At 43.6% G+C, this 61,370-nt stretch overlaps 3 protein-coding genes across 3 annotated transcripts; all 3 read left to right on the forward strand.

Moving 5' to 3' along the window:
• Positions 1-17,159: 17,159 nt before the first annotated feature.
• Positions 17,160-17,610, forward strand: LOC137356311 (histone H2B 5-like). Its single transcript, XM_068022189.1, has one exon. It carries the CDS (start codon positions 17,168-17,170, stop codon positions 17,546-17,548), a length of 381 nt encoding a protein of 126 aa, XP_067878290.1. The 5' UTR covers positions 17,160-17,167; the 3' UTR covers positions 17,549-17,610.
• An 860-nt stretch (positions 17,611-18,470) lies between these two features.
• LOC137356363 (histone H2A-like) lies at positions 18,471-18,827 on the forward strand (the record flags this gene model as incomplete). Its single annotated transcript, XM_068022250.1, has 1 exon — positions 18,471-18,827. A coding segment is annotated over exon 1 (357 nt), but the record flags the coding sequence as incomplete, so codon positions are not given.
• Positions 18,828-47,710: 28,883 nt separating this feature from the next.
• On the forward strand, positions 47,711-48,428 carry LOC137356128 (histone H2B 5-like). Its single transcript, XM_068021930.1, has one exon. The coding sequence runs from the start codon at positions 47,719-47,721 to the stop codon at positions 48,097-48,099; it is 381 nt and encodes a 126-aa protein (XP_067878031.1). The 5' UTR covers positions 47,711-47,718; the 3' UTR covers positions 48,100-48,428.
• The last annotated feature ends 12,942 nt before the right edge of the window (positions 48,429-61,370 follow it).

A 61,370-nucleotide genomic window follows, 5' to 3' on the forward strand; every position in this document is an offset into this window, starting at 1 on the left:
TTGTTTAAATCAGCTGCAAATGGAGACATTACAAGCCTGGGGTAAGTGAACAAACAGTATCTGCTCACAGCAGTACAACAGATTTGGGCCCGTGTCTGCCGATGTGCTGATAGATTAGCATTGATTACTGGGTACATTCAGCGGGAGTGGGGGACAGTTTGTAATGTACATTGTGGAGCAGGAACTGGTCCTGGAACATGGAGTGAGCCGGGGGGGGGAAGGGAGAGGTCTTTCTCAGGCAGTGTCTGGACAGGGAGAGAGAGACAGAATATGATGAACTCACTATTGAAAATCATTGCTGATTTCTCTCTCCAAACAGTAATGAATGTTATAATAAAAAGCAAAATACTGCGGATGCTGGAAATCTGAAATAAAAACAAGAAATGTTGGAAATACTCAGCAGGTCTGGCTGTATCTGTGGAGAGAGAAGCAGAGTTAACGTTTCAGGTCAGTGACCCTTCTTCAGTAATGAATGTTCCTGGTTCAGATCCAGTATCTCACTATTTATTGTTATTGGATATTGAATAGCAGGAAAAAAAATGTCTGAACAATAAAGATACGGCAGATTTGAAGGGACCAGGTGAGAAGATTAAAGACACTTTTTTAAACAGTGCTTACTTGTTGTCCGTTGAACAATGGGACACGGAAATAGAAATCTGGCTTACGCAAATGTCACTACTCGATCGGGTATTCCAATTCATGGAGCATTGCGGGGCTTGAGGTGTTTCTGAATGTCACAGAATTGTTACAAAACCGCTCCAAATACCTGGTAAGCAGAAGCAGAGTTCTGCAGTACTGCAGTGGACTCAGACACTGACACTACTTGTGTCGTTGACTTTCCTTTTGTGATTGTTCAGAATGTTTATTGTTGAAAAGATTACTTTGATCAATTTTCTGTCTTCTCACTCAGCTGTTATTCAAGTATAAGAGTTGCCTTTCTTTTCCTGCAGGCAAAGACTTGAAGGAATCAGAATGAAAGTCGTGATTCCTCGACAGAAGAAAACGTGCATCCAGCTCGTTCCAATACACATTAGGTACAGTATCATTCACAAAGCACACTGAGATGGTCAGGTCGTCATTTCCACTGTAACAAACAAAATAAGTAGTCAGACCCACACTGATTCCAAGGTCGAGAGACACACTATCAATCCAATAGTCAAATAGAGCAGTAGAGATAGGAGTTGTTTCTATTTCACTCCAGCTGACTGGTAGATACATCAATCACAGTCCAAAAACACACACATTATCAGATTTGAATACACTGTGTCACCTTGGCTACAATTCAAATATCAAATCTTAAACAGAACAGACAAAATGTATCTGAATGAAAGCTACAGAATGAATCCCAATAACACACCCCACAATATAAACTGAGATACAAATTACACAGCAGTCCAAACATGTCACTAAGGGTCAGACAACAACATACACGATTAATTCATTCTCTACAAACCAATGGAATTTGACATTACATAGTTAGTTAGTTAGAGATGCAGCACTGAAACAGGCCCTTCGGACCACCGAGTCTGTGCTGACCATCAACCACCCATTTTATACTAATCCTACATTACTACCACTTCCCCACCTGTCCCTATATTTCCCTACCACCTACCTATACTAGGGACAATTTATAAAGGCCAATTAACCTGGCAACCAGCAAGTCTTTGGCATGTGGGAGGAAACCGGAGCACCCGGAGGAAACCCACACAGACACAGGGAGAACTTGCAAACTCCAAACAGGCAGTACCCAGAATTGAACCCGGGTCGCTGGAGCTGTGAGGCTGCGGTGCTAACCACTGCGCCACTGTGCCGCCCCAAATCAGGTCATGCTCTAAATTTGAAAGATCGTCATTCATAATTGCTTTTGCAGAGCTACAAATTGGATACCAAGCTGCAACTCACAAACAAGAATTGAATAAAACCTACAGCAATAAAATATTGTTAATCCTTATTTTAAATTAAACACAACTAAACACATATTGATACATTAATGAGTTAAACAAAGCGTTGCCAACACAGTGCCTGAGATACACCTTAAGTCCTGAATACAGCAGAATCTCAACTCACATACAGCACAAAGGCACATAGATGCAGAGTGAATCCTCCAGTCAAACAGGGTGCCAGAGCCTCTCAGATCAAGAATGAATCACGTATACAGACACAGTATCAGTAACTTACATATATTGAATGTGTCTATCCTGTGTGCACAGTAGAGATACTGGCAGATACAGAATGTCTCCCACACTTACATACTCCCCCATAGACAGACACATAAGGAATGCATTCCAAACACACATTCAGTACCAGAGACATCAAATTCAGAATAAACCCGACATTCACACACAGGATCAGAGACTGAAAGTCCTGAATGTGGCCCACATTCGTATACATATCCTTAACCCTTATCCAATAGGTATGAGCTTCTTGCTCCCTGTGTGGACGAGGGCACAGGCTGCAGGGAGGATGAGCCAACTGTCCACAGCACCGTGGTTCAGAGCGCTATTCAAGTGGGGGGATGAGTAATCGGGGATTGCAGATTTAGGGGAATAGATTCCATTCTCTGGCATCAATAACAGGGAGTCCCAAAGGCTGTGTTGCCGACCTGGTGCCAAGATTAATGACATCTCTTCTTGACTGGAGAGTAACTTGTGTGGGAGGGGAAGGATCCAGCTGTCTTGGTCCACATAGGTAGAACAAGGAATCCGGTTCTGCTCAGGGCCTATGAGCAGCTCGGGGCTAAATTAAAAAGCAGAACCAGAAAGGTAATACTCTCCAGAATGCTACCAGAGCAACGTGCAAATTGGTGTAGGGTAAATCAGATTATAGAGGTAAACGTATGGCTCAAAGATTGGTGTGGGAGAAATGGGTTCCAATTCCTGGGGCACTGGCACCAGTACTGGGAAAGGAGAGAGCTGTTCCACTGGGACAGGCTTCATTTGGACCATGCTGGGACCCATGTCCTGGCGAATCATATAACTAGGTTGTAGGTAGGGCGTTAAATTTATTAATGTGGGGTGGGGGGTGGCGTTCAATTGAAGGGAAGTTTAAAAAATCAAAAAGGAACGAGAGAACAAAGGTACAGAGTAGTGAAGAGGCAAATGGTAATCAAAGTATGACAGGAAGGTGCAGCTAATATAAGCAGCAGAGTTGAGCAGAAATTAGAACCAGAATGAATAATAATGATAAAAAGTCAAAGCCTCTTTATCTGAATGCACACAGCATTTGTAACAAGATAGATCAGTTGGCGGCACAAATAGAACTAAATGAATGTGACTTGATAGCTATTACAGAGACGTAGTTGCAGGGTGACCAAGACTGGAAACTCAATATTCAAGGGTATACAATGTTCTGGAAAAATAGGCAAAAAGGAAAAGGAGGTGGGGTAACTTTGTTAATAAAGGAAGGTATCAGTGCGGTGTTGAGTAGTGAATTAGGTGCAATAGATCATGATGTGGAATCGGTTTGGGTGGAAATAAGGAATAGCAAATGGAAGAAGTCACGGGTGGGAGTCATCCCGAAGAGCTGTCTCACAGAAGGACAAAGTATAAATCAGGAAATAATGGAGCCATGTAAGAAGGGTGCTACAATAGTCACGAATGATTTTAATCTGCATATTGACCAGACAAATCAGATTGGCAGAGGTAACATGGAAGGTGAATTTGTAGAGTGCAGCAGGGACTGTTACTTCGATCAATATATTGCAGAACATACCCAGGAACAGGTTATTTTGGATCTAGTAATGTGTAATGTGATAGGATTAACAAGAGATATTGTAGTTAAGGATCCTCTATGGGGTAGTGATCACAACATGGTAGAATTTCAAATTCAGTTTGAGGGCGAGCAACTCGGGTCTCAAACCAGTGTCCTCAAATTAAACAAGGGCAATTGCTGTGGTATGAAGAAAGAGTTGTCTAAAGTGGGCTGGGAAAATGGACTAAGGGGAAGGTCAGTGGATGAGCAGTGGCAGACATTTAAACAGATATTTCATAATGCTGAGCAAAAATTTATCCCAGTCAAAAAGAGAAGGATGAACCATCTGTGGTTAATAAATGCTGCCAAGGAGAATATCCAATCAAAAACGAAGGCATACCAAGAGGCAAAAACTAGTGGTGGGCCAGGGGATTGGGAATATTTTAGGAATCAGCAACGGATTACTAAAAAGTGAATAAAGAGGGGGAACATTGATTCTGACAGTAAATTGGCAAGAAATATATAAACAAACAGCGAGAGCTTCTCCGGGTATATAAAAAGAACGAGAGTAGCTAAAGTGAGTGAGGGGACCTCAGAGGATGCAACTGGAGAACTGATAATGGGGAACAGGGAAATGGCAAATAATTTATACCAATATTTTGCCTTGGTCTTCACACATTACACATACTCACATAGCAGACGTTGATTGCTGCAGAAAAAGGAAATGAGCACACAGACACCTATAAGGAACTGTAAGATGCAGATAAGAACACAAACCTACAGACCAGAAATCGAAAGATTCAGAGAAAAAAAAACCCATATCACACACTAGAGTTTGAAAGATACAGAATAAACCCACACTGTCATACCTTAACTTTACAGTTACAAATTAAAACTGAGACTCCCATACCAGAAACCAACAGGTGCAAAGTGAAACTCTGTCAAGTAACAGCAACTGACAGGTACAGATCAAAAACCAGATTCATATCACAGAAAATAACAGGTGCAGAATAAAACAACAGTCACACATCAGAATCTGGCAGGTCGAGAAATAAACCACCTTACTTTACCATAAACTGCCAGGTATAGACTAAAACAGATATTCATTTACTATCAATGGACAGGGACAGATCTAATCCTTCATTCACTTAACAGAAGCAAAAAGGTATAGGATAAAGAATGTACTCAAATTCCAAAGATTGAAAGATCCAGAATAAACCCACATTCACATACCAGAAACTGACAGGAAAAGATTGAAATCTTCACACATTTCAGAAAGTAACTGGTACAGAATAAATGCCTCCCTCACATATGAGAAACTGGTAGATACAGGTTGAAACACAGACTCACACACTAGAAGCCAAAAGGTACAGATTAAAATCTCCATTCACATATCAGAAATTAGGAGATGAAGTATAAAAACCACACTTAACTACCAGAGACTGACAGACACAGAGTGAAATCCATAGGGAATTGTAAGAAATTTACAGTTAGAGAGGGAAAGTCTGTGATGCATAACAGAGAGTGACAGGTACAAAGAAAACCTGACAATTGGCACTTCAGACACTGACAAATACAGAGCAAAACATACGCATAAGGAAGAAGATTCATATACCAGATACTGACAGATACCGACTAAAACTCGCACACAGGTAAAAGAAACTGAGAGGTTCAGAATAAAATTGGCAGTCACATACCAGAGAATGACATGTACAAATTAAACCTCAGAGCCATATGTCAGAAACTGGCATGTAGAGATTAAAAATCACATTCACATCCGAGACAATGTAGAGATGTGGTGAAAAATCCACAATCAAAAACCAGAATGTACCCCTTACTCTTGCAACAGATATTGACAGCGACAGGATAAAAACCACAGCAACACATTAGAAATTTAAGGGCACAGGTTAAACCTTAAATTGGCCTAACTGGACACTCAAAGATGAAGTGTGAACCCCCACTCATATTCCCAAGAATGGAATATTAACGGTCAAATCCACACTCACATATTCTGAACTCATGGGGACAAAGTACAAGCCAGACACACAGACTCAGCAAAATCTGAAAGATACAGAATAAGACGGTTCTCACATAAAACAGGTACAGATATACTCACACTCAAAATCAGAAACTGACAGAGATAAATTGTAGACGAGGGAATTGAGAGGTAAACATGCTGGGACCAGTGTTCTGGCAAACTGCATAACTAGGGAAGCAGAGAGGGCTTTGAACGAAACAAAGGGGTAGAGGGATCAATCTTGGGTAGGTGCAACAAATCAAGGTGTAGAGTCAAGGTAAGAGAGCAGAATAGTAATATGGGAAATGAAGACCAGTGAATGGCGGAAGGGACAGAGAGAAAAAAACCGAAGAACACAGCAACAGTCAACACGAGGTGTTAGAAAGATAACAAAAATATAAGGCTCTGTATGTGAATGCACATAGCATTCATAACAAGGTAGAGGAACAGATAGTGCACATTGAAGTAAATCAATATGATATAATAGCCATTACAGAGACATGGTTACAAGACAACAATGGTTGGGTCCTGAATATTGAGGGGTATACAGCATTCAAGAAGAATAGGAAGTTAGATAAAGGTGAAGGGGTTGCACTGTTAATCAAGGATGGCGTTGGTACAATAGTTAGAGATGACCTTGGTTCCGGAGATCAGGATGTAGAATCGGTTTGGGTGACAATGAGGAATAGTTGGGGAAAGAAGTCACTAGTGGGAGTTGTGTACAGGCCACCGAGCAATAATGACAATGTAGGATGAAGTATACAAGAACAAATTTTGGGTGCTTGTGATAAAGGGATGGAAATAATAATGGGGATTTTATTCAACATATAAACTGGAAAAATGAGATTGGTTATAGCAGCCTGGACGAAGAGTTCATAGAATGCTTTTGAGATAGTTTCTTTGAGCAGTACATTCTAGAACCAGGTTATATTAGATTTGGTATTGTGTAATTTGACAGGATTAATTAATGACCTCAGTGTCAAGGGACCTCGAGGTAGCAGCAACCACAATATGACAGAATTTTGCGTCCAGTTTGAAATTGAGAGGAGTGGGTCTAAGACTAGTATTTTAAACTTAAATAAGGACAACTATGAGGGCATGAAAGCTGAGCTAGCTGAATTGAACTGGGTTACTGGGCTAGGAGATAAATCAATAGAGAAGCAGTAGCAGACATTTAAGGCGGTCTTTCTGAATGCTCAAAGGAAGTATATTCCTCCAGTAAAGTAAAATTCCAAGGGGAGGACCCACCATCCATTGTTCACTAAAGAAGTTAAGGATAGCCTCAACCTTAAGAAAAAAGACGAGTGGCAGGTCAGATGATTGGTCAGAATATAATGAATGGCCGAGAATGACTGAAAGGTTAATCAGGGGAAAATAAATTAGATTATGACAGCAAACTAGCTAGAAATGTAAAAACGGATAGCAAGAGTTTCCATAGGTATTTAAAAAGGAAAAGTATAAGTAAAGTGAGTGTTGGTCCTTTGGAGAATGAGGATGGGGAGTTAATAGTAGATAATATGGAAATGGTGGTTGAAATGAACAAATATTTGGCTTCTGTCTTCACTAGAGGATACACAAAATATTTCAGTAATAGCAGTTAATCAGGAGGTGGAAGGAAGAGAGGAACTTGGTGAAGTTACAATCACCAGAGAAGTGGTACTGAATAAACTGATGGAGCTGCTGGCTGACAAGTCTCTGGGTCCTGATGGGCTTCATCCTCGGGTCCTTAAAGTTATGGCTGCTGAAATAGTTGACTCGTTATTTTTTCAAGATTCGCTAGATTCTAGAAAGGTTCCATCAGACTGGAAAGTAGCAAATATATCCCTTCTATTCAAGAAGGTGGGGAGGCAGAAATTGGGTAACTATAGGCCAGTTAGCTTGACCCCTGATTCAGGGAAGGCATTAGAATTGATCATTAAGGAGGCTATAGCTGGGCCTTTAGAAAAACACAAGGTCATTGGAAATGTTCAGCATGGCTATGTGAAAGGGAAATCATGGTTAACCAAAGTGTTCGAGTTCTTTCAAGGAGGAAAATGCACTGGGGATAAAGGAGAGCCCATTGACATACAGTATTTGGTTTTCAAGAAGGCCTTTGTCAAGGTGCCACATGAAAGGTTATTGTGCAAAGGTTATTGACCACATCTTGAATACTGCATGCAGTTTTAGTCTCCATATTTCAGGAAGGAAGTAAATGTGTTGGAGGCGTTTCACAGGAGGTTTATTAGATTGATACCTGGAATGAGTGGGTTGTCTTATGAGGAAAGGTTGGACAGACTGGGCTTTTCTTCACTGGAGTTTAGAAGAGTGAGGGGAGACTTGATTGAAGTGTATAACATCCTGAATGGTCTTGACAAGTGGATGGGGAAAGGATGTTTCCTCTTGTGGATGAGTTCATAACTCGGGGTTGCTGTTTTCCAATTAGGGGTCGCCATTTTAGGACTGAGATGAGATTTGTTTTCTCTCCGAGGGTTGTGCAACTTTGGAATTCTCTGCCTCAGAAGGTGGTGGAGGTGGGGTAATTGAATATTTTTGAGGCAGGGGTAGATAGATTCTTGTTAGGCAAGGGAATCAAAGATTATCAGGCATAGATGGGAGTGTGGAATTCAACTCAGAAATTGATCAGCCAAGAACAAATTGAATAGCGGAGCAAGCTCGAGCGGCTGAATGGTCTACTTCTGCTAATTCAGCAGGACTGGGGGACTGTTTGTAATATGCACTGTGAAGCAGGAACTGGACCCGGAACATGGAGTGAGCCAGGGGAAAGGGAGAGGTCTTTCTCGGGCACTGTTTGGACAGGGAGAGAGAGACAGAATATGATGAACTCCCTTTTCAAAATCATTTCTGATTTCTCTCTCCAAACTGTAATGAATGTTCCTGGTTTGGATTCAATATCTCACTGTTTGTTGTTGTGGATAGTGAATTGGGTGGCAGAGTGGCACAGTGACTAGTACTGCAGCTTCACAGCTCCAGTGACATTGGTCCGGTTCTTCGTACTGCTTGTGTGGATTTTGCAAGGTTTCCCTGTGACTGCATGGGTTTCCGCTGGGTGCTCTGGTTTCCTTCCACATGCCAAAGACTTGTATATTGATAGGTAAACTAGCCATTGCAAAAAAAAAAATGCCCCTGGTGTAGGTATGTTGCAGGAGAATAGTGGGGACTTTAGAGGTAGAAATGGGATTAATATAGATTGGTATAAATGGGTGGTTGGTGGTCAACATGGACTCGATGGGCTGAAGGGCCTGTTCAGGTATTGTATATCTCTATGAATGGCGAAAAAAAAATGGCTGAATAATGAAGACACGGCAGATTTTCAAAGACTGTCTATTGCAGGATCAGGTGAGGAGATTAAGGACACTTTTTTAAACAGTTATTACTTCTTGTCCATTGAACAATTGGACATGGAAATAGAACTCTGGCTTGTGCAAATGTCACTTCTCTATTGAGTCGTCCGAGTCATTGAGCAGTGCTGGGCATGGGTTGTTTCGGAATGTCACAAAATTGCTGTAAAACTGCTCCAAATACCTGGGAAACAGAAGCAGAGTGCTGCAGTACTGCAGTGGACTCAGACACTGACACTGCTTATGTGTGAACTTTCCTTTTGTGATTGCTCAGAATGATTATTATTGAAAATATTACATTGATCACTTTTGTGTCTTCTCACTCACCTGTACTTCAAGTGTAAGAGTTACCTTTTTTTTCTGCCAGGCAAACACTTGAAGGAACCAGAACGAAAGTCATGACTCATCAATAGATGGAAAAGTACCTCCAGCTCGTTCCAACACATATTAGGTACAGTATCAGTCACAAAGCACAGTGACACGGTCAGGTCGTCATTTCCACTGGAACAAACAAAAGAAGTAGTCAGAACCAGACTGATCCCAAAGAGACACATTATCAATCCAATAGTCAAACAGAGCATAGAGATAGTATTTGTTTCTATTTCTCTCCAACTGACTGGTAGATACATGAATCACAGTCCAAAAACACACACATTATCTGATTTAAATACACTGTGTCACCTTGGCTACAATTCAAATACCAAATCTTAAACAGAACAGACAAAATGTATCTGATTGAAAGCTACAGAATGAATCCCAATAACATACCCCACAATATAAACTGAGCTACAAATTACACACCAGTGTAAACATGTCACTAAGGGTCAGACAAAAACATACAGGATTAGTTCATTTACTACAAACCGATGGAATTTGACATTACATGTCAGGTCATACTCTAAAATTGAAAGATTGTCATTCACAATTGCTTTTGCAGAGATACAAATTTAATAAAAAGCTACAACTCACAAACAAGAATTGAATAAAATCTACAGCAATAAAACATTGTTAATCCATATTTTATATTAAACACAAGTAAACACATATTGATACATTAATGTGTGAAACAAAGAGTTGTCACCACAATGCCTGAGGTACATATGAAGTACCGGATATTCCAAAATTCTGTAGACTCTGGAGCAGTTCGTACAGATTGGAGGGTGGAAAATGTAACCTCACTATTTAAAACAAGGAGGGAGAGAGAAAAAAAGGAATTACAGACCAATGAACCTTACATCAGTAGTGGGGAAAATGCTGGAGTCTATTATAAAGGATGTGCTAGTTTTCCGAAAGAGAAGTCATGCTTAACAAATCCACTGGAATTTTTTGAGGATGTAACTAGCAGACTCGATAATGGAGAACTAGTGGATGTGGTGCCTTTGGATTTTCAGAAGGCTTTTGACAAGGTCCCACATAAGAGGTTAGTGTGCAAAATTAAAGCACATGGGATTGGGGGTAATATACTGGCAGGGATTGGGAATTAGTTGACAGACAGGAAACAGAGTAGGAATAAATGGGTATATTTCTGGGTGGCAGGCAGGGTCCAGTGAGGTACTGCTGGATACTGTGCTTGAGCCCCAGCTATTCACAATATATCTTACAGACTTGGGTGAGGGAAGTAAATGTAACATTTCCAGGTTTGCAGATGACACAGAGCTGGGGGTGGGGTTTGTGGGGGGGATTGTGAGCTCTGAGGAGGATGCAAAAGGCTCCAATGTGATTTGGACAAGTTGGGTGAGTAGGCAACTGTGTGGCAGATGAAATATAAATTGGATAAAAGTGAATTTATCCACTTTGGTTTTAAAACAGTAAAACAGATTATCTGAATAGTGATAGATAGGGAAAGGGGGAGGTGCAACGAGACCTGGGTGTCCTTGTACATCAGTCGCTGAAAGCAAGCAGTCAGGTGCAGCAAGCAATTAGGAAGGAAAATGGTATGTTGGCCTTCGTTGCAAGAGGATTTGAGTACAGGAGCACAGATGTCTTACTGCAGTTATACAAGGCCTTGGTGCGACTCATCTGGAGTATTTAGAGTCATAGAGTGATACAGCACTGAACCAGGCCCTTTGGGCAACCGAGTCTGTGCTGACCAACAACCACCCATTTTTATACTAATCCTACATTAACCCCATTTGACCAACAATCACCTATTTATACAAATCCTACATTAATCCCATATTCCCTACCTCTCACCACCTTCCCTACCACCAACCGAAACTAGGGGCAATTTACAATGGCCAATTTACCTATCAACCTGCAAGTCTTTGGCTGTGGGAGTAAATCAGATCGCCCGGCGGAAACCCACATGGTCACAGGAAGAACTTGCAAACTCCGCACAAGCAGTCCCCAGAACCAAACCCATGTCGCTGGAGCTGTGAGGCTGTGGTGCTAACCACTGTGCCACCGTATTGTGTGCAGTTTTGGTCTCTTTATCTTAGGAATTTTGTTCTCGCCTTGGTTCCTGGGATGGCAGGATTGATGTACGAGGAGAGATTGGGTCAAGTAGGCCTACATTTACTTTGGTTTAGAAGAATGAGAGGGGATCTCATAGAAACCAATAAAATTCTAACAGGATTCATGCTGAATGCAGGGAGGATGTTCCCGATGGCTGGGGAGTCCAGAACCAGGGGTCACAGTCTCAGGATACGGGGTATAGAACAGTACAGCACAGTGGCGCAGTGGTTAGCACCGCAGCCTCACAGCTCCAGCGACCCGGGTTCAATTCTCGGTACTGCCTGTGTGGAGTTTGCAAGTTCTCCCTGTGTCTACGTGGGTTTCCTCCGGGTGCTCTGGTTTCCTCCCACATGCCAAAGACTTGCAGGTTGCTCGGTTAATTGGCCATTATAAATTGCCCCTAGTATAGGGAGGTGGTAGGGAAATATAGGGACAGGTGGGGATGTGGTAGGAATATGGGATTCGTGTAGGATTAGTATAAATGGGTGGTTGATGGTCGGCACAGACTCGGTGGGCCGAAGGGCCTGTTTCAGTGCTGTGTCTCTAAACTAAACTAAACAGTACAGGCCCTTCGGCCCACGATGTTGTGCCGAACCTTTCACCTACTCTAAGATCAAACTACCTGCAAACCCTTCTTTCTACTATCATCCATGTACCTATCCAAGAGTCGCTTAAATGTTCCTAATGTATCTGCTTCTACTACCAGCACTGACAGTGCATTCCACGCACCCACCACTCTCTGTGTAAAGACCCGACCTCTGACATCGCCCCGTAACCTTCCTCCAATCACCTTAAAATTATGCCCCCTGGTGATAGCCCTTTCCACCCTGGGAAAAAGTCTCTGGCTCTCCACTCTATCTATACCTCTCATCATCTTGTACCCCTCTATCAAGTCACCTCTCATCCTTCTTTGCTCCAATGAGAAAAGCCCTAGCTCCCTCAACCTTTCTTCGTAAGACATGCCCTCCAGTCCAGGCAGCATCCTGGTAAATCTCTTCTGCACCCTCTCTAAAGCTTCCACATCCTTCCTATAATGAGGCGACCAGAACTGAACACAATATTCCAAGTGTGGTCTAACCAGGGCTTTATAGAGCTGCAGCATAACGTCGCGGCTCTGAAACTCAATCCCCCTGTTAATGAAAGCCAACACACCATATGCCTTTTAACAACCCTTATCAACTTGGGTGGCAACTTTGAGCGATCTATGGACATGGACCCCAAGATCCCTCTGTTCCTCCACACTACCAAGAATCCTGTCTTTAAGCCTGTATTCTGCATTCAAATTCGACCTTCCAAAATGAATCACTTCACACTTTTCCAGGTTGAACTCCATCTACCACTTCTCAGCCCAGCTCTGCATCCTGTCAATGTCCCATTGCAACCTACAACAGCCTTCCACACTATCCACAACTCCAGCAACCTTCGTGTCATCGGCAAACCTGCTACCCCAACCTTCCACATCCTCATCCAAGTCATTTATAAAAATCACAAAGAGCAGAGGTCCCAGAACAGATCCCTGTGGAACACCACTGGTCACCGAGCTCCAGGCTGAATACTTTCCATCTACTATCACCCTCTGTCTTCTCTGGGCCAGCCAAAAACCAGAAGAGATCAATAAATCAAATGGCAGATACAGCATGAATCCCAACTTCCCATTGCAGTGACTGACATGCACAGAGTAAAACTATCATCTATTTAGCAGAAGTTAACAAGCACCCTTCAAATGTACACTCACAGAGTAGAAACTGTCAGTTCAAGGCAGAAGCAGATTCACACAGAACAAGATGAAAGATACAATGTGAACCTCATACTTAAATACCAGAAGCTGATGGGTATACAGTAAAACTTGCAATAGGATACCAGACACAGACAGATAGATAAAAGACAATATCACATAGCAGAATCTGACAAGTGCAGAGTAAACTGTATAGTAGCATATCAGAGAGTGACTGTAAAAGTGTAAATCAAGGACTACCATAAACCAACAAGTACAGAATAATGACCATCCTCACAAGAGTGATTCTGATAGATACAGGGGAAATGTTACACTCACCATAGATGCACAGAAACAGAATACAACATATACACATAAAGTAACTGAGGTACATAGCAAAATCCACATTCAGAAACATACAGGGAAAGTAAAACACATACTCACAAATCATGCACAGACAAAAGCCACATTCACATTACAGAGACTGGCAGATGCAGAGTAAAACCCACAATCAATTACCACAAACAAAATGTTCCAGAATAAAACAGATATTTGCATTGCAGTAACTGACAACATGCTCGGTAAAACCCACATTTACAGATCAGAAACCAAAGGTTAAAGATTGATCCCACATTCATTTGCCAGAATATACGATGTACAGTGGAAATGAAAACAGAAAATGCTGGAAATAATCTGCAAATCTGGCAGCACCTGTAGAGAGAGAAAGTGAGTTAACATTTCAGGTCAATGACCTTCGATCAGAACAGACCTTTCTGATGAAAGACCATTGACCTGAATGGTTATCTCTGTTTCTGTCTCCACAGATGCTGGCAGGCCTGCTGAGTATCTGTGGAGAATGACTGCAGAATTCTGAGGTGCAGAGGGATCCAGGTGTTCTTGTGCTTGAGTCACAAAAAGTTAGTATGCAGGTATGGCAAATCACAAAGGGAATTGGAAAGTTATCCTTTATTACAACAGGAATTGAAAATTAATCTAAGGATGTTATGCTTCAGTTATACGGGGCTTTGGTGAGACCACAGCTCGAATACTGTGTGCAGTTTTGGTCTCCATATTTAAGGAAGGAAGTAAATGTGTTGGAGGTGTTTCACAGGAGGTTTATTAGATTGATACCTGGAATGTGTGGATGTCTTATGAGGAAAGGTTGGACAGACTGGGCTAGTTTTCACTGGAGTTTAGAAGAGTGAGGGGAGACTTGATTGAAGTGTATAAGATCCTGAATGGTCTTGACAAGGTGGATGGGGAAAGGATGTTTCCTCTTGTGGATGAGTTCAGAAATCGGGGGCGCTGCTTTAAAAGTATGGGTCACACTTTTAGGACCGAGATGAGGAGATTTTTTTTTCCCTCTGAGCTTTGTGAGACTTTGGAATTCAGTGCTTTAGAAGGTGGTGGAGGCGGTGTCACTGAATATATTATTTTTCAGTCAGGTATTGATAGATTCTTGTCAGGCAAGGGAATCAAAGATTACTGGGAGGAGATAGGAGTGTGGAATTCAAGTCAGAAACAGATCAGCCATGATTTAATGGAAGAAGCAGGAAGTTTAGAGTGGATTTGAGGATTGTTTTGTTTTTTCATTTTCACCCAGATGGTGGTTGGAATCTGGAACACATTACCTGAAAGGGGTGGTAGAGGCAGGACCCCACACAACATTTAAGAAGTATTTAGATATACATTTGAAACGCCATAGCATACAAGGCGATGGGCCAAGTGCTGGAAAATGGGATTAGAATAGATCACTGATTGTGCCTGTGCCGGCCATCAATGTGTCTAAGGGCCTGTTTCTGTGCTGTATAACTCTATGACTCTAGATGACAAATACAAAGTAAAACCAACATTCACATCGCAGAACTTGGCAGATTGAAAGCAAATCCACCATACAGTTCAGCAGAAACTAACAGAACAGAAAGAACACATTATCACATACCATAAATTGGCATAGAGAATAAAATTCACATGCCCGTACCAGAAATTAACTTGTCCAGATGAAAATCCATAATCATACAGCAGAGAGTGAGCTGTACTATTAAACCCAGCTTCTGCACTTGAGGCTAACATGCACAGAGTAAAAACAATGCTCATGTCTCATACCAGAAACGGCCAGCCGTAGATCACAACCCACACTCACATATCAGAACGGGCAGGTACAGTGTAAAATATCTCTTAATGAACCACTGACAGGGACGTGATACAGACCACATTCATTCATCAGAAACTTACAGATACAGATAATAAACAGTACTTACATACAACAGATTGAAAGGAACAGGTTAAAACCCATCCTTATATGAAGATGTCTGATGGGTACAGAACACAGGTGAGGCTCCAAACCAGACACTGACATGTTGAGTGAAAACAACGCTGACGTGTCATCAATTAACATGTGCTGTGTAAAGCTACACAAAAATGTCACTTACTAACAGGTACAGAGACAAAATCAAACAACATTTCATACCAGAAACTGACAGGTGCAGATTAAAATCCAAATTCACAATTCAGAAATTGACAGATAAAGAGAAACACCCAGACTCCAAAAGCAGATATTAACAGATACATAGCAAAACCCACACTCACTCAGCAGAAGCTCATAGGGACAGAACAAAACCCATAATCATCCACTTAGATACTGAATGTTACAGAGAAAGAAAGAAAAAACAGAATCACCTATTGAAGATTGAAATTACTGAATTAAATCACAAAATCATTGACCATAGATTGCCCAATACGGAGTAAAAGCCACAGTTAAATATCACATACTGATAGGCACAGAATGAAACCCACAATCACATGTCCGGCAGGGAAGGACAAACATGACACGACCCAGAATGTCCATGCATTTCCTCCTGCCATATTCCGTAAATATGACCAAATAGATTCTTTTGTTAACAGCTCAAAAACATCATCGCTGCCAGTGTTATCATATTATATTTGATCAACTCTTTCCACTCCACAACCCTCCATATTTTTTCAGACCTGTCTTGCTGAATATTTGTAGCCAGTAATAATAAGTTCCCATGCCTCGCCTAGTTTCAGCCAGAATTATGTAATTGCCACTATATAAATCTTTCATGTGGTTACTTGTGGCTGCAGCTGACCAACCTTATTTGGCACGCAACATAGATTTAAGGACTTGCACTTCAATGCTTGCACTTGCCCATGTCTGACCCCAACTATACTGGACGGTTCCGTCCTGGTGATGGACGGAAGTGCAGCAGGGACGGTACATCCTGATAAGGAATGGAAGTGTCGAGAAATTATATGTACAGGGTGAAAAAATAGACGTGTTCGTACCAGCAAAATGGAAATGGTTGAAGAGGCAGAGGGACACAGAAAGTCATGGTTAAGGGCGGGCAAAGGGGGTTGGACGATCTGACTGCTGCGTCGGTTTGTGGCTGTGATAGGCATGAAGTGTGATTGGTTACTTTAGATATCCAATCAGACAGATATAGCTTATATTTTTGAGATACTGCTCTGAAACAGGCCCTTCGGCCCACTGAGTCTGTGCCGACCATCAACCACCCATTTATACTAATCCTGCACTGATTCCATATTCCTACCACATCCCCACCTGTCCCTATATTTCCCGACCACCTACCGAGACTAGGGGCCATTTTATAATGGCCAATTAACCAATAAACCAGCAAGTCTTTGGCATATGGGAGAAAACCGGAGCACACGGAGGAAACCCACGCAGACTCAGGGAGATCTTGCAAATTCCACACAGGCAGTACCCAGAATTGAACCCGGGTCGCTGGAGCTGTGAGGCTGTAGTGCGAACCACTGCGCCACTCAACATCAGGCAGTGACATCATTGTAAACCAGCCAATCATGAACATGGTCATCTCCCATCCTTCATTAGCATAGGGTTCTGGGGATGCCTATAAAATTCAAGCTCCGAGCGAAATTTCGGTTATTCTGCGTCTGAAGTTGGTCGTGATCATGGTTGACGAGAAGAAAACAGCAGCACCTTCCAAGAAGGGCGCCAAGAAAACTCAGAAGAAGGCGCCAACAAAGGGCAGCAAGAAACGGAGAAAATCCAGGAAAGAAAGTTACTCCATTTACGTGTACAAAGTGATGAAGCAGGTTCACCCTGACACCGGCATCTCCTCCAAGGCCATGAGCATCATGAATTCGTTTGTGAATGATATTTTCGAGCGAATCGCGGGTGAGGCTTCCCGCCTGGCCCATTACAACAAACGCAGCACCATCAGCTCCCGGGAGATCCAGACCGCCGTGCGCCTGCTGCTGCCCGGGGAGCTGGCCAAACACGCCGTGTCGGAAGGTACAAAGGCGGTCACCAAGTACACCAGCTCCAAGTAAATATCCGCAATGTACTGAAACACACCCAAAACACAAAAAGGCTCTTTTAAGAGCCACCCACAACTTCTCTGAAATAGCTACAACATCATCATGATTATCGAATTTTTTTTCTGTTAATATGAATACTTTGCAAATTTTTGATGGCGGTTGTAAATCTCTGTTTAAATCAGTTCAGGTTAATGCAGATTCATTTTGGCCCCTTTGCTATATTTCGAAAATGAAAGCTGATTTAACGCATGATTTAAAGATGTTCTCAGTTACTTGGTTGCCGTGTTGAAGTTTGGCTATCTTTATGAATAAGTACATTGTTAAGAAACCCCGTTGGTTTAGGCACCCTCAGTCTCTAACCCGTGACACTGAAAATCTATACTCCGCTTTTGTCTCCTACGAAAAGGGATCAATCTAGAATCAGTGAGACAGTATAATTACGAAGATTGACCTGAAATGTGTCCGGTTGCAAAATACTGTGAATGAGTCTTTCAGCCGCTGGTTAGACTGCATCATGAAAAAGAATAAAGCAGAATACATGGCGGATTTACAAAAGCGAATCTGGGACAAAATGTGGAATAAAAAAATGAAAACGTTTTTGCAATGTTTTCTGCAAAACAATATAACCTATAAATGTGATATTCTATATTGATGCCGCTCCTTGTTTTACAAATATATTGGCGGGCTTTTCAAATGTGAAATATCGTTGGGAGCCTGACCATTTCGCGCTCTTATTTTCCGCTCTCAACTCACTGTCTTCTTGTGATTGGTGAATTGAGCAGCTCTCTGATTGGTTACATGTACAGCACAATGACACCGAGTGCTGACTGACCAATCAGCAGTGTCCCCAACACCATTCCTCCAGAAGGTACAAGGAGGAGGAATGTGGGCGGATCTCAGCATTCTTCGTGAAAGTGTTTGTGAGATTGTGTCAATGTCTGGAAGAGGGAAGACCGGTGGGAAATCTCGGGCCAAACCCAAGTCTCGCTCTTCCCGGGCTGGATTGCAGTTCCCGGTGGGCCGTGTTCACCGCCACCTCAGAAAGGGGAACTATGCTGAGCGGGTGGGTGCCGGAGCCCCGGTCTATCTGGCTGCTGTGCTCGAGTATCTGACAGCTGAAATCCTCGAGCTGGCCGGCAACGCGGCCCGGGACAACAAGAAGAGCCGCATCATCCCCAGGCACCTGCAGCTGGCCGTCCGCAACGACGAGGAGCTGAACAAGCTGCTGGGAGGGGTGACCATCGCTCAGGGCGGGGTGCTGCCTAATATCCAGGCCGTGCTGCTGCCCAAGAAAACCAGCGCTCCGAGCACGAAGGGCAAGTGAAGCGGCCTGACTTGAATCTGTGAACCCAAAGGCTCTTTTCAGAGCCACCCACTTTATCTGTGAAAGGGCTGGTTACTGTCTGAAAGACTGTAATATTACACTGTTATCATTGTTTTGTGTTGGAATGAAGTGTACTGGATTTTGGCATTTAGTTGCTCATCAGATGAAATGCATTCTAATTCCCTCAGACCCTATTGGAAAGGCACTTTTACCATTCTACCCTTTATGTACCACAAACATTTGTTCAGTCCTAAAACGATCGCCGGTCTATTAAAATGCGCTGTGCACATTGGTATCGCGACTCTCGATCTTACAACTGTCACGTCATGAAATCTCCAGCTACCGGATGCAGATATAAGTAATTGTGTCTCCCGGCTTTGAGTAAATAAGTGATCAAAACCTTCTGAGACGTTTATGTGCTGGAATGAACAAGAGATCACAACTCTTTCTTTTGTCGATTTGGTGGCTCTTAAAAGAGCCGTTGTGGTATTTGATGCCGAACTCAGTTCCGGGCAGGGTCAGTTTAGGCTCGCTCCCCGCGGATGCGGCGTGCCAGCTGGATGTCTTTGGGCATGATGGTGACTCGCTTGGCGTGGATGGCGCACAGGTTGGTGTCCTCAAAGAGCCCCACCAGGTAAGCCTCGCTGGCCTCCTGCAGGGCCATGACGGCAGAGCTCTGGAAGCGCAGGTCTGTCTTGAAGTCCTGTGCGATCTCCCGCACCAGGCGCTGGAAGGGCAGTTTGCGGATGAGCAGCTCGGTGGATTTCTGGTAGCGGCGGATCTCCCTCAGAGCCACAGTGCCGGGTCTGTAACGGTGAGGCTTCTTCACTCCGCCCGTGGCTGGAGCGCTCTTGCGGGCCGCTTTGGTAGCCAGCTGCTTGCGGGGAGCTTTCCCTCCGGTCGATTTGCGCGCTGTCTGCTTGGTTCTGGCCATTATCAACGGAAACCTTACACAATGTCGGGTTTAATGCTGAAGCTGCTCAGGGACTGCCTATTTAAGACAGTCGAAGGACCGCCCTAATGTTGTGATTGGATGAAGCCCCGTCCATCATCCAATTTGAAACGATGTCTGGGATGGAAAAGGGCGGTGGGAATTGCTGCTCCCTGATTGGTTGAACTGCAACTGAAATTTCATCAATTTCAAAAAGCCCGCCAATTTCAAATTAGCAAACTACTCAAAGATTAAATAAAACCTAATTCGGCGGGAACAATTATAAAATCTCTGCTTTTAGCGTGATTTTTTTCCGCCCTGGATCCCCCTCTGTGTCTTCCAACACGGTTTGAATTGGGATTCATTCCCTGTTCGGTCTCTGGCGGGAATAAAGCTCCAGCCATTTCTTACTCCAACGGGAGTAAATCCGTTTCCACATCTTTACCGGCAGTTCAGGTCGGCAATGGACATGATCAAATGCAACCCAATACTGATCTGATAAAGTCCACATAACATTGGATGAGCTACAACAATTTCACATCCCAAGACATCCCCGCTGCAGTTTCAAGGTCACTTATCTCTATATGAGGTTTTGGGTGGCTCTTATAAGAGCCTTTTGTTTTTGGTAGACAAGGTCGATTTGTTTAGCCGCCGAATCCATAGAGAGTGCGGCCCTGGCGTTTCAGAGCGTACACCACATCCATGGCGGTGACCGTCTTGCGCTTGGCGTGCTCAGTGTAGGTGACCGCATCTCTGATCACATTCTCCAGGAAAACCTTCAGCACCCCGCGGGTCTCCTCGTAGATCAAACCCGAGATGCGCTTCACTCCGCCACGGCGAGCCAGGCGGCGAATTGCTGGCTTGGTGATGCCCTGGATGTTATCACGAAGCACTTTGCGGTGCCGCTTTGCTCCGCCTTTGCCCAGTCCTTTGCCTCCTTTACCTCTTCCTGTCATGACGCTTCTTTACACAAACCTAGTTCTGAATGAGAAACGAGTAGTTTCTGCTGCCTTTTTATACAGCCTGCCCCGACCTGACTGAGAAAGAGACAGAGAGCCAGAGGCGGGTCTGGAGGAAACTGAGTGATAGACAGAGCAGAGAAATGTCTTTGATCCTCTCGCTCCGCCTCCCACTTGCTCGAACCGCCAATTCAAACAAAAAACAATTCTCGACATTAGAGCTCAGCATAAAACATGGAGATTCGGCCTTTGTCACCAATGATAACAAAAACCGGCGGTCTAAATACGGATCTGTAACAATTAAAAGTTAGTAAAATACAAGCCTAAGTGCAGTGCTTCCGATCACAAGTCAACCTGTTTCCGCACACCTCTCCTCCCAGACGGATTGAGCAGTTTACTGAAACCGAACCCCAGCTGAATTATACAAAATCATGTATTGGGGTTTGAGATGTGACGCGGGGTATCTCGCCCGTGTTACTGTGTTACAGGCTGTCACCCTGAAACGGGCATGAACTGAGACTTCACCGAACATATACCCAGGTACAGTGAGGCCCGGACATCCCTGATTTGTTACAGAGAGTGAGGAAGGGCTGGGTTGAGAGTCACCAGGGAACCTGGATTTACTTCAAATCATTTCTAGGTGAAATGTGCACACGACTGCGGGACAGGGATCATTTGATCGGGGGATCAGCTCTTTCCTGAGAGACGTGGGTGGCTCTGAAAAGAGCCTTTGGGTTCAGATGTCTACAAGTTTCCCGTGCTGTTTCACTTCTTTCCAGGGGCTGCTTTCTGAGCCTTTGCTGCTTTCGGCTTCTTCCCGCCCCTTGATGATTGAACTTTCTTGGGCGGCTTTCCGCCCGTGGCCCTCTTGGTTTTATTGGCATTCTTCGCTGGAGATTTTTTTGGAAGCGTTGCTTTCTTTACCGCCTTCTTTGGCGTTGCCGTCTTCTTGCTGCTCACTTTCTTGGCTGCTGTCTTCTTGCTGCTCACTTTCTTGGCTGCTGTCTTCTTGCTGCTCACTTTCTTGGCGACTATTTTCTTCCCTGGGGATTTCTTGGCTGTTTTCTTTGTGATCTGTTTCTTGGCAGCTGTTTTCTTCACTAAAGATCTCTTGGCTGCTCCTGTCTTAATCTTCTTCACCACATTTCCCTTCTTTTCCTGTTTCGCGATTTTGAAGGTGCCGGAGGCCCCCGTGCCCTTCGTCTGCACCAGGAAGTCTTTCGCCACAAGCCGCTTGATACTTTGCTTGATTTGGAACTTGCTCTTCTCCACATCGACACCTTTAACACGCAGAGCCTTCTTTATTGCCTGCAGTGACATCCCACTGCGGACACTGCATTCCGCCACAGTCTTGAGGATCAGCTCGCCCAACTTGGGACCGCCTGACCCCTTCCGAGGAGCCGCCTTCTTCTTCTTGGGAGTCTTGACTTGAGCGGCGGCGGCTGGAGGAGCCGTTTCGGCGGCTGCAGTATCGGTCATGTCCAGGAATCTGCACAAAGTCTCTCTGTCGGTCAGAACTGGGTCAGAAATGAAGCTGGTGGTGGCGGCACTGAGCAACTTAAAGGCAGTGAGCGGACGGGGCGGAGACAACCTGCTGTCAGCACCCGGCTCCTGCTGCCTCTCTGTGTTTCTCTCTGGTCCTAAACTCTCCAATTCCACTGAAATTCGGGTATTCCAGAGTCCCAGGCTAGATCCTTCCTGTCTCTGACATCAGAATGTTTGCTGTCACAAAGGTTTCACTTGAAGTAAAGACTCCATTTTCGACTGAAACCCGTTTCATTGCTGCACTGATGACTCTCTCTCAGCCGATCGCTGACATGTTCCATACTTTTCGACTAAAATCTTGAAATAAACAAACAAACAACACTGAATTCCCACATTGAGGATTAGAAGGGGAGCAAAGTGCTTCTTTGACTGGAAAATCTTGTCATTTTACACAAGAGGGACTCGGAAATCCGGCGATGAGACCAGACCCACAAACACAGTGGCATTAGACTAACGCGCCCGTCCCTTTAATACACTCTCTTCCACAATATTCACATCCACACAATCTCAGGCCGAACTGTTCGTTAAATTTAGCGTTTCCAGGACAGGATTTCCCCTCCGCTCGGCCTGTTCTGCGGATTCGCGGCGGGTATTTGCATTTTCTAGACTCAGTAAGTGTTAAACACTCTGAGACTGGCGCTGCGAATGTTGTCTGTTTATCAGGTTCGACGGCAAGAGCCAATCACAGCTTTGAATCTGTTCAAACCAATATCGGCTTTGATGTTATTATATTGATCACACACAAACATGTTTCCTGACGGTGAAAATACAAATTATGCCCTGTCTGTCCCTACATTCCATCCATATTTTTTTCTCGGTGTCCTGGACATCCCATTCTCAAGGAGAGACGTCCAGTTGCACAATAATCCCACATTCATACACAGTGTTTTTATTTTGTTCCAGGCAGTGACAGGCTGGTTCTCTCCGTGCTTAGTTTCAGGACTGAAGATGGATAAATACACCGTCAGATTCGAACATCCGAGCGGAGAAGTGACAGTGACCGTCTCACCTGCGGCACCGGTGGCGTGTTCACTGTTCCAATACCGTACGTCTCTTCAGCGTATCCATAACACGCTCAATAACTTCATTCCTCTTTCATATACAACAACAGAGCGACAGAGAGAGGGAGAGTGAAAGAGAGAGAGGGGTGAGAGAGGGAGGGAGACAGACCGTTTCAGTCTTACAATTTCCAACTGTGTGTCCCTTTCACACAGAATAACAGTATTTCACCTTCACCTGAATATTCAGAGAGAGAGACTATCAGTTCTCCAATAGAATGCATACATATAACACTCAGTAACTGTATCTCCAACATAGATACAGCACCAAAGGCAGAGGGAGAGAGACAGCATCAATAGCGAGAAAAAGGCAGAGAGAGAGAAAGATCTGGATTGGGGGAGAGGCTTGGAGGATGGTGAGATAGAGAGATATGTATTCACTTAGAATCATAGAAGCATCGAAATTTTATGGCACAGAAAGAAGCCACTTGGCCCATCGTGTCTGTGCCAGCCGAAAAGAATTCCACCTATTCTAATCCCAGCTGCCAGCATTTGGTCCGTAACCCGCAGATTACGGCACTTGAGATGCATATCCAGACCTCTTTTGTATGAGTTGAAGGTTTATGCCTCAACTCCCCTTTCAGGCAGTGAGTTCCAGAACACCACCACACACTTTTTTTCAAAATCATTCATATGATGTGGGTGTTGCTGGCTCGGCCAGCATTTATTGCCCATCCCTCACTGCCCTTGAGGAGGTTGTGGTGAAATGGCTTCTTGAACTGCTGCACTCCATGTGAGGTAGGTACAGCCACAGTGCTGTTAGGAAGGGAGTTCCAGGATTTTGACACAGTGACAGTGAATGAACAGCAATATAATTCTAAGTCAGAATGATGTGTGACTTGGAGCGGAACTTGCAGGTGGTGGTGTTCCCATGCATCAGCTGCCCTTGAGATTCTAGTTGGTAGAGGTCGCGGGTTTGGAAAGTGCTGTCTAAAGAGCCTTGGTTCGTTGCTGCAGTGCATCTTGTAAATGTTACACACTGCTCTGATGTGTGTCGGTGGTGGCGGGAGTGAATGTTTGTGCATGGGGTGGCAATCAAGTGGGCTGCTTCGTCCTGGATTCTGTCGAACTTCTTGAGTGTTGCTGGAGCTGCACACATCCAGGCAAGTGATGAGTATTACATCACACTCCAGACTTCTGCCTTGTAAATGGTGGACAGGCTTTGGGGAGTCAGCAGGTTATTTGCTCGTCGCAGGATTCCTATCCTCTGACCTGCTCTTGTAGCCACGGTATTTATATGGCTACTCCAGTTCAGTTTCTGGTCAATGGTAGCTCCTGGGATATTGATAGTGGGGGATTCAGCGATGCTAATTGCCATTGAATGTTAAGGGGAGATGGTTAGATTCTCTCTTGTTGGAGATGGTAGTTGCCTGGCACTTGTGTGGCACGAATGTTACTTGCCACTTATCAGCACAAGCCTGGATAATGTCCAGGTCTTGCTGCATTTCGACACGGATTGCTTCAGTAGCTGAGGTGTCACGAATCATGCTGAACATTGGAGAATCATCAGTGAACATCCCCACTTCTGACGTTATGATTGAAGGAAGGTCATTGATGAATCAGCTGAAGATGGTTGGGCCGAGGACATTACCCTGATGAACTCCTGCAGTGAAGTCCTGGAGCTCAGATGATTGACCTCGAACAACCACAACCATCTTCCTTTGCACTAGGTATGACTCCAGCCAGCGGAGAGTTTTCCCACTGATTCCCATTGACCCCAGTTTTGCAAGGGTTCTTTGATGCCATACTCGGTCAAATGCTGCCTTGATGTCAAGGGCAGTCACTTTCTCTTCACTTCTTGAATTCAGCTCTTTTGTCCATGTTTGAACTAAGGCTGTAATGTGGTCAGGAGCTGAGTGGCACTGGAGCAACCCAAACTGAGCGTCACTGAGCAGGTTATTACAAAGCAAATGCCGTTTGATGGCACTGTTGATGACATCTTCCATCACTTTTATGATGATTGAGAGTAGGCTGATTGTCCAGCTTGGACATGACCTGCTTTTGGTGTCAAAGACATACTTGGGGAATATTCCACATTGTCAGGTACATGCCAATGTTGTAGCTGTACTGGAACAACTTGGCTAGGGGCAGATCAAGTTCTGGAGAACAGGTCTTCAGAACTATTGCCAGAACATTGTCGGAGCCCAGAGCCTTTGCAGTCTCCAGTGCCTGCAGTCGTTACTTGATGTCACACGGAGTGAATCGAAATAGCTGATGCGTTCAGGAGGAGTCCGAGATGAATCATCAACTTGGCACCTCGAGCGAAGATTGTTGCAAATGCTTTAACCTTATCTTTCACACTGATGTGTTGGGCTCCCTCATCATTGAAGATGGGGATAATTGTGGAGCCACCTCCTTCAGTTAGTCTTTTAATTGTGCACCACCATTCATGGCTGGATGTGACAGGACTGCAGAGCTTAAATCTGATCTGTTGGTTCTGAGATCACTTGACTCTGTCTATCGCATGCTACCTATGCAGTTTGGCCCCCAAATAATCCTGTATTGTAGCTTCCCCAGGTTGACACCTCATTTTGAGGTATGCCTGGTGCTGCTCCAGGCATGCCCTGCTGTCCCCTTCATTGAACCACGTTTGGTCACCTACCTTGATGGTAATGGTAGACTGGGGGATATGCCGGGCCATGAGATTACAGTTTGCAGTTGAGTGCAATTCTACTGTTGTTGGTAACTCGATCCTCATGTACGAACATACGAATTATGATCAGGAGTAGGCCACTCGGTCCTTCGAGCCTGCTCTGCCATGCCATTCAATAAGTTTTTGTCTCTACTGATTACTTCACATTTCCACCACCCCCCGGTAATCCTCCACTCCCTTGCTCGTCAAGAAACTATTTACACTGCCTTAAAAATATTCAAAGACTCCGCTTATATCGCCTTTTGAGGATGAGAATTCCAAAGGCTCACGAGCCTCCGAAAGAAAATAAAAATCTCCTTATCTCTGTCTTAAATTTGCGACCCCTGATTTTTAAACAGTGACCCCTAGTTATAGATTCTCCCACAAGGAGAAACATCCTTTCCACATCCACCCTGTCAAGACCCCTCAGGATATTATACGTTTCAATCAAGTCACATCTTACTCTTCTAAATTCCAGTGGATACAAGCCTAGCTTGTCCAATCCTTCCTCGTAAGACAGCCCGTCCATTCCAGGCATTAGCCTAGTAAACCTTCTCTGTGCTGCCTCCAACGCATTACACCGTTCCTTAAATAAGGAGACCAGTACTGTACACATTAATCCGAATGGCCCACAGAGCCTCATGGATGCTCAGTTTTGCATTGCTAGGTGAGGAAAACTTTCCCTTATCTCCCCTCTAATCTTTCTACCAAACACTTTCAGTCTTTGTCCCCTCGTCACTGACCTCCCTGCGAAGGCAAATAGGCCCTTGACATCCACTCTATCCAGGCCTCTCAAAATGTTATACATTTCAATCAGATCTACCATTCTCTGTTCCAAGGGGAACAGTCCCAGCCCACCCAATCTTTCCTCATAGCTGCATTTTTTCCAGTCCCGGCAACATCCTTGTAAATCTCCTCTGTACCCTCTATAATGCAATTCTTCTTTGGCTTCCTTATCTCGACAGACAATGGGTAAGTGCCTGGAGGTGGTCAGTGGTGTGTGGAGCAGCGCCTGGAGTGGCTATAAAGGCCAATTCTAGAGTGACAGGCTCTTCCACAGGTGCTGCAGAAAAAATTGATTGTCGGGGCTGTTACACAGTTGGCTCTTCCCTTGTGCCTCTGTCTTTTTTCCTGCCAACTGCAGGAACTCGCCACACTTTAGCCCCGCCTTGATGGCTGCCCACCAGCTCTGGCGAACGCTGGCAACTGTCTCCCACCACTTGTGATCAATGTCACAGGATTTCATGTCGCGTTTGCAGACGTCTTTAAAGCGGAGACATGGACGGCTGATGGGTCTGATACCAGTGGCGAGCTCGCTGTACAATGTGTCTTTGGGGATCCTGCCATCTTCCATGCAGCTCACATGGCCAAGCCATCTCAGGCGCCGCTGACTCAGTTGTGTGTATAAGCTGGGGATGTTGGTCGCCTCGAGGACTTCTGTGTTGGAGATACGGTCCTGCCACCTGATGCCAAGTATTCTCCGGAGGCAGCGAAGATGGAATGAATTGAGACGTCGCTCTTGGCTGACATACGTTGTCCAGGCCTCGCTGCCATAGAGCAAGGTACTGAGGACACAGGCCTGATACACTCGGACTTTTGTGTTCCGTGTCAGTGCGCCATTTTCCCACACTCACTTGGCCAGTCTGGACATAGCAGTGGAAGCCTTTCCCATGCGCTTGTTGATTTCTGCATCTAGAGACAGGTTACTGGTGATAGTTGAGCCTGGTAGGTGAACTCTTGAACCACTTGGAGAGCGTGGTCGCCAATATTGATGGATGGAGCATTTCCGACGTCCTGCCCCATGATGTTCGTTTTCTTGAGGCTGATGGTTAGGCCAAATTCATTGCAGGCAGCCACAAACCTGTTGATGAGACTCTGCAGGCACTTTTCAGTATGAGATGTTAAAGCAGCATCGTCAGCAAAGAGGAGTTCCCTGATGAGGACTTTCCGTACTTTGGACTTCGCTCTTAGATGGGCAAGGTTGAACAACCTGCCCCCTGATCGTGTGTGGAGGAAAATTCCTTCTTCCGAGGACTTGAACGCATGTGAAAGCAATTACATGACTTCTTAACAACCTTGTAGACCTGTCCTACTACCTTCTGGGTCAGTGGACATTTACTCCAAGGTCCCTCACATTCTCTACACAACTCAGTATATTCCCATTAATCATGTATTCCTTTGCCTTGTTTGACCTCCCAAAATGCATCGCCTCACACTTATCCGAATTTTATTCCATTTGTCATTTTTTTGCCCATATGTCCAGAGCATCAATATCTTCCTGCAGCCTACAGCAATCCTCCTCGCTTTCTATCACACGACCAATTTTTGTGTCGTCTGTAAGCTTCTTGATCATTTCCCCGACATTTACGTCCAAATCATTAATATATACCACAATGAGCAGGTGACCCAGTACTGAGCGGAACGCCAATGGAAACAGCCCTCCAATCGCAAAAACACCCGTTAATAATTACCCTTTATTGCCTGCCACTAAACCTAATTTACATCCAGCTTACTGTATTTTCCCGCATCCCCCGGGATTTTATTTTTGAAACAGTCTCCCATGTGGGACCTTGTCAAAATCCTTGTTAAAGTCCATGTCGACCGCATCAACTGCAGTGCCCTCATACAACTTCCTTGTTACTTCTTCAATAAATTCGCTCAAGTTGGTCAGACGAGATCTTCCCTTCACAAATCCACGCTGACTATTCTTGACTAATCGATGCCTTTCTAAGTGACAGTTTATCCTGTCTCTCAGAATGATTCCAATATTTTGCTCACTACTGAGGTTAGACTGACTAACCTGTAATTATTGAGTTGTCGGCTGAAATGTCAGATTCGTTTTATCTCGAAAGATCCACCCGGGGAGACTGACGATACAAACTTATCTCTCACTTATTTGGTGCCACAAGCAGCCACATTATTAATCTCACAATCTGAGGACGTGTCCGAAAGTGAGTCACACAATGTCCCAAATGTAACTTTTTTTCTGCCCTGTTGAGGTCTCTGCAATGTTTCAGCTCGAACCGTTCGCTGTGACACTCAGTGACAGACATTTTCAATGTGATTACATGAATCTAGGACTGTTACTGTCAGATATTAAATCCTGCGCGATCCCAGCAAACACACCGACTCCCTCCAAGGATTGCTTTGAGAAACTGGGCAAACATACTGCAGAGAATAATCTCAAATTGAACTTTATAAAGGGGTAATCTCCCAGATGTGAACCTTCTCTACCTTACCCGCAGCCCCTGTTCCATTGCTCACAATGTGATAAAACTGAACTGAATAAAGTTCCAATTGTTTGTATTTTTGTTTTTCAAAGCGTTGCCGAAAGAAGCGCATGCGCGGTAAAGCCCCGCCCACGCCTCTGATCGTTGATGACCGACAGAGCGCATGCGCCCCCCTGTGCCTGCAAGGCTATTGAACGGCATTTATTCAAAGAGGGGAAAGGGTTTGTTTTTAACAGAGGGAATGGAGATATTACAGTATCGGGGTAAGTCAGCAAACAGCAGTCTCCTTCCAGCAGCACTTTGTTTGGGGAAACTTGTCCGCAATCTGGCTCAGAGATCGTCATTGACTTTGGGGCAAGTTCAGGAGGGTTGCGAGTTGTTTGCAAGAGACAGAGTGAGGCAGGAAGTGATCCGGTAACATGGAGTGAGCGGCGGAAGGCAGAGGCATTTCTTGGGCTGCGTGTGCACTGCGTAAGTGAGACAAAACGTGAAGAAGCTGCTGTTGAAATTCATGGCTGTTTTTAACCTCAAACCTGTAATGCTTGTTCCTGGTTTAGCTCCTATTTCACGCTGTTTGTTGTTATTGACAAGTGAATAGTGAAAACAGAGCCGGACTGTTGGCATTTATTGCAAGGGGGATGGAATATAAACGTCAGTTGTTGGTGAGACCTCACCTGGATTACTGGATACAGTTGTGGTCTCCTTCGCTCATGAGGGATATATACGTGCATTGGATGCAGTTCAGGCAAGGTTCGTTCCGTTGCTTCCTGCGATGAAGAGGTTGCGCTTTGAGGAAAAGGTTGAGCAGGTTGTGTTACACTCATTGGAGTTTGTCATGATCAGATCTAATCTTATTGAAAAATGTAAGATTCTGAGGGGTCTTGACAGAGTAGATGCTGCAAAGATATCTCCCCTCGAGGGAATCAAGAACCACGTCGCGCAGTTTCAGAATAAGGGGTCTCCCATTTCAGACAGAGGTAAGGAAGAATTTCTTCTCTCAAAGCGTCATTAATCTATGGAATTTTCTACCCCTGAGAGCAGTGGATGCTGATGATTAAATATATTCAAGGATGAGTTAATTTTTTGATCTACAAGGGAGTAATGGGTTTTTCGCCAGGCAGAATAATGGAGCTGAAGCCAAGATCAAATCAGACATTATTTTATTGAATGGTGGATCAGGCTGGAGAGGCTGAATGGCTGACTCCTGCTCCTAGTTCTTAGGTTATTATATTATAATGCCAGATGGAAATAGAAATCTGACCTGCACAAATATTCCTGCTCCATCAGGTCATCCCAACCTTGGAGCAGTGTAGATGTTGGCTTGTTTCTGGATGTCCCAAAATTGCTGTGAAACTGCCAAGACATCTCGTCAGCAGATGCTGAGAGCTGCAGTGGAATCAGACAGTGATATTCTTTGTATTTCTGTTTAGCATTTGTGATTAGTCATAATGATTATTCATTGAAATGTTACATTAATCTTATTTCTAGCTTCCAACTCAACTGCTCGTGACTTACAAGACATAGTTTTCTTCCTTTCTGGCGGTGAATAGTTCAAGGGAGCAGAATGAATGTGATGATTCCCAGGCACAAGGGAAAGTGCAGTCGGCTTCTTCCATCACAGACAAGGTACAGTACCACTCCCATAGGCCTTCAGTTCATGTCATTGTCACAAGGAGCAGATGTAGTCAAACTCTCACTGATCCCAAGTTCAGAGACACATTTCCAATTCAGCAATCAAACAAAGCAGAAGAGACAGACATTGTATCCAATCCATTCCAACTCAACACAATAGTAATATGGGAAATGAAGGCCAAAGAATGGCAGGAAGGGGCAGAGAGAAATAACCTCAGAGCAGATCAACAGTCAACACTAGATGTGACAAAGATAACAGAAAGATATCACCAAAGGCCCTTTATGTGAATGCACATAGAATTCATAACAAAGTAGAGGAACTGATAGCACACGTTGAAGTAAATAAGTATGATCTAATAACCATTATGGAGACATGGCTGCAGGATGACAAGGATTAGGTCCTCAATATTGAGGGATATGTAACATTCAAGAAGAATAGGAAGCTAGGTAAAGGTGGAGAGCTGGCACTGTTAATCAAGGATTGCATTGGTGCAATAGTTAGACATGACCTTGGTTCAGGAGATCAGGATGTAGAATCGGTTTGAGTGGAGATGAGGAATAGTCAGGGAAAGAGGCACCAGTCGGAACAGTCTACAGGCCCCCAGACAGTAATCACAATTTAGGATGAAGGATACAAGAATATTTATTGGGTGCTTGTGATAATGAGATGGAAAGAATCACAGGTGTTTTAATCAACACAGTGGCACAGTGGTTAGCACCGCAGCCTCACAGCTCCAGCGACCCAGGTCCAATTCTGGGTACTGCCTGTGTGGAGTTTGCAAGTTCTCCCTGTGACTCTGTGGGTTTTCGCCGGGTGCTCCAGTTTCCTCCCACAGCCAAAGGCTTGCAGGTTGATAGGTAAATTGGCTATTATAAATTGCCCCGAGTTTCGGTAGGTGATAGGAGAATTGAGGAAAGGTGGGGATGGGGGAGGAATATGGGATTAATGTAGGATTAGTATAAATGGGTGGTTGATGGTTGGTACAGACTCGGTGGACTGAAGGGCCTGTTTCAGTGCTGTATGTCTAAAGTAAATAATTATAAACTGGAAAGAATGAGATTGGTAATAGAAGCCTGTATGAGGAGTTCATAGAGTGCTTTCGAGATAGTTTCTTCCAGCAGCATGTTCTAGAACTTGCTCGACTTGGTATTGTGCAATTTGACAGGATTAATTAATGACCTCAGAGTAAATGCACCTCTTGGTAGCAATGATCACAATATGATTGAAGTTTGCATCCAGTTTGAAAGTGCGAGGAGTGGGTCTAAGACTAATATTTTAAGCTTAAATAAGGACAACTATGTGGGCATGAAAGCTGAGCTAGCTGAAGTGAACTGGGATCAATTGAGAAGCAGTGGCAGACATTTAAGTGGATATTTCAGAATACTTTAAATAAGTATATCCCTACTGTAAAGAATAATTCCAAGGGGAGGACCCTCCATCCATGGTTGATTAAAGAAGTTAAGGAAGGCATCAACCTGAATGAAAAGGCATATAATTGTGCAAAGATGAATGGCAGGTCAGATGATTGAGTCATTCTCTGTCATTCTATATATTCTGACCAAAGGTTAATCAGGAGAAAATAAATTAGAGCATGGGAGTAAGCTAGCTAGAAATGTAATAACGGATAGCAAGGGTTTCTGCAGGCATTTGAAAAGGAAAGGTTTAAGTAAAGTGAGTGTTGAGAATGTAAATTGGAAGTTCAAGTTTGGTAATAAGGAAATGGCAGAAGTAATGAACAAAAAAATAGTTTCTCAAACCTGTAATGCTTGTTCCTGGTTTAGCTCCGGTTTCACGCTGTTTGTTGTTATTGAAAAGTGAATAGTGAAAACAGAGCCGGACTTTTGGCATTACCTGCAAGGGGGATGGAATATAAATGGAGGAAAGTTTTGCTACAAATTTGCAGGGTGTTGGTGAGACCTTACCTGGAATAGTGGATACAGTTGTGGTCTCCTTCGTGCATACGTGCATTGGATGCAGTTCAGGCAAGATTCGTTCAGTTGGTTCCTGAGATGAAGAGGCTGACTTATGAGCAAAAGGTTGAGCAGTTTGTGTTACAAACATTGGAATTAGTAATAATCAGAGCTAATCTTATTGAAAAGTGTAAGATTCTGAGGGGTCTTGACAGAGTAGATGCTGAGAAGATATCTCCCCTCCTGAGGGAATCAAGAACCACGTCGCACAGTTTCAGAATAAGGGGTCTACCATGTTAGACAGAGGTAAGGAAGAATTTCTTCTCTCAAAGCATCATTAATCTATGGAATTCTCTGCACCAGAGAGTAGTGGAGGCTGGATTATGAAATATATTCAAGGATGAGTTAAACTTTTGATCTACAAGGGAGTAATGGGTTTTTGGCCAGGCAGGATAATGGAAATGAAGCCAAGGTCAAATCCGACATGATTTTATTGAATGGTGGATCAGGCGCGAGAGGCTGAATGGCTGACTCCTGCTCCTAGTTCTTAGGTTCTTATATTGTAATGCCAGATGGAAATAGAAACCTGACCTGCACAAATATCCCTGCTCGATCAGGTCGTTCCAACCTTGGAGCAGTGCAGATGTTGGCTTGTTTCTGGATGTCTCAAAATTGCTGTGAAACTGCCAAGACACCTCGTCAGCAGATGCTGAGAGCTGCAGTGGAATCAGACAATGATATTCTTTGTATTTCTGGTTAGCATTTGTGATTAGTCATAATGGTTATTAATTGAAATGTTACATTAATCTCTTTTCTAGCTTCCACCTCAACTGCTCGTGACTTACAAGACATAGTTTTCTTCCTTTCTGTCGGTGAATAGTTCAAGGGAGCAGAATGAATGTGATGATTCCCAGGAACAAGGGAAAGTGCAGTCGGCTCCTTCCATCACAGACAAGGTACAGTATCACTCCCATAGGCCTTCAGTTCATGCCATAGTCACAAGGAGCAGATGTAGTCAAACTCTCACTGATCCCAAGTTCAGAGACACATTTCCAATTCAGCAATCAAACAAATCAGAAGAGACAGACATTGTATCCAATCAATTCCAACTCAATACTGCTGAAAATTAGGTAAAGTTCAAAAGCAGAACCCACTATCAGATTAAAAGGCACTCTGTCAATCTCACAAGAGGGACGCATCCTGGAGACAGAGAATCTCACCCTCACAAACCTGAAACTGATGTTTACAAAATTCATAGAACGTAAACAGACAGACACAGAGTGAAATTCACATTTACAAATTATTAAAGAGTTTAAGTAAAGATTAAAACCTCCAGCCACTGAAGGGAAACTGACAGCTACAGAGAAGAAAATAAAACCACTCACATGCAAGAGACTGTCAGATAGAGAATCACACCAGAGTCACTTAACAGAGACAGACAGTTACCATGTAAAACCCATGGACACGTTGCAGAGACTGAGATGTTCAAAGGAAAAGCAATTCTTGAATGACAGAAATTGAAAGATAAGAATAACACACATACTCATGTAGTAGACGTTGATAGCTGCAGAAGAAAAGAAAATGTGCTCACACACCTATCAGGAACTGTAAGTTGCAGTTTAAAACTTACAGTTACAGAGCAGAAATCGACAGATTCAGAAAAAGGCCCCATGTCACAGACTAGTGTTTGAAAGATACAGAATAAAACCACACTATATTACCTTAACTTTACGGGTCCAGCTTAAAACCGACACTCACATACCAGAAGACAACTGGTGCAAAGTAAAACTCACTCAAGTAATAGAAACTGACAGATACAGATCAAAAACTGCAATCATATCCCAGAAAATAACAGGTACAGAATAAAACAACAGTCACATATCAGAATCTGGCAGACAGAGAAATAAAACCACCTTCATTTTTCATAAACTGACAGATACAGACTAAAAACTACATTCATTTACTATCAATGCGCAGGTACAGATTTAATCCCTCATTCACTTAACAGAAACAAACAGGTATAGGGTAAAGCACAGACTCAAATTCCAAAAATTGAAAGATCCAAAATAAACCCACCTTCACACACCAGCAACTGACAGAAGAAGATTAAAACCTTCTCACAATTCAGACAGTAACAGGTACTGAATAAATGCCACCCTCACATAAGAGAAACTGGCAGAAACAGATTTTAGCCCAGACTCGCATAGGAGAAACCAACAGGTACTCATTAATATCTACTTCCACACATCAGAAATGAGGAGATACAGTATAAATGCCGCACTTAACTACCAGAGACTGACAGACACAGAGTGAAATCCATAATGAATTGCAAGAAGTTAACAGTTAAGAGAGTGAAAGCCTCTCATCCACAACAGACACTGACAGATACAGAGCAACACACACATAATTAAGAAGATTCATATATCTGATACTGACAGATACAGGTTAAAACTCACACAGACAGAAAATAAAATGACAAGTTCAGAATAAAATTGTCAGTCACATATCAGAGAATGACAATGTACAAAGTAAACCTCAGCCAAATGTCAGAAACTGGCATGTACAGATTAAAACTCACATTCACATCCGAGAGAATGTAGAGATGTGGTGGAAAATCCCCACTCAAAAACCAGACTGAAACCCTTACTCTTATATCAGACAGTGACAGAGACTGGTTAAAAACCACAGCTACACATGAGACATTTAAGGGCACAGGTTAAACCTTAAATTGGCTACCAGACAATCAAAGATAAAGTGTGAACTCCCACTCATATACACAAGAATGTAATATTAACTGTCAAATCCACACTCACATACCCTATACTGATGGGGACAAAGTACAAGCCAGAACACACACACAACAGAAGCTGAAAGGTACAGAATAAGACGTTTCTCACATAAAACAAACTGACAGGTACAGTTAAAGCCACACTCAAAATCCGAAACTGACAGAGGTAAATTGTAGACTAGGGATTGAGAGATATACAGTGAAACTTACACCCGCCAAGACTGGTGTGGGAGAAGACAGGTTCAGTTTGTGGGGCACTGGCACCAGTACTAGGGAAAGTGGAGGCTGTACCGTTCGGACAGTTCAGACCTGAGCCAAGCTGGGACCAGTGTTCGAGCAAACCGTATAACTAGGGATGTAGAGAGTTACTTGATCTAAACAAAGTGGGAGGAGAACAAGCTTTAGCAGATGTAACAAATCAAGGGATAAAGTCAAGGCAGGAAAACAGAATAGTAACCGGGGAAATGAAGGCCAGAGAATGGCAGGAAGGGACACAGAGGAAAAAAAAACTAAGAGCAGACCAACAGTCAACACTAGATGTTACAAATATAACAAAAAGATAAAACTAAAGGCTCTGTATGCGAATGCACAGAGCATTCATAACAAAGTAAAGAAACTGATAGCACATGTTGAAGGAAATAAATATGATCTAATAGCCATTATGGAGACATGGCTGCAGGATGACAAGGATTGTGTCCTCAATATTGAGGGGTGTGTAACATTCAAGAAGAATAGGAAGCTAGGTAAAGTTGGAGAGCTGGCACTGTTAATCAAGATTGGCATTAGTGCAATAGTTAGACATGTCCTTGGTTCAGGAGATCAGGATGTAGAATTGATTTGGCTGGAGATGAGGAATAGTCAGGGAAAAAAGGCACTAGTGGGAGTAGTCTACAGGCCCACAGACAGTAATCACAATGTAGGATGAAGTCTACAAGAATAACTAATGGGTGCTTGTGATAAAGAGATGGAAATAATCGTGGGTGATTTTAATCAACATATAAACTGGAAAAAATCAGACTGGTAACAGAAGCCTGTATAAGGAGTTCATAGAATGCTTTTGAAATAGTTTCTTTGAGCAGCATCTTCTAGAACCATCCAGTGAGCAGGTTATATTAGACTTGGTATTGTGTATTTTGACAGGATTAATTAATGACCTCAGAGTATATGCACCTCTTGGTAGCAATGATCACAATATGATTGAGGTTTGCATCCAGTTTGAAAATGAGAGGAGTGGATCTAAGACTAGTATTTTAAACTTAAATAAGGGCAGCTATGTGGGCATACAAGCTGAGCTAGCTGAAGTGAACTGGGTTACTGGGCCAGGAGATAGTTCAATAGAGAAGCAGTGGCAGACATTTAAGTGGATATTTCAGAATACTCAAAATAAGTATATCCCTACTATAAAGAAAAATTCCAAGGGGAGGACCCTCCATCCATGGTTGATTGAAGAAGTTAAGTAAGGCAACCACCTGAATGAAAAAGCATATAATTGAGCAAAGATGATTGGCAGGTCAGCTATTTGGTCATAATATATAGAATGGCAGAGAATGAATAAAAGGTTAATCAGGAAAAAAAAAAATAGAGCATGGATGTAAGCTAGCTAGAAATCTAAAAACGGATAGCAAGAGTTTCCACAGGTATTAGAAAAGGAAAAGTGTAAGTAAATTGAGTGTTGGTCCTCTGGAGAATGAAAATTAGGAGTTAAAGGTTGATAAGAAGGAAATGACAGTAATACGAGAGGAATTGAAAATGAAAATAATCACGTTATACTTCAGTTATACAGGGCATTGGTGAGACCACATCTAGATTACTGTGTGTAGTTTTGGTCTCCCTATTTAATGAAGGAAGTAAATGTGTTGGAGATGGTTCATAAGACGTTTACTTCAGAGAAGTGAGTGTGACAGCTAACCAGAAGAAAAAGACACAAACTCATATACCAGAGAATGAGGGTTACCGACTTAAACCCACATTTACTTATCGGTAATTGCCATTTTCAGAATTAAAAACTTTTCCCAACTTCCCATTGCAGCAACTGACATGCACAGAGTAAAACAAACAGTTATTTAGCAGAAATTAACAAGTACACTTGTAAATGTACACTTACAGAATAGAAACTGTCAGTTCAAGGCAGAAGCAGATTCACACAGATCAAATTGAATGTTACAATGTGAACTCTATAATTAAATACCAGAAGCTGATGGGCACACAGTAAATCTTACAATAGCATACCAGACGCAGACAGACTGAGAAACAACATTATCACAGAGTGGAATCTGACAAGTGAAGAGGAAAATTTACAGTAGCATATCAGGGAATGAGAGGGAAAGAATAATTCAAGCAGTACCATAAACCAACAAGTGCAGAATAATGGCCATACAAAGAAGTGTGATGCTGATAGGTACAGGGAAAATGTGAAGCTCGCCACAGATGCACAGAAACAGAATAAAGCACATACACATAAAGTAACTGAGGTACATAGCAAAATCCACATTTACATGTCAGAAACAGACACAGAGAGGAAAACAAACACTCACAAATTGTGCACAGATAAATACAGAGTAATAGCCACATTCACATTACAGAGACTGGTAGATGTAGGGTCAAACCCACAATCAATTACCACAATCATAAAGTTACAGAATAAATCAGATAATTGCACTGCAGGAACTGACAACATGCTGGGTAAAATCCTCATTTGCATATCAGAACTGAAAGGTTAAATATTCATCCCACATTCACTTGCCAGAACATGTACATGTCCATGTACAGTGTAAATGAAAATGGAAAATTCTGGAAATACTCTGCAAGTCTGGCAGCACCTGTGGAGAGAGAAATTCAGTTCACATTTCAGGTCAATGACCTTTGATCAGGACAGACCTTTCTGATGAAAGGTCATTGACCTGAAAGGGTAATTCTGTTTCTGTCTCCACAGATGCTGGCAGTCCTGCTGTGTATTTACAGAATTTTCTGCTTTTATTTCCAATTTCCAGCATTAACAGTATTTTGCTTTGTATTAGGTGCAGTTTAAAGATCTTACTTCAATACCAGTAATTGACAAGTACGAAGGAATACTCATATTCATGTAACAGAAAGTGAGCGATTCAAACCAAAACCACCGTTCAATTCATCAGTAAATGACAGGTACATAAAAAAATCCACTCACATCAGAAGCTGGCAGGTAGAGTGAAAAGTGCACATGCACATAGCAGTAAGTGACAGAGAAAAATATAGTCACATTCCACATTCTGAGATAAAGAATGAATCCCTCACACACATACCGTACAAAGAGGGACAGACATTTAGACAGATCTAGGTGTGAAAGAGCTCCTTCATTGTTCCTAAAATATAAACAAACAGATCCTGTCTTTCAGAGTGGCAGATGCAGAATAAGTTCTACACTCAGACTGTACCAGTGATGAACAGCTACAGAATGAATGTCATTCATAAAAGTGGGAGTTCCAGAATTTGGGCTGAGTGATGATGAAGGAATGGTGTTATATTTTGAAGTCAGGATGTTGTGCAAACTGGAGATGAAATTGCAGGTGGTAATGTTCTCATAAGCTTGCTGCCCAGTTCCAGTCAGTAGCAGATGTCATGGGTTTGGAAGGTGCTGTTGTACGGTACTTCCTCAGGTTGATGCAGTACATTTTTTAGATGGGACACACTGTGCACTGGTGGTGGAGGGAGTAAATGCATAACCTGGTGAATGGTAAGATAATCAAGCCTGCTGATTTTTCCTGGATGGTATCAAGCTTCTTCAGTGTTTTTAGAGCTGCACTCAACCAAGCAAGTGGAGAGTAATCCATCAGAATTCTGACTTGTTGCTTGTAGGTGGTGGAAAGACTTTGGGAAGTTAGGACATGAGTTGCTCATCACAGAATTCCCCGTCTCTGACCAGCCCTTGAAGCCAGAGATGACAGATGACATATGGCAGAAAAAAGAGTAAATCCTATAGTCATTTCCCATAAAGCAACATGCACATAAGAATGGGCATGTGCAAACAAGATACTGACATGCCTTGGACACAGCTGTAATCACTAATCATAGGCTCGTGGAGACAGAATAAAAACACGATCACATACCAGTAACTGAGAGGTACATAGTAAAATTCACATTCACATGTCAGGAACAGAAAGGCAAAGAAAAACACTTGCTGGCAAATCCAATACAGACAGACACAGAGTAAGAGCCACATTCACATTCCAGAGACTGACAGATCAAGAGTAAACACTCCAATTAATTACAAGTAACAAACAGGAACAGAATAGAATACATACTTGCATTTTAGTATCTGACAGGGACCCAGAATAAAATACACATTCACGTATCAGAAACTGACAAGTGAAGAGTAAAAGTCACAGTAATATGTCACAAACTGACAGAAACAGGGTGATCTCACATTCATTTGCCAGATTATAAAAGGTAACGAAAAAAATCTTTCTTCCAAACCTGAAACTGACAGGCACAGAATAAAGGAGTGACTTACATTGCAGTAAGTGACCAGAATTAGGAAAATCCATATTCACATGTCAGAAACTGACAGCTGAAGAGTAAAATCTGAAGTAACATCACACTCTGACAGATATGGATTGATGTCACAATCACTTGCCAGCAACTAGCAGGTACAGAGTAAAGATCTTTATTCCATACCAGAAACTGACAGGTACAAAGAGGGATGAGGTCATGCAACATGAACTTCGGAAGCTAGGTAGCAGATTAAAGAAAAGGGGTCCACAAAGGTTGTAATCACTGGATTACTCCTGCTGCCATGTGCAGGTGAGTATAGGAATAGGAGGATAGAGCAGATGAATGTGTGGCTGAAGAGATAGTGCAGGAGGGAGGGCTTTAACTTCCTGGATCACTGGGTCTGTTTCTGGCCAAGGTGGGAATTGCACAAGTTGGACAGATTGCACCTGAACTGGATCGGGACCAACATCCTTGCTGGGAGGTTTACAGGTGCTTTTGGGGGTGGGGGGTGAGGGGTGGTTGTTGTAAACTAACTTGGCAAGGGGGTGGGATACAGAGGGGATGTACAGTAAGGGTTGATGCACAGTCAAATCTAGAAGATAAACTGAGTCAGTCTGGAAGGCAGAGAAAAGGCAGACCTGTTAAGACACAAGCTAACACTGCAAGGCTGGATTGCATCTATTTTAACACAAGGAATCTTACTAGTAAGGCAGATGAATTGAGGCCATTTATTAACACATGGAAATATGATATTATTCCTGTCACAGAGACATGGTTGAGGGAAGGGCAGGACTGGTAGCTCAATATTCCAGGGTATAGAAACTTCAGGCCTGATTAGGGAGGGTATAAAATAGGAGGTGGCAGTGCACTGTTGATCAAGGAGTCAATTACTGTATAAGGAGGGATGATATCTTAGAAGATTCCTCAAATGAGGCCATATGGGTAGATTCTTTTTTTTTCTTTTGGGCCTCCTTATCTCGAGAGACAATGGCTACGCGCCTGGAGGTGGTCAGTGGTTTGTGAAACAGCGCCTGGAGTGGCTATAAAGGCCAATTCTAGAGTGACAGGCTCTTCCACAGGTGCTGCAGAGAAATTTGTTTGTCGGGGCTGTTGCACAGTTGGCTCTCCCCTTGCGCCTCTGTCTTTTTTCCTGCCAACTACTAAGTCTCGTCGACTCGCCACATTTTAGCCCCATCTTTATGGCTGCCTGCCAGCTCTGGCGAACGCTGGCAACTGACTCCCACGACTTGTGATCAATGTCACAGGATTTCATGTTGCCTTTGCAGATGTCTTTATAGCGGAGACATGGACGGCCGATGGGTCTGATACCAGTGGCGAGCTCGCTGTACAATGTGTCTTTGGGGATCCTGCCATCTTCCATGCGGCTCACATGGCCAAGCCATCTCAAGCGCCGCTGACTCAGTAGTGTGTATAAGCTGGGGATGTTGGCCGCCTCGAGGACTTCTGTGTTGGAGATACGGTCCTGCCACCTGATGCCAAGTATTCTCCGGAGGCAGCGAAGATGGAATGAATTGAGATGCCGCTCTTGGCTGACATACGTTGTCCAGGCCTCGCTGCCATAGAACAAGGTACTGAGGACTCTGGCCTGATACACTCGGACTTTTGTGTTCCGTGTCAGTGCGCCATTTTCCCACACTCTCTTGGCCAGTCTGGACATAGCAGGGAAGCCTTTCCCATGCGCTTGTTGATTTCTGCATCTAGAGACAGGTTACTGGTGATAGTTGAGCCGAGGTAGGTGAACTCTTGAACCACTTCCAGAGCGTGGTCGCCAATATTGATGGATGGAGCATTTCTGACGTCCTGTCCCATGATGTTTGTTTTCTTATGGGTAGAACATAAATACAAAAAGGGGGGCAATCACTTGGTTGGGAGTGTACTACAGGCCTCCAAACAGTCAGGGAGAGATAGAAGAGCAAATATGTAGGCAAATCTCAGAGAGGTGTAAAAATAATAGGGTAATAATTGTAGGGGATTTCAACTTACCCAATATCAACTGGGATTGTCTTCGTGCTAACGGCTTAAAGGAGGCAGAATTCTGAAGGTGCATTTGGAGATCTTTTTGAGCCAGCAGGCAGAAAGTCCTACAAAAGAAGGAGCCGCGCTCGACCTAATCCTAGGGAGTGAAGCCGGACAAGTGGGAGGAGTGTCAGTGGGGGAGCATTTCCGAGATAGTGGCCATAACTCTGTAATATTCAAGGTAGTTTTGGAAAAGGACAAAGAGGGACCAGAAATAAATGTACTCAATTTGGGGAAGACCGATTTCAATATGATAAAACAGGATCTGGCCAAAGTGGACTGTGAGAAGCTACTTAGAGGACAGTCTACATCAGACTAGTGGGATTCATTCAAAAAGGAAATAATGAGAATTCAGGGCCAACATGTTCCCATAAAGGTGAAGCGTAGGATGAACAAATCCAGGGAACCCTGGATGTCAAGGGATATAGAGGATTGGATAAGGGGAAAAAAAAGAGGCTTAGGGCAGAAAACAGCAGAGGCCCAGAGGAGTATAGAAAATGTCGGGGAGTGGGGGCGGGGGGTGGGTAGGTGGTACTTAAAAAAATATATAAGAATAATAAGCAGAGTGAGGAGGTGAGTTGAAATAAAAATGGTGTCTAACAAACTTGATTGAATTTTTTGAGGAGGTGACTCGATGTGTAGATGCGGGTAAGGCAGTTGATGTAGTCTACATGGACTTCAGTAAGACTTTAGATAAGGTCCCGGATGGGAGATTGGTTAACAAGGTAAGAGCCCATGGGATCCAGGGCAATTTGGCAAATTGAATTCAGAATTGGCTTAGTGGCAGGAGGCAGAGGGTGATGGTCGAGCGTTGTTTTTGTGAGTTGAAGTTTGTGACCAGTGGTGTACCACAGTGATCAGTGCTGGGACCATTGCTGTTGGTAGTGTACATGAATGATTTAGACGTGAATGTAGTAGATATGATCAGTTAGTTCGCAGATGACACGAAAATTGGTGTCATAAATAGTGAGGAGGAAAGCCTTAGATTACAGGATGATATAGATGGGCTGGTAAGATGGGTGGAGCAGTGGCAAATGGAATTTAATCCAGAGAAGTGCAAAAATGTGAGGTGATGCATTTTGGGAGGCCTATCAAGGCAAGAGAATATACAATGAATGGTCAGATCCTAAGATGTACAGAGGCTCTGAGGGACATTGGTGTACTTGTCCATAGATCACTGAAGGCAGCAGCACGAGGAGATAAGGTGGTTAGGAAGGCATATGGGATACTTGTCTTTATTAGCCGAGGCATAGAATATAAGAGCAGGGAGGTTATGAGGGAGCTGAATGAAATGCTAGTTAGGCCACAGCTGGAGTACTGTGTACAGTTCTTGTCAACTCACCAAAGGAAGGACGTGATTGCAATGGAGAGCGTGCAGAGGAGATTCATCAGGATGTTTCCTGGGCTGTGGCATTTCAGTTATGAAGAGAGACTGGATAGGCTAGGGTTGTTTTCCTTGGAGCAGAGAAGGCTGAGGGGGGAACTGATTGAGGTATACAAAATTACACGGGACATTGATAGTACAGATCGGAAGAAAACGTTCCCTCAGTGGAGGGATCAACAACCAGGGGAGATAGATTTAAGTAATGGGCAGCAGGTTTAGAGGGGACTTGAGGAGAAAATATTTCACGCAGAGTGTGGTTGGAATCTGGAACACACTACCTGAAGGGCTGGTAGAGGCAGGACCCCTCATAGCATTTGAGAAGGATTTCGATGAACACGTGAAACGTCATAGCATACAAGACTATGGGCCAAGTGCTGGAAAATGTGATTCGAATAGATTCATGCTTGATGGGAGGCAAAGACACAGTGGGCCAAAGGGCCTGTTTCTATGCTGTATAACTCTATGACAAATGTAAAGGAAAGCCAACATTCAGATAGCAGAAATTCACAGATCCAAAGCAAATCCACCATACAGTTCAGCAGAAAGTGACAGGACAGAAAAAACACACACTCACATACCAGAAATTGGCATACAGAATAAAATTCACACGCCCGTATCAGAAACCAACTTGCACAGATGTAAATCCACAATCATACAGCAGAGAATGAGATGTATGACTAAACCCAGCTTCTGACACTTGAGGCTAACGTACACAGAGTGAAAACAATGCTCATGTCTCACACCAGAAACGGCCAGATGTAGATCACAACCCATACTCACATATCAGAACTGGCAGGTCCCTTGTAAAATATCTCTTAATGAACCACTGGCAGGGAGACGATACAGTCCACATTCGTTCATCAGAAACTTACAGATACAGATAATAAACAGTACTTACATACAACAGATTGAAAGAAACAGGTTAAAACCCATCCTTATATGTAGACATCTGATTGGTACAGAACACAGGTGAGGCCTCCAAACCAGAGACTGACATGTCGAGTGAAAACAACGCTGGCATGTCATCAATTAACATGTGCAGTGTAAAGCTACACAAAAATGCCACTTACTAACAGGTACAGAGACAAAACCAAACAACCTTTCATACCAGAAACTGACAGGTGCAGATTAAAATCCAAATTCACAATTCAGAAATTAACAGATAAAGAGAAATGCCCAGACTCCAAAATCAGATATTAACAGATGCATAACAAAACCCACACTCACAGAACAAAACCCATCATCACCCATTTAGAAACTGAATGTTACGGAGAAAAATAAAACAGAATCACCTATTGAAGATTGAAATTATTGAATGAAATGACCAAATCATTGACCGTAGATTGACAGATATGGAGTAAAAGCCACGGGTAAATATCACATACTGATGGGCACAGAATGAATCCCACACTCACATGTCCGGCAGGGAAGGACAAATATTTCACGACCCAGAATGTCCATGCATTTCCTCCTGCCATATTCCACATATGTGACCAAATAGATGCTTTTGTTAACACCTCAAAAACATCATCCCTGCCAGTGTTATCATATTATATTTGATCAATTATTTCAACTCCACAACCCTCCATATTTTTTCAGACCTGTCTTTCCTGAATATTTGTCGCCAGTAATAATAAGTTCCCTTGCCTCGCCTAGTTTCAGCCAGAATTATGTAATGGTCACGATATAAATCTTTCATAATGAAAACAAGAAATGCTGGATATACTCAGCTGGTTTGGCAGCATCTGTGGAGAGAGAAGCAGAGTTAACATTTCAGGTCAGTGACCCTTCTTCAGAACTGGTAAATATTAGAAATGTGAAAGGTTTTAAGCAAGTAAAGCGGGGGTGGGGCAAGAGATAACAAGGGAGAAGGTGTAGAAAGGAAAATGTCACAGAATAGCTGACCAGAAGGTCATGGAGCAAAGGCAATTATGTTAATGGTGTGTTGAAAGACAAAGCATTCGTACAGATAGGGTGTTAATGGATGAAAATTGAACAGCCGCAAGTACAAATATGAAAAAAAAGTGGGTAAGCAAACTGAACCAACTGAGGTGATATTAAATAAAATAAATATAAAAATAAAGATAAAAAGGAAAGAATAACTAAAAATAAAAGTAAATGGGGGGGCCCGTCATGCTCTGAAATTATTGAACTCAATGCTCAGTCTTGCAGGCTGCATTGTGCCTAATCGGTAAATGAGATGCTGTTCCTCGAGCTTACCTTGATGTTCACTGGAACACTGCAGCAATCCCAGGACAGAGATGTAAGCAGGGGGGAGTGTTGAAATGACAAGCAACCGGAAGCTCGGGGTCATGCTTTCGGACTGAGCGGAGGTGTTACGCAAAGCGGTCACCCAGTATATGTTTGGTCTCACCAATGTAGAAGAGACCACATTGTGAGCAGCGAATACAGTATACCATATTGAAAGAAGTCCAAGTAAATCGCTGCTTCACTCGAAAGGAGTGTTTGGGGCCTGGGATTGTGAGTAGAGAGGAGTAAAATGGGCAGGTATTACTTCTCCTGTGATTGCAGGGGAAGGTGCCATGTGAAGGGGACAAGGTGGTGGGGGTAATGGAGGAGTGGACCAGGGTGTCGCGGAGGGAATGATCCCTTCGGAATGCTGACAGGGGAAGGGAGGGGAAGATGTATTTGGTAGTGGCATCACGCTGGAGGTGGCAGAAATGGTGGAGGATGATTCTTTGGATGTGGAGGCTGATGGGGTGGAAAGTGAGGACAAGGGTATCCTCGGTTGAGGAAAAAGGAAGACATATCACAAGCGCTGTCATATAAATCTTTCATGTGGTTACTTGTGACTGCAGCTGACCAATCTTATTTGGCACGCTACATGGAGATAAGGACTTGCACTTCAATGCTCGCATTTGCCCCACTCAAAGAACAAAGAAAATTACAGCACAGGAACAGGCCCTTCGGCCCTCCAAGCCTGCGCCGATCCAGATCCTCTATCTAAACATGTCGCCTATTTTCTTAGGGTCTGTATCTCTTTACTTCCTGCCCATTCATGTATCTGTCTAGATACATCTTAAAAGACGCTATCGTGCCCGTGTCTTCCACCTCCGCTGGCAACACGTTCCAGGCACCCACCACCCTCTGTGTAAAGAACTTTCCACGCATATCCCCCCTAAACTTTTCCCCTCTCACTTTGAACTCGTGACCCCTAGTAATTGAATCCCCCGCTCTGGGGAAAAAGCTTCTTGCTATCCAACCTGTCTATTCCTCTCATGATTTTGTACACCTCAATCAGGTCCCCCCTCAACCTACGTCTTTCTAATGAAAATAATCCTAATCTGCTCAACCTCTCTTCATAGCTAGCGCCCTCCATACCAGGCAACATCCTGGTGAACCTCCTCTGCACCCTCTCCAAAGCATCTACATCCTTTTGGTAATGTGGCGACCAGAACTGCACGCAGTATTCCAAATGTGGCCGAACCAAAGTCTTATCCAACTGTAACATGACCTGCCAACCCTTGTACTCAATACCCCGTCCAATGAAGGAAAGCATGCCGTATGCCTTCTTGACCACTCTATTGACCTGCTTTGCCACCTTCAGGGAACAATGGACCTGAACACCCAAGTCTCTCTGTACATCAATTTTCCCCAGGACTTTTCCATTTACTGTATAATTCACTCTTGAATTGGATCTTCCAAAATGCATCACCTCGCATTTGCCCTGATTGAACTCCATCAGCCATTTTTCTGCCCAACTCTCCAATCTATTTATATTCTGCTGTATTCTCTGACAGACCCCTTCACTATCTGCTACTCCACCAATCTTAGTGTCGTCTGCAAACTTGCTAATCAGATCACCTATACTTTCCTCCAAATCATTTATGTATCTGATACCCACTATACTGGACGATTCGGTCCTGTTCATGGACGGAAGTGCAGAGGGGCGCTACATCCTGATAAGGAAGGGAACTATAGAGAGTGAAAAAAGAGACGAGTTCGTACTCGCAAAATAGAAATGGTTGATGAGGAAGAGGGACTCAGAAAGTCACTGATGCAGATGGATAAGGGCCGGCAAAAGGGTTGGACGATCTGACTGCTGCGACAGTTTGTGTCTGTGAGAAGCACAAAATGTGATTGGTTACTTTAGACACCCAATCAGATAGATACAGAACATCAGGCAATGACATCATTGTAAACCAGCCAATCATGAACATGGTCTTCTCCCATTCCTCATTAGCATAGGGTTCAGGGGATGTCTATAAAATGCGAGCTTGGAGCGAAATTTCGGTTATTCTGTGTTTGAAGTTGATCGTGATCATGGTTGACGAGAAGAAAACTACAGCAGCTTCCAAGAAGGGCGCCAAGAAAGTTCTGAAGAAGGCGCCAGTGAAGGGCAGCAAGAAACGGAGAAAATCCAGGAAAGAAAGTTACTCCATCTACGTGTACAAAGTGATGAAGCAGGTTCACCCTGACACCGGCATCTCCTCCAAGGCCATGAGCATCATGAATTCGTTTGTGAATGATATTTTCGAGCGAATCGCGGGTGAGGCTTCCCGCCTGGCCCATTACAACAAACGCAGCACCATCAGCTCCCGGGAGATCCAGACCGCCGTGCGCCTGCTGCTGCCCGGGGAGCTGGCCAAACACGCCGTGTCGGAAGGTACAAAGGCGGTCACCAAGTACACCAGCTCCAAGTAAATATCCGCAATGTACTGAAACACACCCAAAACACAAAAAGGCTCTTTTAAGAGCCACCCACAACTTCTCTGAAAAAGCTACAACATTGTCTGTACAGTATCGACTTATATTGATTTATATATCAAGTGTCCTTGCCTTTGTGATCTCTGTTTTACTCCCATAGATTCTGGTTAATGCAGTTTCACTGCCCGTGCGATCTTTCTGTCTCTAACTAATAATGTCCCGTACATAAATTACTGACCACTGACCATTTGTGAGGTTTGTTCTCGGACGTGTTCATATTCGGCTCCTTTTCTGTATTTCGACAATAAAAGCTGATTTAACGCACATACATCAGTTCGCAGTCACTTATTTCCCTAGTTCAAGTTTGACCTCAAAAATTAATAATTACATTATCTAGAACCCCGGGTGGTGTCGGAACCCTCCGTCTCACACGCTGACACCTGACACTGAAAATCTACACTCCGCTGTTGTCTTCCACGAATAACAAACAATCGTTCATCAGTGATGCGGTATTATTATGAAAATTGACATGAAATGTGCCCTGTTGGAGAATGCTGTGAAAGAGACTTTCTGCTCGCTGGTTTCAAAAAGGACAGAGAGTAAACCCGAATAGATGTCAGAATGTAAAAGCCAATCTGGAACTTGTTACCAAATGTAGAATAACACAATATGAAAAAGGTTTTATTTATTTAACCGTAAAAAAAGAACTAGAAATGTGATATTTTATATTGAAGCCGCCCCAATATATTGGCGGGCTTTTCAAATTTGAAAAATCGGTTGCAGTCTGACAATTTGGCGCCGTTATTTTCCGCCTTCATCTCCTTGGCGTCTCCTGATTGGTGAATTCAGCAGCTCTCCGATTGGTTAAATGAAGAGCACAGAGCAGAGTGACCAATCAGCAGTGCCCACCACTCCATTCCTCCAGAAGGTACAAGGAGGAGGAATGTGGGCGGATCTCAACATTCTTCGTGAAAGTGTTTGTGAGATTGTGGCAATGTCTGGAAGAGGGAAGACCAGTGGTAAAGCTCGGTCCAAGGCCAAGTCCCGCTCCTCCCGAGCTGGACTGCAGTTCCCGGTGGGCCGTGTTCACAGGTTCCTTAAAAAGGGCAACTATGCTGAGCGGGTGGGTGCCGGAGCCCCGGTCTATCTGGCTGCTGTGCTCGAGTATCTCACAGCTGAAATCCTCGAGCTGGCCGGCAACGCGGCCCGGGACAACAAGAAGACCCGTATCATCCCCAGACACCTGCAGCTGGCCGTCCGCAACGACGAGGAGCTCAACAGGCTGCTGGGAGGGGTGACCATCGCACAAGGCGGGGTGCTGCCTAATATCCAGGCCGTGCTGCTGCCCAAGAAAACCAGCGCCCCGAGCACGAAGGGCAAGTGAAGCTGCCAGACCTGAATTTGACAACCCAAAGGCTCTTTTCAGAGCCACCCACTTTATCTGTGAAAGGGCTGGTTACTGTCTGAGAGACGGTAATGTTATACTGTTCGCGTTATTTTGTGTTGGTATGAATTGTACTGGAGTCAAGCATTTATCTGCTCATCAGATGGAATGCATTTTAATTTTCTCTTGCCATATTTGTAAGGCTTTTTTTACAATTCTACCGTTTATATACCACTAAGGCGTATCTTGAGTTCTAAAATGAGTTCCTCTGATAAAATAACTTGTCTCCAATGGTGTCACTGCTCCCACACTGAGAACTGTAAGGTCCTGAAATTCCCAGCTGCAATATGGAGACAAAGGAATCTGGGTCACTCTGCTTCGAGAGTTATCAGTGGACAGTAAAGAGGGTGGTCAAATCCTTCTGAGACGTTTATGTGCTGGAATCAACAAGAGATAACAGCTCTATCTTTTGCCAATTTGATGTCTCTTTGAAGAGCCGTTGTGTTCTCTGATGCCAAACTCAGTTCCGGGCAGGGTCAGTATTTTTTATCAGGGCAGTTGTTTCAAAGAAGCTGAAGGCGGATTTTTAAAGAGATGTTGTGTTTCGTGTTTTATTTCTGTACACTGTGGAGATTTACAAGGAACTGGGATAATTCGTCAGTGTTTTTGTCCCTGCCAAGGCGGCGTGCTTGGAGAACTCCCCGGGCAGCAGCAGACCCATTGCGGTCGATATGTGTGTACACAAATCACAAGATCCAAATGATTGTAGACTGATGCCATCTACTGGTTAAAAGTGAGTCATGCAAGAATATTCCCATTCCTTCAGAAATATCTGAAATTGGAGAGGAATAACATCGAGTGTGTTGGGGGCAGATTCAATCGAGACCCTGAAAACAGAATTGGATAATTATATCAAGAATAAAATAAAATTGCAGAGCAATGGAGAAAAGGCGGGTAGGTGGGAGGTGGTGAGCTGGTCTTGCAGAGAGCCGGCCGCGACACGACGGGCCGAATGACCAACTTAACAGAAACATAGAAAGATAGGAGCAGGAGTAAGCCATTCGGTGCTTCGAGCCTGTACCGCCAGTCAATACGATCATGGCTGATCATCCAAACTCAGTCCCCTGTTCGCGCTTTGTCCGCGTATCCCTTGATCCCTTTAGACATAAGCCGCGATCATTTTGGAACTAAAGACACGCTTTAGTAGGACAGAGAGTCAGAGACCCGTTTCCTATCCTGAGTGGTGTGAAACAGGGCTGTGTTCTCGCACCCACACTTTTTGGGATTTTCTTCTCCCTGCTGCTTTCACATGCGTTCAAGTCCTCTGAAGAAGGAATTTTCCTCCACACAAGATCAGGGGGCAGGTTGTTCAACCTTGCCTGTCTAAGAACGAAGTCCAAAGTACGGAAAGTCTTCATCAGGGAACTCCTCTTTGCTGACGATGCTGCTTTAACATCTCACACTGAAGAGTGCTTGCAGAGTCTCATCGACAGATTTGCGGTGCCTGCAATGAATTTGGCCTCACCATCAGCCTCAAGAAAACGAACATCATGGGGCAAGACGTCAGAAATGCTCCATCCATCAATATTGGCGACCACGCTCTGGAAGTGGTTCAAGAGTTCACCTACCTAGGCTCAACTATCACCAGTGACCTGTCTCTAGATGCAGAAATCAACAAGCGCATGGGAAAGGCTTCCACTGCTATGTCCAGACTGGCCAAGAGAGTGTGGGAAAATGGTGCACTGACACGGAACACAAAAGTCCGAGTGTATCAGGCCTGTGTCCTCAGTACCTTGCTCGATGGCAGCGAGGCCTGGACAACATATGTAAGCCAAGAACGACGTCTCAATTCATTCCATCTTCGTGCCTCCGGAGAATACTTGGCATCAGGTGGCAGAACCGTATCTCCAACACAGAAGTCTTCGAGGCGGCCAACATCCCCAGCTTATACACACTACTGTGTCAGCGGCGCTTGAGATGGCTTGGCCATGTGAGCCGCATGGAAGATGGCAGGATCCCCAAAGACACATTGCACAGCGAGCTCGCCACTGGTATGAGACCCACCGGCCGTCCATGTCTCCGCTTTAAAGACATCTGCAAACGCGACATGAAGTCCTGTGACATTGATCACAAGTCGTGGGAGTCAATTGCCAGCGTCCGCCAGAGCTGGCGGGCAGCCATAAAGGCGGGGCTAAAGTGTGACGAGTCGAAGAGACTCAGCAGTTGGCAGGAAAAAAGACAGAGGCGCAAGGAGACAGCCAACTGTGTAATAGCCATGACAAACAAATTTTTCTGCAGCACCTGTGGAAGAGCCTGTCACTCTAGAATTGGCCTTTATAGCCACTCCAGGCGCTGCTCCACACACCACTGACCACCTCCAGGCACTTACCCATTGTCTGTTGAGATAAGGAGGCCAAAGAAAGAGTCATAGAGAGATACAACACTGAAACAGGTCCTTCGGCCCACCGAGTCTGTGCCGATCATCAACCACCCATTCATACTATTCCTACATTAATCCCACATTCCCTACCACATTCCTATCTTCCCTCAATTCTCCTACCTGTACTAGGGGCAATTTACGATTGCCAATTTGCCTATCAACCTGCAAGTGTTTGGCTGTGGGAGCAAACCGGAGCTCCTGGCGGAAACCCAAGCATTCACAGGGAGAACTTGCAAACTGCGCACAGGCAGTACCCAGAACTGAACCCGGGTCGCTGGGGCTATGAGTTTGCGGTGTTCATCACTGTGTGGCCCTAAAAGGTAGTACTGTTAAAAAAAAAAGCCTTACAAATATAAGAGGAAATTAAAACGCATTCCATCTAATAAGCATCTAAATGCCCAAATCCAGTAGTACAAACTCTTTTATGAATTTATTTAATAATTTGGCCTCAACTCTTTTCTGTGGTAGAGAATTCCACAGGTTCACCACTCCCTGGGTGAAGAAATCCCTCCTCATCTCAGTCCTAAATGTCTTACCCCTTATCTTTAGACTGTCACCCCTGGTCCTGGACTCCCCCGCCATCAGGAACATCCTTCCTACATCTAGTCTGTCCAGTCCTGTTAGAATTTTGTCGGTTTCTCGGAGATGATGTAACCATTCCATGATTCTATCCTCCAATGGGAACATGAACGTGGTGTTAAGGTGCAGATTGAAATGGTTGAAATGACATTTGAGTTCCAATGAGCTCTGGCCTGTATACTGTATAAATGACGAGCTACATGTATGCCAGCGATGCTGGCATAGTGCTGAGTATATCTGCCTTCCAAACAATTGACCCAGATTAGATTCCCGGTCATCGCAATGCCCACTCGCGGTCAAATATATTTCTGCAACCTTGCCATAGAATGTGACAAATGAAAAGCCATGACTGAATTGAAGTCGACAAATATTCTCAACATTATGTTCTTCTCCCTTAAAGTTGATGGTCAAGGGTGCTGTGGAATTTTGCTACTTAAAAATGTCAATGCAAATTCAGAAAGAAAGCTTACAAAATATTGTCAACATCCAGTCAGACTCACTTCCTTGCTTGATCAGCGTCGCCCTGCAGCAAGTTTGTTTCCTTCAAGTGCTTATCCAGTTTCTTATTGAAATCATTGATTGTCTCTCCTTCCACCACACTTGTGGACAGCGAGGTCCAGCAGGTAAAACAGAAAAAGTTCTTCCTCACATTCCCTTCCATCTCTTGCCATAAACCATCAGTCTGTGTCTCCTAGTCCTTGTACCATCAGCTAATGGGAACAGGTTATCCTTGTCTAACTTATATACACCTCTGTCAAACCTCCTCTCAATCTCCATTTCTCAAAGGAGAACAACCCCTTACTTACAGAACACAATCCAGAGTCATCTATCGAAGCTTTTCAGGTGCAAAAGAATAGTTGTGTATTAAGTAGTATAGATAGGAGCATAAAACTAAGAGACTTTGAGAGATCAACTGATTGTCTCTGCCCAATTCACTGGATTTTCTGTATCACCTGAACACTGCTATACTCTGTGTAAAGGTTAGAGCATTTCCATGGCTTACATTTATGCAAGAACTGCTATGTCAAGGCTGGATGGCAAAGCAGTGACTGTCATCATCACAGGAATATGTCAAAATGCCATGTTGAGAGATGTGTCTGTGTGGATGATGCACTGAGTCACGACAAAAAGGAAAAGTCATGCAGCAGGAGGGGCCCACAATGTGGGGGTGATGGATCATGACATATTTTACCTTTGTGAATAATAAGGACAGCTACAATAATAGGACTAATTGTATGCTATGTACATCAATATATTACAGTCTGTTTGAGCTAATGCTTGTTTCATTATGAAATGACATTACAAGGCTATAGTCCGTTAAAACCTCTATGTAAGAACAATGGGAGAGATAGGTTGAAGACCACAGCATCCTTACAGGGGGTGAGATGAGATAAATAGGACACTGTAGAATTGCAAAATCAAAATGGCTTCTATCAGCAAGAATGTGACCTTTCGTATCCTTGTTAAAATAGAAAGGAACAGGAAGTATCTGTAATGTGTGTAGATTGAACCATTAACTAACTAGGGTCAAACAATGATGTCAACCTGGTCCAATTCAAAGCTAATATGGGAACATTCTTGCACCCAAAGAAGGGTAAAAGAAAGGGTGATACGGGACATTGTCGGCACTTACAGAGGGGTCCACGGAACATCGTTGGCGCATTTAGAAGGAGAAGATAGACTACGGTCAAGAAAACAGCAAGGGAAGCAGAAAGAGAGAAGTCCACGCCCCAGCAAGCACAGAAGCAAGAACCGGTGCTGAGTGATTCTGCATACCTATTGCTGTTGTTAAACATTCACTTTATCTATCTTAGTTAAGACTAATAAACTCTCAGACTTGATCACAGAACTTGAGTTTGTACCTTGTAGGTCTATTTTGGCCAATAATCACAGGACATTTTCTGTCTCCACTTCCCCTCTCTATTCTATCTCCCTCCTCTCGCTCTCCTCCCTCTGCACTTTATTATTATTGATGATGGTCATATTGACCTATTTATTCTCCTCCATCTCAGACAGTCCCCTGCGATTATGGATGACTTTTTACACTCCAGTTTGATGGGTTCTGAAATAGCTGATAAATCCAATGCATGATCTGCAGACTCTGCCACATGAGGGTTAGGTGGTGTTAGAAGGGTTCAGGTAAATGACCCGTTTGGAGGTATGGATTCTGCCTTCGAGCCTCGACTTCACATGTTACCGACAAATTTCCCTGAACTGTAAACTATCTTCCCAAATGAGAGATGATTTGAGGACATATCTAAATTGTTTCCACACTCAGCTTGGTGTCCTCCTGCTGCGACCAAGTTCTGAGCAAAACAGCTGCTTCCGGATTCTGCATTTGCAGGTTCTTGGAGAGACCCCTGTTCAGACTAAGTGATAGACTAATACTGATGGTCTGAACACACGTCAGTTGCTGTCTGTGAGTGAGGGGCTCTGGAAAACTTTCCCTTGTGCCATGTCACAGATACAGTAAGGAAGGATGGAGTAGATGAGTCTATGTCTTTCTCCAGTACTGAATTGCAGTGGGGTGGATGTTTAATCAGGATCTAACTGTCTCTTTTTGGGTGAGTAGGCAACAGAAAGGAGACCAGTTCCCCTCCCTGGGTACCGGTCACTGCTTCTATCCTGTGTGTGTAGGATTCACCCTGAGTCCCTCTATCCAGCTTTACCTGCTCTATCTGGAAAAGTGCTGAACCTTTCAGTTTTTGGTCTGCTCAAACCGAGTTCAAGGCCTGAGTAGTGAACAGAATGTCTCATTAATTCGTTGAATAATAATATGATTGAACAGCAGGTTATGATCGTCTCAGCCAAAGATTGGAAAAATCCCCGTCCATCAATATTACAACAGGGACTGCGAGAATCTCCTGGCTCAGAGTGTTTAAGGGATACAGACCTAGGCATCGGCAACTAACCCCTGAAAATCACAGCAAAGACTGTGTCCATGAGGACATTTAACAACCTGGAGCTGGGACTCTGGGACGGTCCAGCTCTATTCTCACTGTGCTTGTGTGTCCGGTGTAATCGCGTGTCTCTTGTTTAAAATAAAACGATGAAGATTACCGTCCGGTATTACTCTCATTGACCTGGGTTTTCACTCGGGTAAAATAAAATGTTGCTGGCTGATATTAACTCTGCAAAGTCCCAGCAAACACACCGGCTCCCTCATTCTTCCCATGTTTCTGTCGCTTTGAGAAGAGGGGCTCAATAGTAACAAACACCCTGCAGACAGAGTCCGCAATTTGAGCATCTAAATGGGACCAGCTGCCAGTTTTATATGTTCCATGTTCCCCCACACTTCCCCTCCCTCCCTCCACCCTAACCCCATGTTTGACTTTTCAATGTAGACATTGGGAGAAGTTTCCATTGATGTTTATTTGCTGAATTATTGCAGAGATCTGCTCACGCGCGAGAAAGGCCAGTCGAATATGACGTCATAACGCGGAGAAGAGCGCATGCGCACCCCATCCCCCAGCTCTGCCTCTGAGCGCCATTCACTGTGATTGTTTAAATCAGCTGCAAATGGAGACATTACAAGCCTGGGGTAAGTGAACAAACAGTATCTGCTCACAGCAGTACAACAGATTTGGGTCCGTGTCTGCCGATGTGCTGATAGATTAGCATTGATTACCGGGTCCATTCAGCGGGAGTGGGGGACAGTTTGTAATGTACATTGTGGAGCAGGAACTGGTCCTGGAACATGGAGTGAGCCGGGGGGTGGGGGGGGGGGGGGGGAGAGGTCTTTCTCAGGCAGTGTCTGGACAGGGAGAGAGAGACAGAATATGATGAACTCACTATTGAAAATCATTGCTGATTTCTCTCTCCAAATCGTAATGAATGTTATAATTAAAAGCAAAATACTGCGGATGCTGGAAATCTGAAATAAAAACAAGAAATGTGGCGCAGTGGTTGGCACCGCAGCCTCACAGCTCCAGCGACCCGGGTTCAATTCTGAGTACTGTCTGTGTGGAGTTTGCAAGTTCTCCCTGTGTCTGCGTGGGTTTTCTCCGGGTGCTGCGGTTTCCTCCCACAAGCCAAAAGACTTGCAGGTTGGTCGGCAAATTGGCCATTATAAATTGCCCCTAGTATAGGTAGGTGGTAGGGAAATATTGGCACAGTTGGGGATGTGGTAGGAGTATGGGATTAGTGTAGTATAAATGGGTGGTTGATGGTCGGCACAGACTCGGTGGGCCGAAGGGCCTGTTTGAGTGCTGTATCTCCAAGCTAAACGAAACTAAACTCAGCAGGTCTGGCTGCATCTTTGGAGAGAGAAGCAGAGTTAACGCTTCAGGTCAGTGACCCTTCTTCAGTAATGAATGTTCCTGGTTCAGATCCAGTATCTCACTATTTATTGTAATTGGATAGTGAACAGCAGAAAAAAAAAGTCTGAACAATAAAGATGCGGCAGATTTGAAGGGATCAGGTGAGAAGATTAAAGACACTTTTTTAAACAGTGCTTACTTTTTGTCCATTGAACAATGGAACACGGAAATAGAAATCTGGCTTACGCAAATGTCGCTACTCGATCGGGTATTCCAATTCATGGAGCAGTGCGGGGCTTGGGGTGTTTTTGAATGTCACAAAATTGTTATAAAACCGTTCCAAATATCTGGCAAGTAGAAGCAGAGTTCTGCAGTACTGCAGTGGACTCAGACACTGACACTACTTGTGTTGTTGACTTTCCTTTTGTGATTGTTCAGAATGTTTATTATTGTAAAGATTACATTGATCACTTTTCTGTCTTCTCACTCAGCTGTTATTCAAGTATAAAAGTTAACTTTCTTTTTCTGCAGGCAAACAGTTGAAGGAACCAGATGGAAAGGCATGACTCCTCGACAGAAAGAAATGTGCATCCAGCTCGTTCCAATACACAGTAGGTACAGTGTAACTCACAAAGCACAGTGACACGGTCAGATTATCATTTTCAGTGTAACAAACAAAAGAAGTAGACCAACACTGATTCCAAGAGATGCATTAACAATTCAATAGTCAAACAGAGCAGTAGAGATAGTCATCATTGCTATTTCACTCCAACTGACTGGTAGATACATCAATCACAGTCCAAAAACACACACATTATCAGATTTAAATACATTGTGTTGCCTTGACTACAAATCAATTCCCAAATCTTAAGGAGAACACACAAAATGTACCTGACTGAAACTACAGAATGAATCCCAATAACGTACCCCACAATATAAACTGAGCTACAAATTACACATCAGTCCAAACATGTCACTCAGGGTCAGACAAAAACACATAGGATTAATTCATTCTCTACAAACGGATGGAATTTGACATTACATATCAGGTCATGCTCTAAAATTAAAAGCTCGTCATTCATAATTGCTTTTGCAGAGCTACAATTGGATACCAAACTGCAACTCAAACAAGAATTGCATAAAACCTACAGCAATCAAATTTTGTTTATCCATATTTTAAATTACACACTTTTTGATACATTAACGTGTGAAACAAAGCGATGACAACACAATGCCTGAAATATATATTAAGTCCTGAATACAGCAGGATCTCAACTCACATACAGCACAAAGACACATAGATGCAGAGTGAATCCTACACTCAACCAGGGTGCCAGAGCCTCACAGATCAGGAATGAATCAAATATACAGACACAGTATCAGTAACTTACATATATTTATTTATTTTATTTATTTAGAGATGCAGCACTGAAACAGGCCCTTCGGCCCACCAAGTCTCTGCCGACCAACAACCACCCATTTATACCAATCCTACATTAACCCCATATTCCCTACCACATCCCCACCATTCTCCTACCAACGCTAGAGGGAATTTACAATGGCCAATTCACCTATCAACCTGCAAGTCTTTGGCTGTGGGAGGAAACCAGAGCACCTGGCGGAAAACCATGCGGTCACAGGGAGAACTTGCAAACTCCGCACAGACAAAAACTGACAGGTTCAGAATAGAATTGGCCATCACATACCAGGGAATGACATGTACAAATTAAACCTCAGAGCCATATGTTAGAAACAGGCATGTACAGACTGAAGATCACATTCACTTCCGAGACAATGTAGAGATGTGGTGAAAAATCCACAGTTAAAAACCAGAATGATATCCTTACTCTTATAACAGATAGTGACAGTGACAGGTTAAAAACCACAGCTACATGTTAGAAATTTAAGGGCACAGGTTAAAACCTTAAATTGGCCTTCTAGACAATCAAAGATGAAATGTGAACCCCCATATCTTTTTTTTTTATATATATATTCCCAAGAATGTAATATTAACAGTCAAATCCACACTCACATACCCTAAACTGATGGGGATAAAGTACAAGCCAGACACACAGACACATCAAAATTTGAAAGGGTCAGAATAAGATGATTCCCACATGAAACAGGTACAGAAAAACTCACACTCAAAATCAGAAACTGACAGAGATAAATTGTAGATTAGGGAATTGAGAGGTATACATTGACACTTACACTCCAAAAGACTGGTGTGGGAGAAGTGGGGTTCAGTTCATGGGGCACTGGCACCATTACCGGAGAAAATGGGGGCTGTACCATTCTGACGGTCTGCACCTGAAATGGCTTGAACCAGTGTTCTGGCAAACTGCATAACTAGGGAAATAGAGAGGGCTTTGAACTAAACAGAGGGATCAAGCTTGGGTAGATGTAACAAATCAAGGGGTAGAGTCAAGGCATGAGAGCAGAATAGTAATATGGGAAATGAAGACCAGTGAATGGCGGAAGGGACAGAGAGAAAAAAACCGAAGAACACACCAACAGTCAACACGAGGTGTTACAAAGATAACAAAAATCTAAGGCTCTGTATGTGAATGCACATAGCATTCATAACAAGGTAGAGGAACAGATAGTGCACATTGAAGTAAATAAATATGATATAATAGCCATGACAGAGACTTGGCTACAAGATAACAATGGTTGGGTCCTGAATATTGAGGCGTATACAGCATTCAAGAAGAATAGGAAGCTAGGTAAAGGTGGAGGGGTTGCAATGTTAATCAAGGATGGCATTGGTGCAATAGTTAGAGATGACCTTGCTTCAGGAGATCAGGATGTAGAATCGGTTTGGGTGATGATGAGGAATAGTCGGAGAAAGAAGTCACTCGTGGGAGTTGTGTACAAGCCCCCAAGCAATAATGACAGTGGAGGGTGAAGTATACAAGAAGAAATTTTGGGTGCTTGTGATAAAGGGATAGAAATAATAATGAGGATTTTGTTCAACATTTCAACTGGAAAATTCAGATTGGTTATAGCAGCCTGGACGAGGAGTTCATAGAATGCTTTTTGAGATAGTTTCTTAGAGCGGTACATTCTGGAACCATCCAGCCAGGGTTATATTAGATTTGGTATTGTGTAATTTAACAGGGTTCATTAATGACCTCAGAGTAAAGGAACCTCGAGGTAGCAGCAACCACAATATGATTGAATTTTGCATCCAGTTTGAAATTGAGAGGATTGGGTCTAAGACGAGTATTTTAAACTTAAATAAGGACAACAATGTGGGCATGCAAGCTGAACTAGCTGAATTGAACGGGGTTTCTAGGCTTGGAGATAAATTAATAGAGAAGCAGTGGCAGACATTTAAGGGGATATTTCAGAATACTCAAAGTATATTCCTACAGTAAAGTAAAATTCCAAGTGGAGGACCCATCATCCATGGTTAACTAAAGAAGTTAATGATAACCTCAACCTTAAAGAAAATGCATATAATTGTGCAAAGACGAGTGGCAGGTCAGATGATTGGTCAGAATATAATGAATGGCAGAGAATGACTAAAAGGTTAATCAGGAGAAAATAAATTAGATTATGACAGAAAATTAGCCAGAAATGTAAAAACGGATAGCAAGTGTTTCTATAGGTATTTAAAAAGGAAAAGTGTAAGTAAAGTGAGTGTTGGTCCTCTAGAGAATGAGAATGGGGAGTTAATAGTAGCGAATAAGGAAATGGTGGTTGAAATGAACAATTATTTGGCTTCTGTCTTCACTAGAGGATACACAAAATATTTCAGTAATAGCAGTTAATCAGGAGGTGGAAGGAAGAGAGGAACTTGGTGAAGTTACAATCACCAGGGAAGTGGTACTGAGTAAACTGATGGAGCTGCTGGCTGACAAGTCTCTGGGTCCTGATGGGCTTCATCCTCGGGTCCTTAAAGTTATGGCTGCTGAAATAGTTGACTCGTTACTTTTTCAAGATTCGCTTGATTCTAGAAAGGTTCCATCAGACTGGAAAGTAGCAAATATAACCCTTCTATTCAAGAAGGTGGAGAGGCAGAAATTGGGTAACTATAGGCCAATTAGCTTGACCCCTGATTCAGGGAAGGCATTAGAATTGATCATTAAGGAGGCTATAGCTGGGCATTTAGAAAAACACAAGGTCATTGGAAATATTCAGCATGGCTATGTGAAAGGGAAATCATGGTTAATCAAAGTGTTAGAGTTCTTTCAAGGAGGAAAATGCACTGGGGATAAAGGGGAGTCCATTGGCATACAGTATTTGGTTTTCAAGAAGGCCTTTGTCAAGGTGCCACATGAAAGGTTATTGTGCAAAGCAGGAGTTCATGGTGTAGTGGGTAACTTAATTAGCATGGATAGAAGATTGGCTGGCTGACAGAAAACATTCTGATCGGGAGGATGTGATAAGTGGAGTAACACAGGGGTCTGTCCTGGGCCCACAACTTTTTACAATTTATATCCATGGCCTAGATGAGGGGAGCAATGGCATGGCAGTTAAATTTGCAGATGACACACAGATCGGTAGGAAAGTGTGTTGTGAAGAGGACATAAGGAGGTTGCAGACCTTTATAGATGGTTGAGTGAGTGGTCAGAAATCTGGCAGATGAAGTGTAATGTGA

This window comes from Heterodontus francisci, chromosome 45 (assembly GCF_036365525.1).
Source record: "Heterodontus francisci isolate sHetFra1 chromosome 45, sHetFra1.hap1, whole genome shotgun sequence".
Taxonomy (NCBI): Eukaryota; Metazoa; Chordata; class Chondrichthyes; order Heterodontiformes; family Heterodontidae; genus Heterodontus; species Heterodontus francisci.

What these genes read in the sequence shown, in the direction of transcription:
- LOC137356128 (XM_068021930.1), top strand. Translation starts at nt 47,719, where the DNA reads ATGGTTGACGAGAAGAAAACTACAGCAGCTTCCAAGAAGGGCGCCAAG.
- LOC137356311 (XM_068022189.1), top strand. Translation starts at nt 17,168, where the DNA reads ATGGTTGACGAGAAGAAAACAGCAGCACCTTCCAAGAAGGGCGCCAAG.